Below are 72,089 nucleotides of genomic sequence, written 5' to 3'. Positions count from 1 at the left end.
TTTAAAATACTTAGCAATGATCTTTCTGGTTCTGTGATAATTTCTTAAGAAAAAAAGATTTAAGATGGTTATCCCCTTTGAAATTATGATTTAGATATGCTTATATATTTTTTTTTTAAATCACATACTTCTATGCTTTCATTTTTACTGTCATTTATTTTGGCCACATTCTTTTTAAAATTACCTCTAATTTGCTGTAAATTGCATTCTAACCTGAACTGTCTGAGCCCATTTGAATTCATTTCTATATTCCTTTGAAATGGGACTTTTCCTTTCAGAAAATATTTGAATACATTTAAAGACCTGTTTGAATACAGTAATTTTGATAGTAGAAAAATGTAATAGGAATCAGAAAAGAAATGGACCATAAAATTCGAGGGGTGAGGGGAGGGGAGGGAAGGGGGAAAATGACATTAGCATTTTTCTTTAAAAATAAGAAAAAGTATTAGTTGTTAGTCTTTTTTTTTTTTTGCCACCTCAGGAAATTATATTATTTTTATATACAAAACTCCAACACTTAGGTTTTAATAAGTGCCTGGGTAGTTTTATGGCCCAGGTTGAGATATTAATGCATTGAAATGTTAATTTATTGCAGCTGTAGAAGACAGATAGATGGTGTTTTCTTATGGCTAAACTATGCTTATTTTAAGAGGTTGACTTAGCAGTAGGGAATTATGATGCCAAGAAAAATTTCAGATAAATTTGCTTGTATTCTCTGATTTTATTTTTATATTCATATATGTAGAAAATTCAATAAAAACATCTATCAGTCAGCAAGTAAATAGTCAAAATATTTAAGTAGTAGTCAGTGCATCCTCCCGCCTGAGGTAAAAAGGTCACAAATAAAGAAAGATAAACCTGGAACTGTGGATTTCCCTGAGTAATTACAAGAAAAGAATGAAGGCCACCAAATACAAACAGGTAAACCAAGATTAAGAAAGTTGGTCAACATGTTGACCAACTCAACTTGGTCAACTACTAAAGAAAGTTGGTCAACATTTTGTGATCTATATTACTTGGATGTAGTGCTTGCTATGTTAAATTAATTATGTCTTTTGCCAGCCTGATGTTAGTGTTTGAAGCTGTAAGGCATGGACAGAGCAACGCAACCTGTTACCTCTTCCAGCACTACCTTGGTGCTACCAATTTACACTGGAAGGAATTATATTTTCTTACACAGTTTCCAGTTTATGTCAAGAGCACCAACAAACTGGTTTTTTTATCCATAAGCTGAGCATCTCTCGACACAAACGACCATATTCCAAATGAACTCTGGTAAAAAGTTTTCAAATAAAGCCTGAAGAGCACACAGAGGGACAAGTGGGAGACTGTCATGCGATGCAAGCTGCAGAATGCAATGACAGTCTCCTCATGAGTTCTCTGATCAGATGCTGAGATAAACCCCTCCTCACAGACATCACTGCACTCCTTCCTACACTCAGAGCAGCCCTTTTCATTTCAAGGATTGCCTCAATTCTGCTCCTGTTTTTCTCAAGCAGGTGTCTCCTTTCATCTCCTTTGTGTCAATCTCCAGTGAATTGGGAGAAGAGTGGCAAGGTAGGACAAGGTAGAACAAGAGATGGAGCCCAGCAAACTCAGTCTTTTTTAAAATTCTTTTATTTATTATTATATTATATTTTTTGTTCTAAAGAAATTTCACCCAGGAACTTGTGGCTTGAATAAAAAGATACAGTATAAAGCCAAGTGGCAAACAGAGTGAAAAGGAAGGACAGGTGCAACATGGCTGGGAGGAGATGTGGGAGCTGGGAGACTTTGCAGGACACTGATAGAAATTCAGGAGGCCTCACAACAGAGATGAAATTTCAGGTATTTCAGTTTGTCTCAAACTGATTGAACCCTTCCTTCAGATTTGGGCAATGATTATGTGTTGGATAATTTAAAGAATAAAAAAGTTTAACTGAATGGCCTGAGGGGGTAAGCATAAGTGCTTTTTGCTTGCATAGTTTTTCTGCCTGTTTCATGAACACAAGATCTGTTTTAAAGAAGCTTTAGACACATCAGGCTGAAAACAGAGTAGTAAGACCAAGCAACACAAGGGAGTGAAGTTCTCATGGTTTTGGGACTATTAACTGATATTGTCATGGGGGAATGGAGCAGAAATAGGCAGTTTTGAGTGGTGCATTTTAGTGGTGCCTGGGTTCAAGCCCCAGTAGAATATGTGCTCTGAGGCTAACTCCTGAGTTTCCAAGTGCTGGCCATTGATGCTTTCATCAGACAGTTGTAGTGGACCAGGATACTGAGTATGGGTTTTTTAGCTGTGAATTAATTACCTGTGTTGGTTTTTTTTTTTTTCCCCAAAAAGTATCAGCTGCAAGAAGTAAAAATACTTAATAGAATTTTATATGTATTTTAGGTTGTTTGGTTTTTTTTGGTTTTTTTTTCTACCAGAAGGATAAAACCCAGTTCATTTTTCTAACCAAGCGGAATGGACTCAACTAAAATCCCCAATTAATTTCAAAAGCAAGATTAAGACCTTTGTACTCTGAGGTTTTATAACAGAATCACAAGCACAATGAAGACGAATTGTTTTGTTAAGTTGCCATAGATTTTTCAGTGAGAGGCTTGGTAGAAATCTGCAGCTTAAAGATTCTGGAAGGATGAGAAATAATTAAAGAATGGTTTTATTCTGCATTTTTAGGAAGTTCATTCTTAAATTAGTATTTTTTTTAAATTTATGATCTTTTCCTTATATAGCTACCATTATCAATAATGTAATATCCCATGTCTGTAACATATATCTGTAATTTCAAAACAGGCTTGTATTTACTTCATTAAAATGAAGTTTAAAAATAAATTTTATACAGTAGAACTTTGTAAAGACAAGCAAACAAAATAGAAGTTTATAATTGTTACTGGTAAATTGTCATATTTTCATATAAATGTATTTATATTTTCTCAAAAAGAATGTTATTAGTGTAATTTTTTTGTCAAATCAAAAAGTAGAAAGTGTGGGGTTTTTTGTGGTGTTTTTTTTTGTTTTTTTTTTTTTTTTTTCTTGGGGAGAGTTTGTTCATTGTTGTTTTTTCTAATTATACTGCTGCTTTTAATGTCAATCAGTCTTATATTTACATAAAGATGAATGCAAACACTGAAAGTAGTGTACTGCTCTTACAAGTGTTAGTTGTGGGTGTGCTGACAGTGTCTTGAAAACTTGTCAGTTTGCAGTGACTGCCAGAACAGGCAAATCTTGCAGTTCTGGGCCAGGCCATATTTCAGAGACAGAATGCAACGTCTCAGGCTGTCCTGAAGGGGAGATCATTATCAGCTTCAGCTCCTGCTCCCTTCATGGGCACCGGAGGACACACATTTCATCTGAAGGTGGGAAGTACTTGAGTAGAGTTGAGATGTAGCTTTTTATCCCACAGACAGATTAAAAGATTTTTTCTTCCAAGGTAAAGCGCATTATTTTGGCAGAAAAGTTTTCTGCTTTACAGAACTTGCTTTTAGGCAGTTGTTGCAGACATGGATGTCAAAACAGCACAATATTGATGGATTTGCACTGTCAGAGACAAAGGTACTAGAATTTCCTATGAGCTTATGATTCTTCAAAGGTAAATAATCTTGCCTTCCTTATGGGTTCCACATTTTACTTTGTGCATCCAAGTGCTCCACAAGGATGAGTGGCAGCCAGGACAGTACTTCATTAAAGGTTTTGACAGTTTTCTCTGTTCAGCTTTACATCTGAAGTTTAAATAAATTTTTCTTCAAGTATCAGATCTATATGGTGTGCCCATTTTTAAATTTATTTTCCAGGTGAAACAGTTTTGAAAAATTTATGTGGATAGCAGTCCTATTTGTAATGTATAATCTGCTTGAATTGCCATGAAAACTATTCTTCCATAAATGATGAGCTAGGCAGAGAGAAAAGCATGCACCCTATTGCTTTGGAAAAAAAGCTAATTTCAGCTGTTTGCTATCTAGTGGTTTGAATTGCATCATTGTTTTTCTTTACAGTGCTTTGAAACATCAACCCCAGCAATGCTCCTGTGGAGAGAAGTAGAATAAAATTATATGGGCCAAAGCCTCTGAATTTCCAGTCTACTGTAGCATATTATGAGGCAATGTTTACAGGCAGATGCCAGTTCGTGTTCTCTTTGATGCAAATTTTGAAAGCCATCAACTGATTGTGCACATTATTCTGTCTTTTTTCATATGGTTCAACATAAACACTTGTTTGAAAAAAGCCTAAAATAAATTAAAATATTTAAAAGAAATTATAAAAAAAGTTAAGATTACTGAAAACTAATTTCTTCACATTATGCCCATACTGACCAATTTATTAAATGTATCAAGAATTCAGGACAGATTCAAGCATCAATCTGACAGCAGTAATACAGTGATGAAATTTAGACACACAGTCATGTTGATATTCCTAGAATGAGTTGTCCAAAATGCTCTCTATTAGTGAACTAGTTATAGCTAGAACTATAGGAATGTGCAAGAAAACAGGGAAACACAATTGCAGAATCTAACAGGCAGAAGATTTGGAAGAATATTCAAAGAGAAGTCACAGATTTTGTCAATTTGGTAAGGTGAAGAGAGCACAAGAGGAAATAACTCTCAAGGTTATTTTTAATAGACATTTGTTGAAGATTTTATTACCTTGACGGATCTTGTACTCCATGTGCAGAATGTGCAGAAGGACTATAGTAGTTGCTGTACACTGATATTCACTTAAAACACACTTGTCAGAGCCTGTGAGGACTTGGTATTTAGCTGATGGTGAATTGGTTTAATGGTCAGTGATGGAGCCCACCATCAGTTTACACCAGGCAATAAGCTCTTAACTGAGTTGTTCTAAAGAGTCCCATGTGGCTGTGGGCTGAGGGGTCAGGACTGCTCTCTGGGTAGTCATAAAACTTCTTGAGAGATTTTTTGGTGACTGTTTTATTCCTTGAGCATATAGAAGTTTCCTTGACCAGTAAAGAATGGACAAAATCCTTGGCGTCATGTAAGTGAGGCAACTGAAATTTTTGCAGAAGCCTGTATCAGCAGAATATTTTTTTTTAGAAACATGATGGTAAAAGAACAAGGTAAAAGAGAAAGAGGATATAAAACAGAACAGCAAAGTTAGCATGCACAAAATCTTGTTAACTCCCCCTTTTAGAGAATTTACAGAATAAGAAGCAGGTAAGAACAGAGCTTCCCGAGTGGGCATGGGAAAAAAAAATTGAAAAAAACCCCAAAATGTTAGGTGACTGACTATAACAAAACATGATATTCTGCAATATTATGAATAAATGACATGATCTGTAGATATGGGATTATGGAGTCTGCAAAGCCCTGAGTGAGATAAATGGGGAAGTTCATTGCTCTCAGAGATATAATTTCAAATATTCTTCATCTCAGGAAGACATTTGGTTACACTCTGCTACCTTCCATTGGTTACAGGCACTGCTCTTGCTTTCAAGGTTATAGCAAGGAAGGTTGAAAATAAATCTGTGCTTTATTTTTGGTTTTAATGAATACTGAGGTGCTAGAGTCCCTGCTGGCTGTGAGAAGTACTTTCTATGCAAAAAATGTAGCTGCGGAATAAAGTGGCCCACGGATTAATTTATTGCCCCACACATTTCTTTGTCTTCATATTCTCCATTTCCAAACCACTACAAGCTGAAAGATGACTTCTGAGGGATTTTCAGTAAGGTCTCACCACCATTAACAAGTAGCAACATTTAAGTAAAATAATGCAAAGTACATGCAAAATTACCTGAAGCAATAAGCTTGGCTGTATGATTCTGAGTGTGCAGATTTTTATTGCTTCAAATGATGCCATTCTCCTCGAGGTCACTAGGTTCACCCCTTCTGCTTTGTAAGGTGCTGCAAATGGAAAGGATCAGCCTGTATGTCATCATCACACAGCCTGCTGGCACATCCATGGGCTAGGGAGCAGCTGCTTTCAGCTGTAGCACAGGATCCCTCCCTTCATCTTAAGTATCAGCAGACTAACACAATCACTCAGTTCAAAAGCAAAGATTTCTCTATTACTGGACACTTGTGAAGGACACTTAAATAATCAAAGAACATATGAAGCAAGAAGAGAGATAAGAGTAATACAAATAAGATGAAACTCAAAATTAAAATATCTGCAGTGAGATGATTTATAGAGGGTGTAGCTAAGTTTTTCTCATCTTGCTGTTAATAATTGTATGGTTTTGATCATACAGAGGTGTTCTTGAAACTGTTTCTGTGATGGTACTGATAAATGACAAAGAAACCAAACAGCTTAGAAGTTCTGGATTCTAAAATATGTACATTTTTTCCTTACTCATCAAGATAGCTGAAAGTACATAAACTAAATTCTTTCAAAAAAACTCCCAAAATGCTGTTTACTTTTACACCAATATTACAGATCTGAAGGATATGTAAAGTCCATATAGATACATTTAAACATATTCTTGATGTTGTTAAGAGAGTGCATAATTTTACTAGTTTGTCCAGGTTCAAATTGCAGCAGAATGCAATGAGTTCCATTCTAAGTTATACTATTACAAACTGGGAATATCATTCTGAGGGAAAAAAAGCCCAAGATACAGAAGCTTTTATGTAAAAATATAGAATACCATCACAGATCAAACAAACAGTTATATATACTCAAACAGTTATATATACTTCCTAGTTAAAACTGGTGACATTATTTCAGATTACATGAATATCAGATGCTTAAGACTGACATATTTAAGATCTATAAATATCTATATCACGTAAGATCAGTACAGTGGTAATTTTATATTATGTCAGTAAATTTCAAGCCCACATGCTTTTTTTTACAGGACTTTTTCAGGGGACGAAATGGCTCCCATTCATTTAGAGTATCTTACTCTTGCTCCTTCTTAGGGCTCTTAGGTACACTATCATTACGAAAGTCTTCTTTCTTTGTTGAAAAAAATAAAAAAGAGAAAATTTATTTTGAAAAGATAACTGTATATTAGCATAGAAAAGAATGAATGTGAGATGAAATGAAGATCTCAAAAGACCTCAGTCAGAAACCTAATGTCATGAACGTTTCTTTTTGCTCCTATATTAAGTTTTATTACTGTCTTTAGAATGTTTTTCAAAATTTTATGAAAGCTGGTTTTGGTCTAAAGCTGAACACAGTTGGAGTCTTTTCCAGCAATTTCTTTTAAAGAAGAAAACCTATCAAAGAGTTGCAGTTCAGTTTTTGAATACAGAGTCTCATTTTCTAGGTGTATTGCAGCTTTAATGTCACTTTCAATTTTTTAAGGAAGGAGCCTCATTGAATATCTACCTAAGTAAATCAGAGCCATTCTGGACAAACTAGTGAAATTTCTAATACAAAAAGCAAGACTAGAAGGTCATTTTTGTATCTTCTGCTTAGCTAGAGCAAAAGTTGGAAGAACTTCCTTCCATTTACAATAAAATATGTCTGTTTTGATTCAGAAATTGATAGTCCGTGAAAATTAGGCTGTACATTGATTTTATGATGTTTTACTTAGACTGAATTGTGTTATCAAAAATGTATAGTCAGGCAGTCTCCTGAATATTCTACCAGATGCATTTATTTCTAGTTTTTTGCCAGTCAATGACAGGTGTGTGGTACATACCAATTATATCTTACTTTCCTCACACACTAAGGTGTTATTTCACAGCTTTTGAGCTTGTCAGTGCAAGTTGATTACTTCTAATTTTCTTTTTATAGGACAGACTCTAGAGTAGTTTCTTTTTAAAGTATAGAAGTACTAAATTATTTTTATGGTGTTGTCAGAGTCTTGGAAAGATGATCTGGTTTGAGACATCTCGGGCTTGGAATGTGTGGTAGGGGGTGGGTGAAGCCTTGCTCTGGTGAGCTGCACAGTCTGCCAGTCATGGCACACTGCAGGCAGCCCCCCAGTATCACCCAACCTGGTGCCTAAAAAGCCAAGAGAACAAAAGTCACATTGTCCAAAAGTCCTCCCTGGGAGGGAGGCTCAGGATGGGCCAAAAAGGTTTGAGAAGGTTCACCATGAGCCAAGCACAACATCCTTTAATCCTGCCTTCACCTTGGAGTTTTACATTGCTGGAAGCCAGGAGTTGGTAGCTGTGTCTGGTTTTCGGTGTCTTCCCTGTCTTTCTCCCTTTCTTCTTCTTCTAATTCTCTTCTCACAGAACATAACATCAAATTATGTTATTTATGTTTATTTTGATGTTGTGTTATTGTATTTTCTATGTCCAGTGGTCCAAGTCTATACTGTGATAAGTGATGTTATGTTGTATTTACTCTTTTGCCAATGTTCCTTAATTTCCTACAGTTTGCCAGTAAACTTTTGTGCGGTTTCTACCTCTTGAGAATAAGTGGTTGGAATCTTCTCCTTTCTGTCTACTTAAAGCAAAAGAATGTTGATTTAGCCCTAGGTTTGATTGACCAGAGCATAAAATAGCTCTACAACTCCACCCTTTGTGTTTCCTTTACAAGGCTACACCATTTTGAAGAGTCCTTTCCTTGGAGAACTATAAATTGCAGTGGTCCTCACGGGATGACCAGAGCATCAAGTGGCTCTGGTGACATGATTGCCACTCACCATTCTTCAAAGGACACGTGCTAACACACAGTTTTGTAAAAAATATGAAATGCTCCTAAACTGGAAGAGATACTAGCAGAGTTCTTCCAGCCAGTATGTGTCTTTCATAACTCATAATGATTTAGAGAACAAAAATTGCAAATCTGCATATATGGAGAGCTGTTATATGTTCTATTAACAGCATAAACACGGGGTTAAAGCCACAATGGACACATGGTTTTAAAAAATGTTTTACAGATCTGCTGTTTTTTGCTGCAGAATGAAAATTTAATCCTGCAATGTCCATGTAAAGGGGATCTGTCAATTCATTACATGGAACAATTTATTGTGGTTTGTTCTCTCAAAAGCAAAAGAGATAAACACAAGAAACACACATTGGTTCTTCTTGAAATTTAAATGATAATTCATTAAAACATTGTGCATTCTAGAGTTGCAAGCAGATGTGTGTTTCACCCAACTTCTGAGAGTCATAGTGTACAGCTGAGGCTCCTTACAAACATGGGAGATATTTGAGTTAATTGGAGAAGCTGGAGACTGCAACCAATGCAACAGCACTCTAATTCTTCACAGAGGCTCTGATAAAATTTTAGTTCTCCTTCAGAAGTGGAATTCAGAAGTCAAGGACAGAACATAAGAAATATTTTCTTGAAAGCAATCTATTTGAGCAAACAAAAATTCTCAAGAAGCAAAGCAATGAAAAAAATTATAACCTCTACTACTGCTAGTCAAAGTATAGAGTAGAAATAGAGGCTTTAATTAAAACACTTCAGTAGAAAAGATGTCCAAAAATTTAATTTCCTTCTTAGGGCAGGCAATGCTTTTCTGCTTCTGAAAAGACTTATGACATCAATAACAAAAACATGTCAATTATACTTTCAGAAAGAAAGCAAAATACAGACTGGTCTTATACTTAGCATTAGTAGAATTTTTAACATCTTTTTGTAGTATTTAAATTTTAATTTGACATCGCTAATGGAAAATTTCTTTGTTTCTTCAAAAATAGTGTCTGTAGTCTGTAGTCCTTCCTTGTATAGTAGTGTGATCAAAATTTGGATTAGAGCCCAGGGTATATAAAATGACATTTTAGGAAGCAAACGGGAAATTCTCCAGTCATTCCTTTACTGTCTTACCCTAAAGAAGGAAAGATATTCAGTTGTTACATTGACTAGTTGCTGCATTATCTCTGCAATACTCAAGGAAGTTCAATGACAAATGACAGGAAAATCAATACAGTGCTGTACAATTGCTTTTTTTTTAGAGAGAGGCAGTCTTATTTGTTTTTCTAAAGCAGTCTGGAAGCTATGTTAAAAATAAGTAATCTTGACATTCTTAATAGTTTTTAAAATATCCTGCATGCATGGGTCTTGTGTAGTGATTTCTGATGACTTGAATTGGTTCCTTTTTCCTAAGGAATCCATGCCTCACTCATTGCATAGGATAAAGACAAGTCTGCGGATGAAATAAGGTTGTACAGGACAGGACAGAGCATCATTCCTGACATAAGATGTCAGGAAGTAGAATGGAAAAAATCTGGAAAGAGAGAAAACTGCTCTGGCAGAGAAGAGTGATTTTTTGATTTGGACACTCTAATGCCCTTGGTCAAATCACTTCTGCCAATATTTTATGAAATTTCCTTGTATTCTGGGCAAGTCTAGTGGATTTTTTTGCCTGCGAGTTCATCAAAAGTGTATTCTCTCATTGCATTGTAAAATTTGGAGTATTTTAAGCATAAATATTTTGAAGACTGTGTGTCCTCTCACCTATCAGGACATAAGCATCTTAAATTGAATAATGGTAGTTACAGTAATGACTCTATACTCCAGTGATTATAACACCACCACCTCACACCAAAGGTGACAGACAAAATCAATACTGATCATTCAGAAAATACATAGTGGCAAATATCAAAAGCTTATAAAAAGTTAATAATTCTGTTCTAGTAGCAGGTCATAATTAGTATGGCCTTAAAAAATTACATTAAATTTTAAGCAGTTGCATCTTCTGTGCTAATTCTGTAAACATTCCTCATTTGTTACTAAGATAGTTTTGCAAGAAAAATTATCTATATTATGCTACATACAGTATAACAATGACAAAATAATATACATAACATGTAATTCATATTTAATTAAAACTGAAACATAAAAATTTTTAACAAATAAGTAGAATTTATGTAGTACAGGGAGACTTGGTTTAGATAGTTTGACATCAGTATAAAACTTGAAGTGCTTCTAACAGGTATGCACCAAAATGTCAGTGAAGTCACTGGGGAAAAAGTGATTATATTGATCTTAGACAACAACAGCAACAACACATAATTAGAGCAGCATTGTGCAATACTGTCTGTCTTTCTTTAACTACCTTGGAATCTGTAATTTGAGTCTTTGTCTTATCACAAGTGTAATTTGTGAATTAATGTGCTGCATATTTTATTCTGATAACTTAATCCATTTTACAGATTAAAGTTGTTTGAAGACAAAAGAAGCAGTTTTTCTGGATTGATTCTTAGAAAGTTTAAGCCAAGATTATTCATAATGTTTCCAACTACTTGTATAGGAAAAGAAAAAAATGTTAGTCTATTTCTGCTGAAATAAAGGAAATGGAAGTTGCTGAGCCTCCATATCTCATCGCAGTACTGTGTTTGTGGTTGGTTTCATCCTGAAATTCAGAAGAAACAATGTGGTTTTGCTAATATGAAGGGGGGAAAGGAAGTAGCCAGGACAGTGTAGTCAGAATGAAGTTGCCATTTTTACAGAGAAACAGTAGGCTCTTATGTGAATAAAGCAAGATTGAGTTCAGAGGTGAAAGAAATAAGGGTTTCCAATCAATTAGTATTGGACAGATTAATGCATTAGAGGGCTGATAAAAGACTCACAAAATGTCCTGTGATCCACAATGTTACATCACTTAGTGTGAAACTCCCTGCCCCAGGGTAGGTACCGAGGTACCTGGGACAATACAAATCTGAGTGAATAAAAACCCCAAAGACTTGATGTTCCAAGGATTTCTCCCACCACTTCTTTGGAACTTCCCCTACCACCCAATGGATCTGGTCTGTGACCACCACCACAACCAAGATTGCACAAGTCCCATTGCCAGGCCTGTAGGTGGAAGGACCTTCACATTCTTGTTCTTTCCCTTTCCTTCCTTTCCCTTGTGCGTGTCCTTGGGTTATATTTTGCTTTCATGTTGTTGTTACTATAGATAAATATAAACAAAATGGCTACATAACTGTTTTCCTTTCAACTAAGTTGTTCCACAATAAACCCTAGTAGTAACGAGAACCTGCGTTACCCTCACCTTCTGTGGGGTGGTCACAACAACTTGCCTGTTTTAATTCTAAGTAATTATTTAAAGAAATAACTTGAAGTGATATTTTATGAAGAGTTAGCAAATAAATTTCTGTGTTTTGAAAGAGGCCAAAACAATTTATAAAACTTACACAAATGTCACTTCAGTCCAGAAATCCAAAATTCGGAGCATATTCAAATCCCTCACAGGTCTGTGATGGTAGATTTTGTACAGCATATTGCATTCAGAAAGTGAGAGAGGGCTTAAGAGTTACTTGAGAAGGGAAAAACTAATATTGTAGCAGTGATCAGTAGGATCACTTTCTTTCTTATCTAATTTGATTATTTCCTAAATAAACATACAAGAGAACACCAAGAAAGGGAAAACAACATTGTTTACTTGTGTTTTCTTATGACACTTCCAGGACAGTCTGGCTTTGTTCAAAGCCAAGTGGTTTTTTTATGAAAGGTATTTTCTTGTGGGCAGAAAACATATGTGGCACTAAAAGCCAAAACTAAACACCAAAAAAGAATGCTACATGCACATCAAGGGTTTTGTATTATTTTAAAAATAATACAAAACCCTCAATGTGTATGCCAGTTCCAAGTTCAAATGTGTCTTTCATATCACAATCGTTTGGCTCTGGAGAATACCTCTGAGCAGCTCTGATTACTGTTAAGACTCTGCTGGAATAAAAGCACTAGGCCACTTTCAGTAAGGTCACATCCTAAATATTTTTACACTACCACTTTTTTTCTGAATGTTTAAGACCATTTTCAGAGGAACACCCTAAAAAAGGGTTGGGTTTCTACATGGAAACCACTTTTGTGTCTTCTGCAATCCTTACCATCTTTTTAAAAGGCATTCCCAGAAGAAGGCTGAATCTTTGCAGTTACAGCATGCAATTGCTAATTCTTTAACTGCCATTAAAGAGAGAGTTTCCATATGTGCTCTTTCTCTGTACCTTTAGTCTTCTTTTTTCCCTAAGGGAGCATGGCATTGCACACCACATTATATATATATATATATATATATATATATATATATATATATATATATATACAGAGAGGAAAAATAAATTCTATATCACTGATGATGGCTTGTATTCCAGGGCACTCAGCAGAAGTGCACTGGGCCGGGACTGTGTCACAGCACATGCCACCATACAGTTTCAGAAGGCTTTAAATATTCACCTGTACAGAGTAACACCAAACCACATAAGAAGGCTTCAAGTGTCTGCCCTTCTCATTCTTTAGCCCAACCTTTTACACCCCTCATGTTCATGCATGGCGCCTGTGTGCCCTCTGTTCTCTTTGGTGCTTGGTCAGTGTCCCTGGGCACTCCATGGCTCATTGCAGTCACTGCTGCTCACCTGCTGCTCACAGCTGTACCCATTGGGGATGAGGCTCTGCTGCAGCCCCATTCCCAATTACCACAAACTGTGTGCCTACAGGACTGCTCCCTATTTCTTTTGATTTAGTTACTTTCTTCATGCTTTTTAGGATCATTTTCAAAGGTTTTCTATCAAAAGTTGAATATAAAGAGAAGAAATTGTATTAAAAATTCAGTTCATCTGAAAAGATGAAAGAAAAATTCTGAAGAAAAATTCTTCTATAACATTGAAGAAAATGCAAAGGAAGAAAAAGCGTAATGCCAGAGGTCTGCTAGCTGATCTACAGCAGCTGCCATCAGACCCAAGACTTTAGTGAACATATGATTCCCTTTGGACCAGCCTGTCCTTACACACTCCCTGGAAAGGTCTCAATACTGTGGAAATTTGTTTAAGATTTAGCATTTACTAATTAACTGGCTTTGTTTGTTTTAATTCACATTTTTTATTTTATTCACATTTTAATACAAGTGACTGGCTATCCCAGAAAATGAAAAAAGAACATTTCAATGACACAACTCTAAATATTATTTTGCATCAGTTAAAGCTGAAAAAGGAAGGTAATTTTCCTATACTTATATACAGTAATTTTGCTGACACCTTTCACTCCATGGGCCATTCACAGATGATATCATGTTGATGATTCTTTCATTTTCTCACATGCAGTCAATAGAGGTACACACAGAACAGCTACATGTCACTGTCTGCAAGACCAGGCAGCTCTAGGCACAGGCAAAGCAAGTCCTTGTCTACGGTATCTCTTGGCTGAGAGGCAAAGTTCCACAGGAGCTTGGCAACTGCATGGGCTGCTCTGCTCCCAATTGTTCAGTAAAGAAAATGCTGAGAATATTAAAAGCCCATATACAGAAGCTTCCTGCAAATATTAACTCTTAAACATATGCAGCAGTGGTTATGAGGCAGTTACTTTGAAGTAATCAGACTAAAAGATTAAGATTAAAACAAGTAGACAGTTTCTTAAGCCTACAAAAAGCTCAATCTGCCCGTGGTTGCAGCCAGGAGAGGAACCAGTTCTCCTGGAAGTGATGCTGCAGCAGTGGGTACAAGAGAAGATGGAACAAGGTACTATCAGTTGGGATTAACTGCTGCTGCTCACTTTCTCCACTTACTTACCTTCCTACCCCATTTTTGCTCCTTATCCCTTCCCTAGAGTCTACTTCTAGCTTCTCATTTGGTGGAAAGAAAAAGTCCATTTGTCTATGCGTCCTTGAGTTGTTTTTGTTCATGACTGCAAGTCACATTGATTTAATTTTTAATTGTTTTTGGAGCATGCTTATTTACAGATCAAGCTTTGTTCAGGTTGAATTGTTGCAATGAAGTTACTGGTAGAATGAAAATAACTTCAAGTGACTTTCTAATTTCTTTACTAAGTAAGAAAGTGCTATGGATTGCATGTAATAGCATGCAATTTCCTTTTCATGTTCATCTTTTTCTTCTGCAGTTCAAGTGGATGAACTAAATGTCAATGGTCAGTGAAATAATATTCTTTCACATTATATATATATATATATATATATCTTAAAAATATATATATATTATATATAGTTACTTTTTTTTGTTCAGAAAACTCTCTGTCATTTAACCTCTTTCTGTCCAGATGTTCTGTGCTCTGACATAATACTGGTAAAGAGGACTGAGATCTGTTTTTAAATTGTATTTTTAGCACTGCTGTTTCCCTTCTAAAGAAAATTAAAGAAATTTAAAACATCAACAAAAATTTTCAATAAAGAAAAGAAATTTATTAAAAAGTAAATATTTTCTGATCTTAACGGAGAATTTTATAGGATTACTGCGACAGGAAATTATATGCTTTATTTGAAAAACTGTTTTGGAACTTCACTTTTCTTACAGAATTGTTTGCTCTATCCAAGAAGAATATTCATGCATATGTAAATAGATTTTACAGTCATTATAACCATGAAAGAACAGTTCCATTTTCTAGAGTATATGACCAAGTTTCTCATAAAAATCACAGGGTAATAAAAGGTAAAATGATTGACCAACAAGAAGAATTTTATATAAGTAAAATGGTGCTTTAGTGTGTTACACTGAACATGTTTGTACTTAGTAAAATACAAGTTTTCCCATTTACAGGAAATGTTCAAGACTTCAGAATGTTTTGTTCTCTGCATAAGAAATAATGACTACAATTTTGACCATCCATAAATAAATCTGAAATGAAAAAATGAATCTGTTTGTCTGGAATACATAAAAGGCTTTATCTTGACTCACAACAGAAAAAAAGGTTTTTTTAAATTAAAAAAACCCCTGAAGTATACATACAGATTTGTGTAAAAGACATCAATAAACAATATTTTTCCATTTTTGTCTTTTAAAATTTGAGTCAAAATTTTAATGGAAATAGACTTTCTTCTGAGAAAATTTTATTAATAATAAAGCATTTCTACCATAATGAGAAGCTGCTAAGAGCAGGAACAGACACATAAAGATTGCAAGGACCTCTGTTCTGACTGTAATTCATGTATCTTTTGGCAGATGTGCAGAAATCCTTGTACTTGTGTGCCTCTTTCTTAGGATAGCCCATTTCTCCTCACTGTCTTGTTCTACATGGCATGTTGTGGAGGATTGCTACTGCAGAGCTGAAGAACCAGAGCAAGATGGACTGGAAAATGAGAAATGCACCAAGTAATATCTGATTCCTGTTATTCTGCTGGGGAAAATGAATGTTCCAGTGTGCAAATAATTTATGGGTTATTTTCTGATACTGACACTTATTTTTAGTTCAAATAAAAAACACCTATTCTTTGGGGGTTTTTTACTGTTTTATTCATGTTAAACACTTATGCATATAACAGTCTTGGTGTCAGGTCAAACCTGAAAACAGTGTTTCTGTGATCAGGATAGCTGGAGAAATGTTCTGTATTTTCCCAAATGTTCATACAATTATCATTACGGACTCCCAGATTTTGTTTTTTCGGTGATTCAGTATTCATGTCATCTAGACTTCTGCTTTTACTTTCTTTTAAAATATGAAATGCATTAAAGTCCAACAGTCAGAGTCTATCACTTGGCATCTTAAATGTTCTGAATCAGAATATTTTTGCATCTGATGGCAAATTTTTTTTTTACCAAGGCTCAATTTAAATGCCTCCTGTATGGTGTAGGCATATTGATGCAGGATTGCTAAATGGAAATTTCAGAGGAATACCACAATAAATCAGTGTCACTTATCATAGAACTGTGGAATCATTGAGGCTGAAAACCAGACAGAGTCCAACCATTAACCCATCGCTGACAAGTTCATTACTAAACCATCTCCGTAAGCATGAATCTTTGAAATACCTCCAGGGATGGTGACTAAACCACTTTCCCAGGGAGCCTGCTCTGTTGCTTGACAATCCTTTCCATGAAGGAATTTCTCCAATTATCCATTCTTAACCTCCCCTAGCACAACCTGATCCCAACTCTTGTCCTGTCATTTCTTACTTGGGAGAAGAAACAAACCCTCACTTGGCTACAATCTTCTTTCAGGGAGTTGTCGACAGCTCCAATAAGAGCTAAACAACCCCAGCTCCCTCATACACTTCTCACAGTACTTGCTAAAAACTTTACTGCTCATCAGCTTTGTTGCCCTTGTGTGGACAAATTCCAATACCTCAATGTCTGTCTTGTTCTCACATTTGTAACTTCCAGTCAACTGATATCTCTGCAGTTAGCCATAACTGCTGGTACATGATGGAGACTGGCTTGGAGAGCAGTTCTCCCAGCTTCCTCAGGGACCTTGAGTGCATCCTGTCTTGCTGCATAGATTTGTCTGTGTGGAAGTGGTGCAGTAGGTCTCTGACCATTTCCCTTGGACTACTGTGGTTTCGTTCTGCTCCGCATTCATCCTCCAACTCAATGGGTTGGGTACCCTCTGAAGAAACTATTAAATACTGAGACAAAGAAGTTATTAAGTACCTCAGCCTTTTCTTGTCCTTTGTCAATGTTTCTCCCCACATTGTCATGGTTTAGTGCTGGTGCAATGCCAGTGCTCTCATGAAAACATATTCTCCCTGGTATCTGCTGTGAGATGTGACCAGAAATAAAGCAAAGCAGGCTTCAATTTAGGAATAAATTAACTTACAACTATATGAACACACAGAATTCAAAATGAAAACCTTCCAAACCATTTCTCCTCCCCCCCACCCCAATTTCCACCATAGCATAAAATAAAACCTTAGATTTTCATCCAGTCACCGCCTCTCAGATATTCAGTTCTCAGTCCATCACCACCCTTCAGGTAACCAATTCTCAGGTCATCAAGAAGAGAGGAGTTCCTCTTGAACCATATCGTGACCTCTTCCTTCCATGTCCAGTGCTCTCACCACTGTGAATGGACCAGAACTGCTTTTAGGGTTCCCCTTTTGAGGATGCTTTGGTCAGTTCCAAAAAAGCAAGTCTCTCCGTTTCGGGATGCCAGTCCCCCCCAGTTTCACCCCCTGAGGCTGAGGGGTCTTGAGAACAGAGATCTTCCTCTCCATCTCTGTTCACACCACTCTTTCACTGCCCTCTCTTGGCTCCAAGCCATTGCCTCCCCCTAAATGCAGTCTCTGTGTCACAGGAAAAAAATGGGTCTGTCCATAGCCATACAAGAAAAGAGTCCAGCCAAAGGCCACTCCATCATCTCCTCCCACCTAGGATTCTTCTCAAAGTCTTCTGACACCCTTCACTTGCACAAATTTTCATCACACTTGCCCATCTCCCTCTATTTTATCTCTACTTCTCTTCTCCTTCAGATCCAGGAGGATCAGTATTTGTAAAGTTTTCATCATCCAAGAAAAAGGTTAAAAGCTCGGGCTCTGTCTGCCCAGAACTCCCACAACCGCTGGCCGCATCTTCTCGCCGCACCCCCCACTTCTCCTTCAGCGGTGCTGCGGGCGCAGGATATCAAATTTCAAGGTGGCCAAAGCACAGGCACAGTCTCTCTCTCTCTCTCTCTCTCTCCCAGGGGTGAGGGGCTGCCTGATACCTCTCATTGTTCGTCCACTCTTCCATTCCCCCTTCTCCGTCCAAGGCTCCGGCCTACCTCCCTCAAGCCACATGGCTTCCCCTCCCCCGGCCAGCCTGCAGCTGGGCACGGGAGGTCTGACCTCTTTCACCCACCGGAACCCAGAGAGAATTCCCCTGGGAGTCCTCTTCTTTTTACCCTCTGTGTTCTCAGAGGCGTATCCATGTCCTCAGTGGCCACACCAGTTGCCAAGATTCAAATCTGAGCACCCATTGGTTTCACCACAGCCTCCCAAAAAACTCACTTCCTTTTTAAACCAGGAGACACATCCAATAAAGAATGGAGATTCTCCTTAGCCGTCTTTTTGCTGTTCATGTATTTATAGAAATATTTTTATTATCTTTACAGCAATAGGCAGATTAAGATCAAGTTTGGCTTTGGCCCTTTTAATTTTCTTTTTGCATCACCCTTGTAGTTCTCCTAAATCACTTATCAGCCCCTTTTTTAAAAAGCCCATTAACTCATACTGTTGTGTGAAGTTCCAGAAAACGCCCTGTTCCCCCAGGCCAATTGTCTTCTCCAATGGATAGTCTTTTGGCACATGGGAATGTCCTGCACCTTTAAGATTTACTTCTTTAAGCACACCAAGCCTTCCTGACCCCATTTGCCCTTCAGGGCTCCATGTATGCTATATTATAGTCTCTTTGCTCCTTTTGAAAAGAACAAAGTACACATCCAAGGTGAAACTTTATTTTGTTTTATTATAATTGCTATAAAGTGCTTTTGTGTGAAATTATTTTCTCTTTGATAATAATATCATACAAGCTATCTAGACGTAAACATATATGCAAAACCTGCTACATTTCTAAAACTAGGTTATGAGATCAGAATAAAAGTGAAATCTTATTCTTTAGCATTGGCATCAGCTTCATATTCCATAAAATAAATCAGAATCTGGCAACTTCTCTAAAACAGAAAAGTGCAATTGGATAATAATGTCTTTTATTTTTCTCCTGAGAATATGCTTTCAGGCATTGAATATCGTTGTATTTGTGTGTATGCACAGAGCTATATACACTTTTGAAGCTGGACAAGAATGTTATAAAGTAACTTAATTTTTCATTTCTTATCTCTAACAGAAGAATAACATGGTTTTGACTTTTCTGTCTTATCGTGAAAGACATGATGGAATTATTGCAATTATAAAGGCAATTTGGCAAAGAACATCTAAAAAAGCAGATTAAATTCTAGGCTATATCATTCAAGCTATTTCCAGTAGACAAATGGAGATGTGATTAGATTGTGATTGTGCAAGCTTCAATTGGAATACATATTCTTTTGAGCAAAACAAAAATGACATCAACTGCAAGGGAAATTACTATATTAGTAGCATTGGAAAACTTATCAAATGAAAAGAAACTGAAAAAACTTTGGCTCATCTAGCCTTCCTGAAGGAATTTTCCCTCCAAAACTATGAAGGTAAATATCAAGACATCAGAAATTCTGAAGAGTGGTATTGGTTATTATAAATACTATCCTAAAACTGAAAAAAAAAAAAAAAAAAGAAAGAAGTAAATATTCCAGCCTGAAAGTTATTAAAAAAAGGGTTCTAACCCCTAGAAGAGTAAAACTTCACCATATCAGTCCAACAACAGGAGGGAAAATTAGAACTCTCTGCAGTACTTAGCTTCATAAATGTACATTTATATAACACGGTTTTCTGTCATAATAGGTACCTATGAACAGCAATGCAGGAAGAAAACTCAATTCTATGCCCTATGTTCCAAATCTGAAACTGCAAAAAGTGTATCTATTATTGCCTGTTATAGCCCATCAGCTGCAGGTTCATAAAAATATGTCTCTTAGAAGAGGCATGCTGTAGGTTGGAATGACAAGTTTTTACTGGAGTCTTGAGCAGTGGGAGTGAATTTCACAGTACTTGAAAGAAATTAGGCATATTTGAAGAAAAGGAAAAGAAATTGATCCAGGATAAAAATCTGTTAAAATCTGTTTGCGTGGTATAAAATTAACACTATGTAGTACAGAGGTTCTCTAGCGTTTTTCAATATCAGCTATACAGATCTGTTCTAGTTCAAGTTTTCTATTAAATAATTTCAATATACTTTCTAAAACACATTGAGTAAATTATCACAAATGAATCTCTCACCCTTTTATCAAAATGAAAGTACTGTTAAAATATGTTATTTTAAATTGAATTTTCTTATGTATTTTTCATGTTTTTCAGGGACGGGGTTACTTCTTAATACCTTTTGTAGTTATTTAAGGTGTTTGCTTTAATACTTTAAAAACCACTCTAGACTTGTACAAACTTTGACTGAAATTTTGCATTTTGAGTGGCATAGAATCCATTCTGTCTTGATGTTGGCTCATTAAAAAATTCCAGTCAGTAATTCATTATTAGCTCATTTGATACAACTTAATTATATTTTGGTTAAAATAATTTGAAAAAATCTATTTAGCATCAGATCTAAATAAAAGTCCCTTAGGTGCACAAAACTTTAAAAGATTACAAGGAAAATAAATTGTAAGGGTTTATTTGTTTAAAAAGCTTCCTAGGTTTACAAATTCAAGGGAAGTATATACATTTAAATTAACAACACTGAAATAGAACCATCACTTAAAGGCAATATCTGAATAGCAAAATAAAACAAAAAAAATCCTAGGTTTGAGAGATAGACGGTGGAATAAATGAAGGTACAGATAGATAATGATCAATTTGAGTTGCTGAAACTCAGTCTCATTTCTCTCTGTATGCTAAAGGCAGATGGTGGACGGTATAAGCTTTTTTCAGCGCACAGTTTGATTTTGCTTCCTTACTTTGCTTTATTAGCACACTACTTTATAGTAATATAGCAACTCAATAATAGCACAAATCGTGCTTTACAAGTGGTTTTCTTGCAATATAGATATTTATCAAAGAATTTCAGATGAGAAAGTATACAAAATGGGATTTCTCATTTATTATAAAACTATCCCAATCTTAGCATTTTGCAATCACATCATTATGATTGCAGAACACACAGAAAATCAAGTGTAGCTATTAGGATAGCAATCTTTACTAACATTAGGTGTTCATACCCAAAAATTGATGGATTGTCTCACTATATAAGAAACACCTTTATGGAAACATTTACTGTAGTAAATTATTAGACAGAATTTCTTCTTACTACCTGTTCAATTTGATAAAAATACATTCAGTAGAAGCAGCTGCTAACTGAGATTCCTTTACCTTCCAGCTGCTGTTAAATTTAACATTTCAGGTTTGTTAGTAGCAAAATCTTCTAGATGTGAATAAATCTATCGTGGTGCCAACTCTTCCTCTTTGTCCTGTGGATTTATATTATACCCATGTCATTTCAGGCCTCTACAGCTGCCATGATCAGTCCTGTAGAAATCAGTATCACATACATTGGCACTCAGATATCTGTGCATCTAATGTCTCCTTACTGGTATATACAGTTTTGTACCTGCTTCCTTTGTCCTCTCTAACTAGTAGTACTGGAATATCTAGCTTTTGACAAGCTGAGAAAAAAAAATTAAATGCTTTCTCTACTTTCTTTTTTTTTTTTTTTTCTGTCATCATTATCCAAACCTTTTAAATAAAAAGGAATTGGTAAAGTCTTATTACAAGTAGCTTTCTAGAGTCTGAATTCACATTAACGTAATACCTAGAAAATCACTATGTTCCTTGAAAATGTGAGATTTTAATACCATTCACTGTATGGTATTAAAATGTGAGATTTTAATACCATTCACTGAGGGTAGCCAGAAGGGGGTATGGATGTTTTGTAAACTTAGAAACCTTTAAGCTCACTTAGTCTTATCTGTATGGTTTATCTGGCTGCCATGAAGTAACTACATTATCTTGATAAATTTCTGAGTCCAATACATGATGGAGAGGATCTAATCTTCCATACCTGTAGAGGAAGAATTGAATGTCAGAATTTCTTCTTGGAAAGGGGTTTTTAAGTACTGGAATGGACTGCACAGGGAGTGGTGGAGAAAGAACTGGCCACAGTACTATGGTCAAGTTGACGAAGTGGTGATTGGTAAAATCATGAACTAGGGCTCAGGAGCTGGGGAATGGTGCTTCTGGGCTCCCAGCTCCTCACCTGAATCCCTCTTGGAGATAAGGTCATGGAGTGACAAAACAAATGGGAATGGCCTCAAACAAACAGAGGGCAGGGTTAGATGTTAGAAGGAAATTCTTTCCTATAAGGTTTGGAAGACACTGGCACAAGTGTGTCAGAGAGTGTGTGGACTCCCCATCCATGAAGGTGTCCAAGATGAGGCTGTATGGGGCTCTGAGTAGCCCAGTCTAGTGGAAGGTGTCCCTGCCTGTGGCAGGGGATTGGAACCAGACGATCTCTAAGGTCCCTTCCAACCCAAACCATTCTGTGATTCTGTGTTCTTGGCAGTCTGCCAGCCTGAGTGATTCTGTGATTCTATGAGGAGCTGTACAATGCAAATTTTCAGTCATGATTTTTATTAGGCACACTTGGATATCCTCTCATTTACCCTCTCATGTCCAGAATATAACTCATTAAGCAGGTAAATGGGTCATAAAGACAGACATTGGAGAGCTGTAAGGGATCTATGATTGAAGCTACTACCCTCTCTCCAGAGAAGCAGCTGGTCCTTCTCACCAACATGTAAAACAAAGCAAAAGGACAGCATAATGATTGTGATCTTTACTAGTGCCTTTGGAGAGCTCCAGTTTCCCTCCTCTGTCACAGACCTTTGGCAGCAGCAAACCTGTTTATGCATTTTGTCCTGAGTTTTTCTAGATAAAAATTGTGTATAATAAAATTTGCTGAACAACAAAACCATATTGTCTTAATATATCTATTAGAATGTTAAGGAATTCCAATGTTGTGGTGATGGAAGACCATAAAATAGCCAATGAAGTTGCTTTGTTTTACAAGTAACAGATATAGGGATTCTTTTAGCAGTCTCCCCAGTGTCAACACTTCAAATCTTGTTAGCTTCATGTTCACATCTTTTTTCTCTTGTACTAAATCTTTTATCTCAGTTTTTCTTAGCTTTGATTATTCAATAGAGCAGAAACTGAATTCTTGTAATGAAACCTGAAATCATGAGTATGAGGCAGAAAATCAAACTTGACATTATTATATAAGGTACATAAGAAAGCAAATTTTATGCAGCCAGGCAATTCCAGATGAGCAAACTTAAACCAGTGTTTTAATACCATAGGCATGTGTTATTGAGTGCAATAGACTTACCTAGGATTATTCTTGTCCACCCAGAGGTCAGCGGGCTTGCTGTCATAATTGCTACACGAGTACATTTACCACATGGCCCTTCATGCCTTGTAGCAAGGAAAGCTTCAATCAGAATCCCTAGAACCTGTGCTCCTTTAAGTAATTTTCTCTCCTCTCCAAGGGAGTTCTAAGGAGTTTTTCCTCTCCTCTCCAAGGGAGTTCTAAGGAGTTTATTGAGCCATATGCCTTAACTGTTTAATTTTATGAGTTATACAGAGCTTTTTCCCTTCTAAAAGAGGCTGAAAATGATTATTAACAATTATTATTTTATTGTGCATATCACAGTATCTTTAGCCATATATTGTTAGGTGCACTATTAAAGCATGGTGTATGCAAATGTTGTACCACTCTAAATATCAAATCCAAATAGCCAGGATGGACCTATTATTTCCATTTCTACAGAAAAGGAAAATATATGCTATAAGATTATACGGTTTACCAGAATCACAAAATAAGCTGAAACAAGATTGATTGTCTGTGGTTATCAGTTGTTTTCCTGATGTTTCAGTCTTTTGCATATACTGAAATATTGTTCTGTCCTTCTAAAAATAAGCTACTTGCATTTTTTCTTTGGAAAAGCAGCAAAAATTCATTCTCTTTTACCTTTTTCTTCTTTTGTTTTTACTGATATTTGCACATATGGAATCCATTATCATTCATAATAATTAGTTTAACAAACTTGACCAATTAATTATGTTGTGTTTGTGGAACACTGCTGCACTTTCAGTATGAAAATTCAGCCTGTGGCTTGCTGTGATTATTCTCCATCTAGTTCTAACAAAAATTAATTCCTGTTTTTGTTCTATTTTTATCAGGATATAACTTGAAAGACTAGCCTTCTACCATCCTGGTGGAAGAAGCAATTCTGTCAGGCTATAACAGTTTTGCATCAAAGCCAATTACCTCCTTTTACTTCAAATTTCAAGACCCATGGTTTGTAGATGTAAATGACCTTGTGGCTTTTGTTTTTGCCTGTAGCTCTCTTTTTCACCTCTCATAATTATTGGGGTATTTATTTAGAGTTTTAAAGATAGTGATTGTAACTTCACAAACCATCATTTGATGGATAATCTGCCCATTCAGTCTGAATAGAGAATACGTTTCTACATTAATTATATTAATTGGCAGTGCATACTTTTAGTTTTTGTGACTTACTGAACTGCAAACTTTGTAAGACTGAGCAGCTGCATGCTATAGAGAAAAAAAAAAGCAAATTCCAAGCAAAAGAGTAAGTTCCTGGACATTTTCACAGATCTTTGCATTCTTTTGTGTTTGAAGAGGTCAAAGAGAATAGTCCATTTATTATGAGCTGGTGGCAGGACTTTAAGAAAAAACAACTATGTATTCTTCTTTGCTCATCCTGCTACTGGCTGGTTATAGAGATCTCATACTTTTTCTTATTTGACTTTGTTACCATATGCCTTATGTTTGATTATTTTTTTGATTGTCAGCAGTCAGCTGAGCAACAATTTCATCTCTTTTGTAACTAATTCATATGCTATATACAGCAATACTACCTAAATACCTACAGAGCTCTAAACCATGACTTTGTGCAATCCCTAGCAAAAACATAGCCTGGGAATTGATTGGCTGGGGATCAGCTTTCAGAAAAAGGCCCCAGGGGTTCTGACTGACAGCAGGCGGGGAATGAGCCAGGAGGTAGCGTGTCTGCAGGAATCCTTCATCTGGAAGCAAGGGAGGTCAATCCTGGGCCATATTAATAGGAGAAAAGTCAGAAGGTCAGGGGAAGTGATTACCTCCTTTGATCAACATCTGTTAGACTACATGGAGAGTTTTGCACTCCCATCCCCACCTCAGTACTAGAAAGATGTGGATAAATTGGAGCTAGTTCAGTACAGGGTCACCAAGGCAGGAGAGCCAGGGACCAAGGCACTTTCAGCTGTGAAGAGAGGTTGAAGGAACTGGGTTTGTCAGCTGAGAGAAGAGCCCAACAACTTCCTCCCTGCCTGTGGGAGCAGGTTCTCCACAGTGTATGCAGTGGGAGGGTGAAAGACAATAGTCATGAAACAAGGTAAGTTCAGCTTTATATAAGGGGATTTTTTTTTTCCCACGAGGACAGACAGGTAGTGGAACAGGTCACACAGAGAATTTGTGCAGTCTTTTTCCATCCTTCAGGCCTTGAAAGGCTCAGCTACATAGCTCTGAGCTGGGCCTGATCTCATAACTGATCTCTCTTTGAGCCAGCAGTTATCCTAGAGACAACTTCAAGTTGCTCTTGAATTATGCAGTGGTTCTAACCTGGAATAGTGACTCCATAGATTGAAAGCTGAAGAGAGAAAATGCATGCAGAGCTATGGTAACAAGGAACTTGTGGCACATGCTGAGGGCAAAGCACTGACTGGGTGACAATAACTTTCACATCCTTCAGCCTGTTTGACCTTTGCAAGGATCCTATGTCTGCTATGCTTGCATTCAGGCTAAATTATTTCAATATTGTGAGCAATGGAAATTCACCTCCCTAAAGATTCTGCAATACTTTAAAAATGATTGCAGGTATACCAAGCTGTCTTTTTTACAATAAATAGGGGTAGGAAAATTCAGGTAGCCCTTTTAGTGTCTTCCTGCTCATTATTATAGTTTGAAGAATTGATGGGTGCTTGTCCAGTGTTTCTGTTGTTATGCCACATCACTGACCAGGCCTTGCAGTCTAACTATTGGCGTCAATCAGTGTAAGTGAAGTTCAAACTCATCTTCTGGATACATCCATAGGACTTTAGACAAAGTCTGTATGTTTACTTAGATGAAGCATGATTTACATTAAAGGAAAAAGAAAAAATAGAAAGTCTATAATAAATAGGGCTTTTCCAAGAAAATAGCCATGTATTATGCATGCAGAAAGCAGGTAAAATGGTCTGTCTGCTAAAAATTAAAAAATATGTAAATCCCCATATATTCAATTTTACAACACTTTGAATATTAATTCACAGTGGAAAAAAATCAATTTAAACTCTCAAGAGCAAGAATATTGCTAATATTTTAACATTAATTTTTTCACTGTCTGGGGAACAAAAGATTGACTTTTTTCTTACTACATTGTCAGAATTTTTTCCTTTGAAAAAATTTGCACTCAGACAGAAAAAAGTTACTTAAAACAATATATATGCCTTAATTCATCATGAATACCTAGGTATAATGGTCTAAAAAGTGCCTCAAGATGCAGAAGAACGTTCTTGTCAAAGGAAAAAACTTTTTTCTAGTTTTAAATCAACTGCATAAAGAAGTGCTTGTTCAAAGTAGAACTTGTAATGCACCCTGTCATCCAAATCAGGAATCAGAATGTGATTTATTGTTTGCTTTTTTTTCAGATAAACTAGATGAAATAAATACAATTACACCAAGTTTAAACTGAATGTACTTAGCAAAGACTATACAGATTCTGGCTATAGATCCCCTCAAAGTCTTTACACGCATATGTGCAAAGACATTTAATTAAATCAGAGGTGGAAAGTAGAGGTAGTCATGTTCTCTGATTTTATCAGTAGTTATTTTTACTGGCTCCAATGTATTTGAAAAAGCCTCAACAGATATCTTCAAAAGCAGAATGTTCCAGCACACATTCTCACCTCCCAGAAAAATGCTCCAAAGCCCAAGAGGTAAGCTGGGATAGTATGTAAATGACATTTTCTTCACTCTTATTTGATATGGGCTGCTACTCGGCAGAGAGTGTTAAATAAGGAAGAGCGTGTCTCTGAGTATAAAAAAAGAGAGGTTTCTTTTCTGTTACGGGGTTAGCTCATGAAACACATTTATTTACAGTCTTGCATGCAGATGTAGAGGTTACCTTTCTTTTCATCTCCTTCACCTATGCCACGGCTGTTGAACAGACACCTGACGGCGTGTGGGGCATTCAGGACAATTTTTCTGTCCAACACCCAGACCTGCAGATCCAGTTGTAAACTAGTGTGATTCCAGGCTGCATGCTACTGCAACCGTCTCACTTGGGATTGTGAATTTCACCATTGTGAATTTCACCATTATCACCCAGCTTAGTCACCTTTCATGTCTGCTTGGCCTTAATTTTAATCATATTCTGCAGCCTGTTGTTATCTGAAGAACATTCTTACACTGTGAATGCATGGATATGAAAATGCACTGTGGTAAATGTGGCTACTGTTGATACTCCCTGCTCCAAAATAATTTTCTGCTTGTAATAGTGTAAGAAGTAAGCGGTAGTGCAAGAAATATGTCACAAGAAATTTCTGGATTTTTAGGTTTCACAGGTAAATATGTACCACATAAAATTCATGCATTTGTAAGATCTTAGTGAGTTCATAGCAGACCTATAAAACTAGCTAGTGAAGAAAGCATTTGGATTTATTGATCAAATAGCAACCTAATGGTCCTGTCCCTAAAGTCAGATGGGGGGAATAACAATTTTGTGAATTCTGTAATTGAAAAACTGGTTTGCTTCTTGTTTGCTAAAAAAAAATCAGTTGCATCTAATTTTCTTCTTTTTAAAATACTTTACATATTTGATCACTTTCCTAATGGTCTCCAATTAGATATATTTTAAATTTCATATACATGTGTACTCTAGCTAAAGCAGTTGCATTTTCTTACTTTTTAATATATTTTTTGAAGACATGCATAATTAGGAAAAAATGAAGAGATCAGAACTGAAGGGAAATGAATCTGCGTATAGATCTAGGATATAAATTTACTATCTCTAAGACACATAAATATACTTAAATCAGAAATATATGTATATATTATAAATTTTATATATTATAAAATATATATATTCTATATACCTGCAAATGTACATGTTAATGATTCAAGATGTTAGAAAAGCACATAGTAATGTATTAATTTTTATAAATGCAGGACAATAAAAGATTAGTTACCTTGTAAAGAATTTAAAATAACATCTGAGGGAAAATAATATTAAGCTCACTGCTTAATATTCTTTTGAATCTCAAGTTTGTTGATTGGTACAATAAGTAGAATGCTGGAATTAAGATCTATCTTTCCCCTTATCATAAAAAAGCAACTGGATGTAATATCTCTCAAACAGGCAAAGAAATTTAGGTCACTCAGAACACATTCTCTAGTCTTCCTAAAATACTAGACAAATGTTATTGGTCTGTTCCACGAATGCTTGTTGTGGGTTATTAGCTGCAGATCATTCAATGCTGTGCTCACTGATTATTGAATAGGATGAGTCTTTATTTCCACATGCACAATTTCATCCCTAAATAAACAGCTCTTCCAGAAACTACTCCAAACTTAGTACTCATTCTCAGCATGGAAAGCACACATCTCAAGTCATCCTTCCCTCAGCAGTTAAAATAAGTTTGGACCAACTAGTTTGATGTCTTTACCATGTATCATTCACTTTGTAATTTATGTTCATGTTGAGTAATGTCAAGCAAAAATGTTAGCACGGAAAAGAAATTGTGTTTTGTTGTCTAAGAGCAGGATGTTATGCTGTGAGTGAATAAAAAATTAGCTACTTTTTTATGCTTGGAAAAAAATACAGAAAAAAACCTGGTGGGATTTTTGTAAGTAGTAAAATGATAAAAATTGCTTTTATTCATTTTAAATAAAGAGAAAGTGAGGCTGCTATGGCAGTAGATTCCTAGTTTTTTGCTATGAATCCCAGCTGTAGACCTAAATCATGCTGTAGACTAATGCTGAATACTTTCTGCTGAAAGTTCAGGTTTCTATGGGTATTTGATTATCAATGAATAGCAAGTGCCTGAAAATATTAATGACTGCATAATTCTTGATTATCTGGAAATACTTTGCTAAGTCTAGTAGTTAAAAAGGTCTAACTTTCAGGCCCACCAGCTTGAAGATTCTTGCAAAGGATTGAAAATCCCTTCTTCATTAAATGTTGCCTCTTCTATAAGTGACATCTTCATCCAGCAAGGTTTGGAAGTTGCTGAACTACTTAGGTGTGAATGGTAGGTGTAATTAGCCAAATTTTCAGACAATGAGCTCATCTGAGTGTGGAATGCAATTAGGAATGTCTGAAACAATAATAATTACAATCTGTAATGCCCAGACACCAACCAGAGTGGCGGGTTTACCTGTGCCATTTTGAGAAGCCAGATTTATATAGTGAGATCTCCCTGTTCTCTAGAAGCTGGAGTGAGCAAAAATTACATTAACAGTCTAAAAAGCCCATCCTCCTCTCTGATAGAAACTAAATTCATGTGCAATAACTATACCCCACTGTTCTGGAGATGCACCATAAAAGCATGGAATTCTACACCCTTCTTCAGGCTCTGACTACACTGTTTTACAGGGGAGAGCTTCCTGTATTACAAAAAGACAAGCATTTGATTAGAAAACTTGTAATTTGAACCCTTTTTGACAAAAAAAACAAAACAAAAAACAAAACAAAAAATACCCCAAAACAAATAGGAAGAACAAATCTAGTTGTTACTGCTTTTTTCAATCTATCTCAGGATCAGCCAGTTCTATTAATGCACCACAGTCACACTGTGAACAATGACACTGAAGAGTGCTAGGTGCAAGAGAAAAAACTAGTTAAAGCTGGGTTAAAAATGTATGTTTTACAGATTAAAGAGCATTTCATTGCTAAAGTGGGAAAAAATGTCACTGACTAGAATGGAATAGAGACAAATAATTTGAGAAAGATCAGTGAACTCATTCAGTTTAGTTCATCCTTGGAATCAGTGGCTTTTAGTATCATAGCAGCAGATTTGGAGCTTTCTAGATTGGTCTCACTTGAATCCCAGTGTTAGCCAATGAAATTGTATAAAACCAGGATGGAAACACGGTTTTAACAGCTCAAGAACATGACAAGGTGCTAATATGGCATAGATCAGAATAGACTGATCATTGTCCAAACACAGAACTGAATCCCATTGTCTGACCATGTAAAACCTTGAGTGTTGAGTACGTTATCAAGAGACACCGGAGGCACCAAAATGAGCAAGCAGATTAAATAGATGATATAGACAAATGTCAGAAACAAAAGCTAGCAAATGAGCTGGGGCAACAGATGGAGTGTGAATCACTGCTCTTACAAGGACTTACATTCCAAGGAAAACATGAGTAGAAATAAAAAGAATAATTTTCAAATAAAGTTTTACAGCCTGTAAAAGAAAGAATGACAAGGGAAGGAAGATAATGCAGGAAAAGAGAGGAGCAAGAAAGTGTTGGACTAGTGTATAATGACTAGTGTATAATGTGTATAATGACTAGTGTATAATGACTAGTGTATAAGTGTATAATGACTAGTAGAGCACAATACAAAGCAAGGATGGAAAGAGTTTTCAGTTTCTTTTTAAAACCTGAGCAGGTCTCTGAAGTACTTCTAACAGCCTGAACAAGGTGTAGGAATGTTTGTTTTAGCTAGTTGTAACACAGGTATGTATAGCTGTGAACTAATGGTTAGTATGAAGGTTCTATGCCTGACACAGAAATAACCAACTTCATAATTACAGAAGTATGTTGAGAAAAAATAATGCTAATACATGTTAGAGTTTTTTTCAATTCTTGCTGATATTAAATTTTCAAAACTTACACTCCAGCATTTCAATCATTGAGTGTTTGAGTACCTTTAGCAAGCTGGTCTGTGTTATACAGTTTATAATGCGAATGCATTCTGACATGATGGGACTCGATGAATTTTACTATAAATAAATGAAATTCCATTATAAATCCCACAGAGTGAACAATAACTACCATCTGCCAGAAATTATGGGCAAAAAATTAGTCACTGAATTATTAATATAGTGCTGTAAATCCAGAATTGGTTTGCTGATAATTTGCTTTCTAAGTGTTTCATAGAGCATCCTGTAAAGCATGTTGTAAATCACAGCCTGGATTAAAAACTGTTTAGGCCCTAAACAGTGTTGGGTTTCTTAGAGGAAGAACTCCAAGTATATAACACAAGCAGTCAAAGAACCACAACAAATGTATGCCAAGTTTTTGTGGGGCACTAAAGAATCTCTGACAGAGCTTGCAATGAGAGAGGAATCAGCTCTGGCGTCCTTACAGGAAAGAGCATCTCTTAGAGGTACACAAAACAGTGTCAGGAAAGTCTTCCTAGCATCTTTTTCTTTTGTTAAGACTTTTTTTGAAAGTACTGATAGACTATAATAGAGGCTTACATGGTCCTTGGATACAGTAATGTTTGACACCTCAGAAGTACTTTAGAGAGAAGGATGAGACTGATGGGTAATTAAACCTCTAGTGATTTTTTTTATTTCTTGGGATATAAAGAAGTCTACGTAGACTTTAATGCTGTCTCTGTTATTCCCTTTCTTACATAACTTTGTCTATTCTTTGATATAGTTTTTGTTTGATTTGGTTTAATTTTAGACTTTTTATTAAAATAATGGCAATTTCATATATTTTTTCAAATAATTTTGCAGCAAGACTGTATAAAATGCAAAACCTAATGGATTAATATTAGATCCATATTCAGATTATAAATGTGTTTTCAATACCAGTCTTTAGTTTATGACGGATGCATTCCTTTTTCTTGTAACTTGTCATTTTCCAAAGTTTTACTCTCCTCTTCAGTCATTTTGTTGTATCTTTTCTCCAATCTTCAAGATTAAGATTTATCAAACAAAAGTTCATTGCATTTTCTTAAATACAAGTATCTCTTTCCAGATCACTTGCCGTATGTTATCTATTTAATTTTTCATTTGTGGATTTGTGTGTGTTTCACATGTTATATGATTTAGTTGTAATTAAAAAATGTAATCAAAGTTGACTTTTAACTGCTGCCTAGATCAATAAAGACAATATCAAATAATCTCCATTCCAATACACTAACTCCAGAGAATAATGCTTCATTTCCTGTCTTAGAAATCTCAGAGGAATTCTAGTATGAGGCAGGTTTTATTTCTGATTGATATTTTCCTCTGATTCATTTTAATTAACCATGTAACAGTATAAGATGTCTCTTTTTTTCTGATTATACCTATAGCAAAAGTTATGGACTACAACTAAATTTACCATCCTAGCCTTTACTCTGAAAGCCAGTGGCCTAACTGATTTAAAGTTACATTGAAAATCAAAAAGATAGATACTGAAAACTGTTTTAAATATCACAGGCCATATTCAATGTAAAGAGATCCTAAAATGTATTAAAGTGATGATTAAAATTTAATTGAAAGCTTGAAACATCAGTTGAAGAACTATTGAAACAAGTCACTGGAAGCAGAATAATTTCATGGAATATGCTCATGATGTAAAAAATCCAGACCAGTAAAAGAGTGGCTATTTGGAAATAAATTGAAGTCATTGTGACTGGCTGAGAAACAGTCAAAACAACATCATTTGAAGAGAGAGAAAGTCTTTTACTTACTGAAAAAGGCCAGTGGACACAATGAATTTTGTTTATTACTGTCCATAGTTGGGTCCATGTATAGCATACAGATACTAACATTCCAAGGAAATAGAAACTGATAAACCAAAAACCAATTAAACTATTTTTTATTATTAAGGAGAATCAAGAAATATTCACATCTAAATAATCATCTCAAAAACAGTCACAAAGAAAGTGAAAAAGCAGACCATGAGAGAATATCAAAAGTAAAAAAATAACAGTAGGAAAGCATAATAGCACAATAAAACTTATAATGTCCAAATAAGCCTTAGGACATCCTGCTGACACAAAAGGCTATCTTCAGAGAGGAAAATTACTCTTTGGCAAAATGAGAAGAAAGGACTACATTTTTGGTTGATACAAAAGTCTCCTTTCAGCCAGTAGTAGCTTTCACAAGGATATTTTATATCCCTGTGTTAAATAATCTGATATTCATTATTTACATATATAGAGAGAGTAGAAAAAATTGAGCTAAAATATAGCCCTTCTGCATTTCATTAAAGAAGAAACATTAAAATTATTCTCAGGATATTTTTCTGATAAGTAAAATTGTACATAAATATCAAAAGATATTCCCGCTCATTACTTCTAACAAATATAGCATTTCTTCTCAATTTTCATTGCAAATCTGAAATGGAGAGTAAGTCCTCCACTGCAGTGGCTTAGATTTTTCACTTTTTCTACAGATGAAGATAAAATAGTTTCTTCTTTTCTGAATCTAAAACCTTCTCCTTTCTTTATCACCCCTATGCATAAAGACCCCCTGAGAAATTAAAAAAAGCCAGCAGGAGGCCAGACTTTGCTGAACACGATTCCTTCTGAAGAAAGATGAACATATTTTAAACAGCACTACTTAGGAAGGAGAATCTATTCTTCTGTGATGTTCCTTGTGTTCACTTGGATTTTAGAGTTTGAGACAAAAAAATCAGTGACTGTGAGATATTTAAAATAAGGTGGGCAGAACTGGCAGTTTTTCAGATCCAATTGATCCAAGAGTCTCAGGGTGCAGGAAGTAGATATTTTCCTCAATTAGGGTTAATTTTTTTACTTAAAAAGAAGCAAGGTATTTGAATATGCTTCAGTGTTGTGGTTTCTTGGCACTGTTAGGATTTAAAATAAAAGGCAGAACTTCCACTATATTAAAACTTTGTCCCCAGTTTCAGTTTAGGGTAGAAATGCTATTTTCCCATTTGGAAAGACACACACATGATGAAAAAAATTTTGGTTTCATCTACAACAGTACAAATGTTTAATTTTTCTGCTAATTTTAGCATTGCACTTTACTTATTTTTTTACCTTAAGATTATCTTGAAGCCCCATACTGTGACTGCATTTTTGGATGATGTACATGTGTGAAAAAAATGTAGGAAAAATTCCAGCATGCTTTTCTTTCTACCCATGACAGAGATTTTTGTCACATGCATGCTGTAGATAGGTTGTACACAGAGTAGATTCTTGGACTGAGTATGAATTAAAGAGCACAGAAAATTTTAGACTTATTTTTTAATTCTTTTTCCTTCTCCTTCTTATTATTAGAGAATGCTTTCATAATTATTTAAAACTCCACAGCTGGATTTAAAAACTGCTTAAGCTCCCATTTAATCACTTAAGCAAATAGCTAAGTCTTAAAAAGAACTCTGTAATAGGGACATTGGAAGGCACTATGCAAATAAGATTGGTGATCTCAGCGAGAAGAATGGATGAGACCCTCTCTGAAACACATTTTCAGCTTATTCTTTTTCTTTTCCTACCTCTTATTCCCTAATAAGGACAAGGTTTATTTTATTTTTTGTCATCCCAGACCTATTCTAGACAAAATTACTTTAAGGCTTTCCGCTTTTAAATTCCAGTAAATTTGAGTCAGTACAGGAACTGCACTGCTGCTGTGCCAGTGAGCAGAATAAGTATTAAACCAAAACATTTTTCAGATTAGATGACGATGAGAATCTTTCTTGAAATGGCTGTAAGTGGCACACACAAAATCACCAATGAAGTACATTTTAATTGACAGATGAGAAGAATATTTTTTTCTGTTTGTGTGTCATAATTACACCAGGAATTAGTGTACTAGCATTAGTTTGTTTCCGCTTTATAGGGAAGCACTGACCTATTCTAAAGAAGTTCTATTTCCAAGTCTAGGTTTTTCTTTTTAAACTCATTGTAAAGCCACCACCATGGATCAAACTATTTTCTAGGATACAGACAAGACACAAAGATTTGTTTCACCTTACCTTACATTGTTAAAAACTGAGCATCAGAATCTCTTCAACTACCTACATCCCCCTGGAAGAGCCTGGAGAGAAATGTATTCTTCAAGAGTGATTCAACTCACCTACCTGAAGTCACACTGTGAGAGTGCCCATCTCTCTCTGAGGGCAATGAAAGGAGTTTTGTAGTTATCCTGCAGTCAGCTATGCTGTACACTGCAGACTTGTGAAGTAAAAAAAATAATCTTTTCTCATTTTGTTTCCTTAGAATTTGCTTGCAAATGCAATTCAGCACATAGTGTTTTGTATTGTGGTGCAAGATTCCCCATAGCCTAAGAATTAAAGATAATATATAATAATTCTATTTATTTATTACAATATAATAATAATTATAGTATATAATGATATTTGTGAGGCATCTGTTGGATGAGTAACTGAAAATGGCAGCTTACTGGTTAATAACAACCTTTTCTTACATGTGAACCTCCCTGGATTTGAGAACATGTATTTGATTGCTGATCATCTGAATTTGTAGATTCCTAAATTCAAATTCTCTAGTAATTAAATCTTAAACTCAAAATAATATACATATATAAATAGACATGGGGAGAAAATAAAGCAGTAAATATGTAATACATTTTCTTAATTTTGCTGGAAAGGTTGGAAGAAATAAAGGTTTATCTGCTTAGGCAGTGTAATCATCTATACATATTTAAAATGTATTGATATTAAAAAGTAGTCTTTTTTAAGGATAAAAATTTCTTTCCCTTTAGACAGGAAATGGAAAAAATTTAACAGTAGAACTGGACTTAAGCAGATTTTCATTAGATCAAAATTGCTAAAATACACATCCACCTTTAGAGAGAGTACTTCAGTTTTGGTTGCTTCTGGGAAAGTGTTTTAATTTATTCCAGATTTACTCTGAAGGAAATTTCCCTTTTTTCCCAAAGCACTGTGTCCCAGAGCTACTTGCCTTTTGCTTTCAGAAGTTTAGTGTAGACCTCTATTGCTATAATTCTCTTCCTTGTCTGTTGCTCTTCCTATTTTTTTTTTCTGCTTATACCACAAAATCCTATTTTTCAAATTTTTAGTTAATTATATCATCCCTGAGATATTGCTTTTCAAGTATGAGCAAACTGAATTATCTCAACATTTCCTCATGGCCAAATGGTATCATTATTTCTAGTTTCTGTGAACTTTCTTCAGTTGCACCAAATGCTGTCAGCTACAAAAGCTTGATTCTGGATGCCTGTTCTGCCCAAGCACAAAGAATGACTGCAGGTCTCTTACAGACAGAGCAGTTTCTGTGTCTTGGGACAGTGTCTGCCTTTCTCGAGGTTGTGTGGTACTGTTAACTCCTGGGCAGTTTACAATATATCCCTTACGGTGTTCTTGCACAAAACAATAGACTTACTTGTCTTTCTGAATCTTCTATCTGTAGATTATTCCTACAAAATGAAGAGAAAATTTTATTTGCTCCTACCAAACAGAAGGCTTTTTATCCAAACATTTATTTTGTTTATAGTTCAAATTTAATTATAACCCCATTCCCTGTTATACTCACAGCTTTCTACAGTTTATGTGTTATGCAAATAGAAGAGCAACCTCTATTTTTAGGCTTTAATTACATTAATATAATTTCTAATAGCACTAGAATATTCCAGAAAAGGTCCTTTGGTGTCTCCTCATTGCTTTGTGCCCTTTCTATGTAGCACTTCAAATTGCTCATTTAGTGTAGGCTATGTGATTTAATTCCAAAGAGTTGAAAATTAGAGTTAGCCTCACCAGTAGTTTAGGATCTATTCTAAACATGGTAGGAAAATCAATGTGCTCAGGTACTTAAGATTCATCCTCTTAGGAGATATCTTTGATCTCTGGGAATATTCACCCATACATGGGGCTCACTTTCTGCTTTGACCTTGGCCCAGCAGACAGATATTCTCTGTTTGTGACCAGTCTTCATTGATTTGATAGTTTCTTTCAGAAGTCTCTTTCAGAAGGAGGAAAAACTCCCCTAAAATAAAGAAATTTTATAGTAAAGAAAGAAAAGTAATCTTTGTTTTTTAAATCTTTTTAGCAAAGCAACAGAATTACAGAAGAAGCAAAAATTCATATATCAAGTTATTCAGAAAGTGTGTTCCAGAACAATTATTTCAGTAAATGTTTCATTATTTCCCTACTCACACAAAGATAATTTATTTTAAAAAAATATATAAAATACAATAAAAGTTCAATAAATTGAAAATCTGTAGGTATTACCCTAGCATATATAAATTATTTTTAAAGCTAATTTTTTTTCTATGGATGCCTTGGAGAACTTTATAGAGGGCATCCTCAAAAAACTCAATTCTATATATTTAATAAAAATAAAACAAAATAATTCTCTATTATTTAATACAGACTATTTCAGAATTTTTGCCTTTGTAATTTTGAAGACCCTGATACTATTCAATACCTGTCAGTAACTGTGTTAATTTTCAGAACAAATAATCAAATATTTCCTGTCATCAGCTCTTTGAATTGCAATGGTATTTGTCTTTCCATTGGATTCATATTAAAATATCAAAGGCTAATTTTAAATTATCGCTTTTTATTCAAGCTTAAGTTAACTTTTTAAAATAACTTCACTCACCAGACACCAGGAAAAAGAAAAATTATTTTGGGTTTATAGGTGTTTTCCTTAAGGAAAATGCACAAAAATTATTTTACTCACATTTAATTCCTCGGTTCTCTAATTCAGGTTTTGACTGAGGATATGGAGCTGTTATTTAATGATATGCTAGCATAGATACAGCTGCTCAGATTCATTAAATGATCTTTAAAGAGGTTTATATAATGTATTGATTTCCTAATCTGCTTAAATTTTTTTGGGGAGCTGAAGAAATGAAAAATTGTATAATGAAAAACATTATAATTTAATCAACACATACTGTAATTTTTTATTATTAAAGGAATTATTGTCTTGAATTCTCTAATCAAATTTATGTCAAATACTAATATTCCACAAATTTGAAGTCTTTCCATTTATTTGATGATACTTTTGAAAAACCTTAGCTACTTGTTACTTTGCAAATTAATGTTCTTGATGAGTGACTTCAAGAAACCTTGTCCTAATACAACCTGAATTATCACACTTTATTAATCACAGCCTGCTGTCCAAGATTATCCCATAAATTTCTTAAAGCAAGTTAGGAGCTGACAAACATGTGAATATATTAGTTAATATATAGAAAGCATTAGCAGTATACATGATGGTACTATTTAATTTATTTGTGTATTCCAAATTCTGTTATTTTCTGGTATTTGCATTGACTTAAATTTATCTTATTTTAAATGCCACTGTAGATCTCTTGCTTATGTGCTCTTTTTTGCTGGTATAAAATAATTGATGTGTTCACACGATAAGACTTCCTCATGTAGACATGAGGGTACTTGAATGATATACTAAAAACCAGACAAGTACTCTGTGGAAAAAAAAATCTTTTTATGCTTTGAATATATGGAAATGTGCAGATACAAGCTTATGAGAGTTTCTGCATTTCAACCAAATTCTATGATGAAACATTAATTTTTTTTTTCATTTTCTTTTCAGACTGGATTATGGAACATTAAATTTCAAAGCTATTGTGCTTAAAACCCTGATAAGATATTAATTTTCTCATTCAAAATTCAGAGAAAGAATACCAGCTTCTTGTAAGAGAACACATTTTATCCAGACAAACCAAATAAAATACTCTTTCAAAGAAGAAAATGCAGAAAAAATGAAAATGCTCTTCTCCACAATAGCTTTTGGGAAAAAAATAAGAAAGATTGTGTGGAGCTGAACAGCACAAAGAGAAGCAAGGAAGGAATGGTCTTGGTCAGTAAAACTCGGTGAGAACCTTCAGGAGAACCTTTCACTAGTTGGAGAGCATCCATCATGTAGCACATGCAGATGTACAAACTATACTCTGGATTGTGTGGGTGGCTGCTTATGATCAGCTCACAAAAAAACCACAATAGGGAAAACAGTGAATCTAATCAATTTAAGATTTCAGATGTACGAATTCTAAAGCGAAGAGGCAGGGAAAAAAACCAGGAACAAATTTTAGTACATGATTACAAATATTTAATACATTTCTTAACTTAGTTGTGCCTGATTCATTCATGTGACCCATGGATATGGAAGGAAACTGTTTTTTCAAGGAGAATAAAGCCAGGAAAAAACCTCCAAATGGGACTTTTTTTCATGGTAAGGAAGGGAGATGTTTTCTGATCTATTGAGTGTCTGAGGATTACAACAAAAAGAAGTGAAATCATGAGCCATGTCTTTTTGCGCATTACAGAATTTTAATTCAGGATCAACTATTTTCTGAAAGGTTAGTAGGATCTAAAGCATGGGACTTGGCGACAAAAAGAGAGTATAACTACATGGGATTTGCAGGCAAGTCCGAGACAAGGGAAGAGATGAGAATCTTGACTCCATTTTTCAAAAGGTTGATTTATTATATTATGATAGATATTATATTAAAAATGCTATAATAAAAATATACCAAAAGAATAGAGAGAAAGGATTCATCAGAAGGCTGGACAGAAATACAAAGGAATGAATAACAAAGGCTCGTGACTGACCAGAGAGTCTGACCCAGCTGCATCCTTGATTGGTTACTGTGTAGAAACCCCTCACATGGACCAATCAAAGAAGCACCTGTTGCATTCCACAGGAGCACATAGTTATTGTTTACATTTCTTTCCTGAGGCTCCTCAGCTTCTCAGGAGAAAACAATCCTAGGAAAGGATTTTCATAAAAAATGTCATGGTGATATAACTACATGGTTATCTATAAAGAAAGGAATAGAGGAATAAATTTACACTCAAAAATATTTTAGAAAATTTGGGTAGATACTTTTGATGGAGGAAATGGAAAAACATTCATCCCTTTTGTCTGTGACTCCAGCAGTTATTAGTTGAGAACAAATAATTAAATTAATGAAAGTTCCCTGGATCAAGTCTGGTTTGCCCATTGCAATACCTGGTAAGTGTTCTCTTTTTCCTTATCTCAACCCATGAGGTTTTTCATCTTATTTTCTCCCCATCCTGCTGAGGAGGGAAGTGACAGAAAGGCTCAGTGGGCGTCTGGCAGCCAGCCAAAGTCGTCCCACCACTCCTGTATTGAGCACTACTCCAAAGACACAACTGCTTTATTTTCACATTAAGGTCAGAAGCCAAATGAAGTTGGAAATTGTTTTTCTGAACAAGTTATGACTTCTCGGACATTGCCAGTTTCAGTGGTGATCACTGCTATATCACCAAGACAATGAAGTGTGTTTGATATTAAAATAGCAACATAAGTACTTATGTTTTGTAAGGGGAGTTGCCATTCACAACTCAATTTCAATTGTATCAAAGTGTAGAAGGCAAAAAAAAAAATTGTATTCTCTGTCAACCATGAGGTATCATATTTCCATGCAACTTCCTGCTGCTTGAACATGCTTTTCCCCCCAATTTACACTTGTGAAGAAATGTGTAAATTGTAAAATAGATGCCATTTTTTGAATTTTCCACTAAAAAGAACTTAAGAGGAAAAAATTACACTTATATGGCACATTTAGCAAATCAGTTAAAATATATAAATAATATTTAACAAGGATAACATATTTTCCAAGGCCAGGGTGGAAAAAAATCCAAAATTAGTCAACTTTAATTTATTTCCCTTTAACATGATACCATCTTGAACAAAAATGGAGATTTTTTTCCCTTGAATTGGCTGTTAGTCACACATAACAATATTTATAAATATGAAAACCTCTTTTTGAATGTGTGTGTTTGTTTCAACCACTTAGCATTACTGAGCAGAAAAACTAGATGGAGATTTTAATAGCCTTAAGCTTTACATTGCAGGTGAATGACTACTTCTGTTAAAGTTACCTTGTGGCCACTTTACTAAAACAAAACAAAAAAAAAATCTTTGAAGTGATTTAAGGACTGAATCTTCTCCCAGCTACTAATATTTGCAGCACTAGGTGTAATTTTTGGGCTGAGAATAAATGTCAAGATATCCTGGTTAACTTATACCTTTTGTATTACTAAATCACAGAGAAGATCAGCTATACTCAAGTTTGAAAGAGAGGTCATGAATGGAGAGCTCTGAGGACAACCAGTAATCAACACATATTTTCACTGATCTAGATCCCCAATTGGTAAAAATCAATATAATTCCTGCGAAGAAAATGGGCCCAGTATTGAATTACCTCTTTTGTGGAAATAAGCACAGCACTTGGCTCAGCTTGAGAGAAACAAGAACTTTGCTTGGCATAATGGAGAAGAAAATAAGAACTGAAATTGTCCAAGAACTAAAAATAAGAATTAAAACTGCCCAAGAAAAGATGTTCCATTAATGTATTTTCTATTTTTTTTTAAGTTGGAAAGATTAAAGCATGTTTATTAAGGTAACAATGCTATTCTACGTTTTCATGGTGTAATGCTGCACAGCATCACTTTTATTTGGAAATTATGTTAAGTTTTTGCAAGGATTCTTTAAAAATATGCATATTAATTAAATAAGGTTAGGAAAACCTTGTTAATATATTTTAAAAAGGAAATGAGACTTGTCTGACATTTTCCATTGAAAATTAATGCTTCTGTACAAAACAGCCAATCTTAATAAGGCATGTGAGAGAAAGAAGCATGTGCAGAATTAGTGCATAGATTGTTTACTGATAAGAAGAATGAAGCAACTAATGTCCAGATCTGAAAACAGCCTCACCTTTAGAGCTCTTCTACCTATATGCAACAGGAAAACAGGAAACACGTTGACACGGTGAGCATCTCAGAAAATTCTGGTGTGATAACATCTGAAATAAAAGTGGCAGAGCTTCCCATTGTCTGCAGCATATACGTGGTAAACTCCAAAGACATAAAGTCAACAAAAAAAAATCTTTTCTTCAATCAGGAAAGACTAAGGATTTTTTCCACATTCTTCAACAAGATATGTTCTAAGTTTATTCTATGTATAAATGTTGGCAATGAGGGAGATGCCATAAGTAATCAGCAGTAGGGTAATTAGTGCTTCAGATAAGGAAGAAAAGTCCCAAATTATGTGAAATGAAAGAAAACCAAGGTTTTAGACACTTCCAAAGTTTTTAACATGGTTTCCATCTTTCTCTCATTTTGGTTAAATCAAAATATTTGACCAATAAATGTTCCAATGTTTTGCTCAAATCCTATAACGATATTGCAAAAAATCCTAATTGCAGTGCGAACGTTGTGCCATTGTTTCTGCATTGTATGTGGTGCTTATGAGCAAAGCCAAGTCTAATATGTCTCAGGATTAGAGGCAGCTGTGTTTAGGGAGATGAAATTTAGGAGATCAAATTTCGGTTTTCTTCCTATCGAGGGAAAAAAGGAATTAACTTTTGGAGCTAATGTTTTTACATGAATGGGTAAATTGATTGTGTGACAGTCACATCTTATGGTTTTATATGTAGTCTTTATGAGAGGGGATTATTTAAAATGAATTACTGCATTCAATTTGCTTTCCTTGGTTGATGAAAGAGGTTTTCATTTTAATTCATCCTACGGTCATAACTGAAGGCATGTTCAAACTAGTATCCAGTGCTTATTGGATTTTAAGAACTTTTAAGTTTATAATAGGAAAGAGAATATGAGAAAAAAGACAGATATATATATCTTTATTTTATGTTATTGTCGGGGTTTCTGCAAAAGGGACTTGTCTTTCCCAAATAAGTACTTTTCAAAAAGTGAAGAGTTTCTAAAAGTACTTGGTACTTGATGAATTGACATTTTCCGACAAAAAAACATTTTGTCCAGTTCTACTTAGTGTGCTGCTTTATTAAACAGATTTCCTAGTTTGAGTTGCAGCACAGTGTGAAATTCCTTATGTTCCACTTTTTTAGTCAGTGGAGAGTGGAATATCAATTACGATTATAATTTATTGTTATATCATCTTCAAAGACACTCTATCCTTTCTTGAGAGCTGTTACAATTTGGTTCCTCCAAGGCACAAAATACCAAGCTTGACTTTTTTGTCAGATGTTAGAAAATGGTTTAACATGAAGAATCAAGTGAATAAGCCTATTCACAAGACCACTCAGTCAGAACCACTTGACATCTGATAAGAAAGCTTTCCAAAGGAAAAAAAAAGGGTCTGTGTAAAGCCCTGAAAAAATGACCAGATTGAGGCTGTTGACAGTGTTTACACTTATTGTTATCAATAGTTTTTAGCTGGAGATATTTCCACTCTCACCAGTCTGCCATGAATAGTGGAAGGCAGTTTATGTCTTCTACGATGCTTTATTTACAATGGTGACTCATGACACTCTTGCCCAGAAGCTCTGTAAAGACAACACAGAATTTTTTAACCTGGAAAAGGGCTCTGGAGGCCGTCTGGCCCAAAATGTGGGCAAAATCAGGTCCAACTTCGAAACAGATTCAACAGAAAAATATAAAAGCCAGTAATGGGAGTTATTTGCATAGATGGATTCAAAGATCTGCATCTGAAACTCTCTTGGTATACAACTTCATTTTTATCAGTACATATGTTCAAAGTTCAAGTGTAAACCTGAAGACATAAATGTGTAATACATATAATCTGAATATTCCTCATTGCTCTCAGAGTTTAATTGCCAGTTACGAGTTGATTGCCTTTTATGAAATTGTTGCTAGTGGAAAGTGAATTGGGAATGGATTTCAGAGCAACTGGGAGAGCCAACAGTTCGCTTTATCAATATAAGTGCATTTTGTTACAAGACATGTTACAATTACTTGAGGAGCTACCAGGGGAGGACCTGCAGGGATGAAGCGATGATTCAGCAAATCCAACCTCTGGGGGAGGCCATGAGCCAGACTGAGAGAGCAAAAGCAGGGCCATCTGTTGCTTTAATAATTTCATAAAGAAATTTGATTCAGCATGGTAGAATGATCACAAGCTAGAAACAGTCAGTTTTGCTAAAAACCTTGTAGGAACAGTTAGATAGAACACTGTTGGTCAACAACAACCTGAAGATTGATTCAAGCTGATAAGCAGTGTGTGGCTCCTTCCACTCTGTATCCCCCAGCAGATAGCACTAAGCCTGAGCAATAAAGCTGTGATACTGTAAGCTTTATTCCACAAGTCAAGAGCAAATCGTTATTGTAGGAATCTTAATAGTTGCTGTAAGAAACAAAATATCAAGTTCTTACTCTTAAAACCCCACAAAATAAGATTCATACTCTAGGAAAAAAAACTGAAGTGATATGATGAAGCAGGTCATATGAAGCTGAATTTTTCCTTATATAATAATAGTAGATAGAATTAGAGAGAAACTCAGACTTGTTTCTGTGATTCTGATTCTGTGTTTCTGATTTTCAGATCCTGAGACAAAGGAATGAAAAAAGCCCAATGTACATAATTCAGATAATGTTTTAGGAGTAGTGCTTCTGCCGTGATTTCTTTGAGGTACATTTTGGTATATGTTCATAAATATGACTGAACATTTTTTTTTCCTCAGTGTCTGGAAACATTTGGAAAATTCTGAAGCCAGAATAGAACCAGTCCATGGAAACTTTTCCTAGAGGATTCACTTCCTTTTGGTGTTCACAATCTGTTGATCTAATTTGATAACCTCTTCTTATTTTGGAAAATATGGTAAATTTATAATCCCTATATGCTCTCTTTATTTCTTTTACAACCTACTGTGATGGATTTGAAGGCCACAACTCAGAACTTTTCATCTATTGTTGTATCAGGTGCTATAAAAACATTGAGCAAAAACAGCTGACTCTATCCTCACTGCAGAGAAAAAAAATGCTATGATCAAAATAATGAATATATTTAGACTCAGATGCATGAGTAATTTTAAAATGAAAATATTTTGTGCCTCAGAAAACCGGGTAGGGAAGAAACAGGAGGGAGGCAGTGCTCTAAAAATCACTCAACAATTTTTTAAAGAATCCATGCAGCAGTTTAAAAATGCATATGCTTTTTAGGCTAATTAAGCATATGCTTTAGCAATTATTGATTTGATGTGCTCACTCGGGGACTCAGAATGCAGAAAGAATTTTGTGACACTGGGAAATACTTTGCTATGCAATTCTAAGAAAACTCTGGAGGCAGCAGAGTAGAGTTTATCTTGCTAATGTTGTTTATAAAAGCAGATTCTTTTCTGTCAGACCTCCCAAGGGAAAGAATCAGACCTAAACATGTGAGACTATCTGTGTAGAGTATAGACAGATGGAGAGAATGCTATATAACACCAAACCCATCCCCTAACCTCTCTGTAAATTATCACACACTCAGTTGTACTCAGTGAGAATTGAATAAATTGACCTAAAATCAAATAACTTTAATCAAGTACCAGCTATTTTTGCATCTAATTTAATATTCAGTTCTCTTTTGAATTCTCCTTTAGGTGTGTAAAAAAGACAGTTTTGGCCTTCCCAAGATCCTTTGGTTTTTGGTCTTTCTGGCTTGATGAAACATCTTTATCATCTCTAAAGAAAATCTGCAGAAGAACAGATATTTCAACCATCATTCTGTGAAGGGTGTATTGAAGAGGTGTCATTTTCTTCATGGGCTTCTGAACTGAGCCTGTTTTTAAATGTCTCATCCACCCTTTGAAACAAAGGGTTTTGGTTTTTTTTTCCTAAATAAATAGGATATTGCTACAGTTTGACATACACAAATAATTTAAGAAGACTGCATATTGCATACACCCAGAAAGCCCAGTCCATTACTATATGAAAGCACTTGAAAATATTTCATTTTTCACTGGTTAAGTTTCCTATGTTTTCCATTACATAAGGTACCAATAACATTATTGATCTTGAAGATGATCTTTTTGTTCCATTTAATTTTAAATGTGACAGTACTAAGAACAGAAGGTTTTCTTAGACCCAGAAATACCATGTTTACTTCATTTGTGTAATTTATATGCTAATAACGTGCAGTCTTGGATTCCTTGGGATATTGCTTTACTGCTTATAAATTTATTCCTGTGATACTGTCTGGCACAGCAATTTCATGTCAGCCATTATCTCTGGAAGCAGATTAAAGCATCCCTGAAGCTTTTTTTCTTTATTTGAAGAGAATTTTCAATCCTCTAAAAGCATTCAGAGAAGGGAAGGGAACAGAAAGCAATATATTTTCCAGTTCAGGCATACTCTGGCTCTTGATTATGGACACAATATAAAAAATAGTACAGAATCCATCAGTATTGTTTGACAAAAATTTACTGATCTCAATGAACATGGATTTTGGAGGCAATGAGCAGGCAGTAACCTCACTATCTACTGTCTTCAGTGTGTCAGAAAGTGTTTTTGACAGAAAGGTAATAGAGGAGGTTAAAATTAATAGCCAGAAGGGATAGGCATTTTTTAGGTAACACCTTAAAAGTGCTGTATACTGATAAGCAGTGGCTTAAATGGTGTAAATGGTATTTGTGCTTGTAATACAAATACTGAGAAATAAATTTTATTTTAGTGAATATCAAAATTTTTCATATTTCCTCTCTAGTTTCTGAATATCTGAATGTAGAGGCCCATAAGTAAATTGCTTCATGGAAAAATAGGGTGTTAAATTGGCATTTTGAATAATGGGCTGTCTCCTTCAGGATTCTTTAAGGGCAAAGACCTCCCAGACAATATGCAGACTCTGGAGTCGAGACATCAGATTTCAAAAGGCAATTAAAAAGTATATGTGTGGAAGGTCATAAAGATGTTAGGGTCACCAAAAGAAGCAGCTGCAGAAAGCAGGAAAGCTGGGAAGGAAAATGAAAGAGAGGATGAGAAGCTTAGGAAGGGAGAGGTCTGATTGGAAGTAGGTGAAAGATAACTTGGAAGCCGTTTAAGGGAGGATTAGCTTTTCTGGGTGAATGTGAGAAAAAAACATGAGTCCAAATCTCACATCAAGACAGTTTTAAGACAATAGGAAGGACAAATGTATCATTAAACTCCAGCAGTGAAATGGTTTCTTGCCTTTTTCCTTACTTGACAAAGGGACTGAACAGAGATTGACTCATGTATTAGATGAAGTAGAGGTTGATTAATTGGAATATATGTGATTTGTCTAGGAAAGGGAATAATATTTAGGATTTCAAGAACCAACCTCAGAAAGAGAGGGTTATGCTTTGGATCTCTGTCTGCCCAAAAGAACATGCCGTAGTACTTTGAGATGATCATTCTTAAGACAAAATGTCTCAGAATGATCTTAAAATGGTTATTTTGGCCTGAAATGGGACAAGTGAAAGTGATTTTTTAAATTAAATGCATCTCAATTTGTAACAAATACAACAACCCAGCTTTTAAAAATATGTATTTTGCTGAACTTAGGTGCAAGTTCTTTGCACTTGATGATTTTAAAATATTTTTTTATTAATAAATGTTGTCCAGTATCCTACTTAGGATATGTGTTTCATGATTTCTGTATAGTGGGAGTACATTCAAATACAGATGGTACATTTTTTTTTAAGATTCTTTTTCCTCCTGTATGTCTCATTATTAGCAATTTGATGATCACCATAAATTAAAACAAGCATGAAGACTCATGATCATTCACAAAATCTCTTAATTTAGATTTTAAAGGCACTTCAGGATCTCCTAAATCCCTGAATTAAAATCATCTAAAATCTTTGATCCACTTGGAAGCTAAACATATGTGACAATGAAAAGCTACCTTCCTTAGTAGGATTTCACTGACACACAAAAAGCACTGTACTACATAATTGTTTGCAGAGGACAATTTGGCTATTGGATTTCCACCAAAGCTGTGAAGAAAAGATCTTTCCACTTACTCTCTTGATTGCTCAAACTGTACCTCTGACAACACAGAATATGGCTGGCTTTTCCTGAAGATCATTCTCTGAGCACACAACAATTTTTATAGCTGAGTTTAAGTAGAAGCAGTACTTATCCTAAGACTGATTTAATTAATTAATTTTAATTTTGCATACTCTGTATCCAACCTCAGGGGCCACAAATTTATCTTTTAAAATTACTTTTTTCTGCTTTCTTTTAAACTTTTTTGTTTACTGAGTGCCTGTGTGATTCAATTTTTCTAATAATAACTCTAAACATATTGCAAATGTGACTTTACAGTATGTATTACTTCACGCACAGAATACAGAGCTTTTTTGTGTGTTCTCTTACTTTTGGGGAAAAAACATGTGCTTCATTTTGGATTAAGTCACCTCACTAGTACCAATAGGAAGAAGTGTATGTTGATAGTCATAAAGTTGTCACTATGCATAAACATAATATTATAATTTATAAATAAAAATGGAAGACCTCTAATATGATCTTGAAACTTGCTTGCGCTGTGTCTTTTCCACATGTATATGTATAAACTCATGCAAAAACAAGAGAAATCAATACTAAAGCAACAATTAACTTGGAAATCCTTTGTAAATCTTAGAATATATTTAATGGAATTGTGCATGTTAAGAAATAAAAGCAGATTTTAAACTTTGTACACAGAGGTTATATTACCTCACTGGGCCCTAAATAACTCCTTAAAAGAGTCTGAGTAGGGCAAAATTCCTGTAAGAATCCTAGAGACACAGAAATGAGACTTTTAAGAAAGGCTACATCCATGTTACATGGTGAATTGGTTCTTGTGTGGACACTTTGGCCTACACAGAAAATAACCTCCTCTTTTAAAGAGAAGGAGAAACAACAACCATAAAAAACATCTGTGTGGCAAGGCTTGCAGGAACTTCATAAAACAGCAACAACTGGGTATAATGGTTGTTTTTCTCTAAGTAATTATTGCCAATGAACCAGTTGTTATTCAACAGCTGTAGGAAAGGGCTGGTTTTAATAATTTTCTTCCTATTCCCTTTAATCAGTTTGAAAATTGCTGTGAACTGTTGAGTCTGTAGATGATACAAAATGTTCAGGACAATCAGATCTAAAAATTGCAATAGAGAATGACTAGCAATAAAATGATGGATGTAACACTGTCAGCAATGCAAAGTAATGGGCAGGGGAAAAAAAACAATCTTAACAATTTAAACTATGTTTATACGCCAGCAGTCTCAAAATGGACTATTATCTTCTGGGAACAAGGTCTCTCAGCCACTGTGCTTTCCCTGAAAGCATCTCTGAACACCAGCACTTGAAAACAGCAGAGATATTCCAAATTACTAGAAAAGAAATAGACCCAAAACAGGTTGTTTTATTCTTCTGCATACATTCCTGAAGTGCCTACAGCTAACATAATTTTGTGCATTTCTGTTCACTTTACTCAAAACCACTTAGAACACATATATGTTCTAAATCTGTATGCAGTAGTGAGGGTTTCAGGTGAAATAATTATGGCAGAAGCTCTCAAGGGGGGGAAGAAATTTTAAATGAGGGACTTTTGATTTTGTTTGGTTTATTGTCTGGATTTTTTTCCCTAATTAACATGTGGGATTATGAAGAGTTGCAGGCTGCTGTGAAACCAAAATCAGAAAGGGGTGACAATTGTGCTGGAAGAGTTCATTTATGCCCACCTTGAAGATTAACCTCTTGGCACTGCAGTCCTCCTCGATCATATGATAACCAGAGCCTCACAAGTGCTTTGTGTCAACTGAGGTGCCTCAGATCTCACAAAAAGAGATCTGGATTTACAGCTCCTAGGCTTCCTTTACCATCCTCCATAACCAGTGGACTAAAATAGGAATTTTTTTAGAAATCTGATTCAGATTGAGGTCAATTGCATCTTAAATTGTTTGGCTTTGGCAAGAGCCAGATGCACAGTATATTCATTACCTCAGAATTTTTAGAAGGCCCAACACTCACAAAAAGAATTGAACATGTTCATTGCAAGGGGTTCCTGAGTAGCCCTCCCAGGTCAGCATATCTGCATATCTGACACTTTTGATATTATATGTCTTACTACTGGCACCTGGAAAATTGAGTAAACAGTATGACCATACATGACTGACATATTTCTAGGTCTAAGGGCTGAAGACAGAATTGATTTGAAAATATTGCAGAATTATTGCTTTGTTACTTTCTAGAATGCAGATTGCTGACCTATAGATGAAACAGTTTTATGCTGGACTGATGTAGAATCACAACTACTGCGGAAGATTGGGTTGATAATCTTGTGGAAGGGTTTTTTTAAATTTTGATTAGAAACAGAACTGAAAGATTTCCTCTTTTTAAAAATCCACAAAGAACAGGAGCAAACCTGTGTTTAGCAATATTTCTTTGTCCAATCTCTGCCCTCTTCCTCACTGTGCAAGCAGCCTTCTTATCTGTGCAATCCAGAGTCATATCTGAGAGTTGGTCGCTTTGAGGTTGTTAAATCAGAGGCTCTGTGTTCACTGCAGTTCTCCAGGCAGATGTGTGCCCCTGACTTAAAACAAAATGACTTAGTGATAGATAGAACGATAGGTTTTATACACAGATGAATGATTCTAATTCATTTAATAGGACTTCATGCTTAAAAATTGCTTCAGGGATTTTATGTTCTATTTTGCTTTACATCTGAGGTGTTAACTTCACATAACCATTGAGGTGTGTTCAGAGTTTCTGCTAACAAAATGCTGTAATGTTTTGGTAGCAGAAACTTTAAGTGCATAGGGATTACTTGCCTCCAAAATCCTTCTTAGCTGCTTCCTCCAGCTCTAACAGAAACTTTCACAAGCAGGAGATTTCTTTCATTATTGCAGAATTGTCTCACTGGACTTTAGTGCCTTCCATATTACCCAGGGTCTTCTTCTTTATAGAACCAACTACTCAGAAACTGAAATTAAATTTATATAAACATGGTTGTTATACCTTTCCCAACAATCCCAACTACTTTGCTCCTTGTCTTTTTAAAGATATTTTGTCCTATTACATTTTCAAGATTGACATACAGAACGAAGTATTCATCCCTATCAATCCTGCTCCTACATCCTGGGATTTGGGGCTTTTTTCTTCTGCTTGGATTTTGGGTTGGTTTGTTTTTTTAAATAAAAAACAGACAGAACCATTATAATCAAAGTTTGTTCATCCAAACATTCATCCTGAAATTGGTCAAATTCTAAAAGGACAGGCAGAAAAAATCCAATTTTCTCATTTTATGAACAGTTGCAAAAACCCCAAAAAACTGTTCCTAACTATTGGGTGAACTATAATAAATGCTACAACTAGCAAATATGCAAGATACTGTTAAACCCACAGAATGGAAAATGGAGAAGAATAGTGAGAATTTTAAAGCACATATTGTGAAACCTTCTCTCTTTACACCTTGATTAAATGTTCAAATTGGCTACATTGTGCAATACATTTTTGATTCCTTCCTATTGGCAGTTGACTTGGGAGATGATGATAGGACCAAATTGTGTTGCAATTAAGAAAAAAAGCTTGGCAAATATTTACATAAGCTAATAAAATACGTATGTAAATCAAATATATATTCACTTCTCAATTTTTTTTCTCAGGCAACAACCAAGTAAAGCAAGTATAATAGCAACATTATATTCAAAATATGATTACATCATAGTATATATGCAAGGCATCGTAAGTATTTTTTTAACATTTAAATTTCAAACAATATATTTTTTTGTTTTAGAAGTCAGTATGATTACATTACAATTTTTTTGGCTTTTATCTGTGATCTTAGTGATAGGACTGTTTTCTGAAAGATGAATTTAATTTGTTTATGTTAATAAGGAAGAGCAGCAGAATGTTATTACTACTTATACAACTAGAAGCTATCAATGAAATCAGATGAAGCTTTTATACTGATTAAATTTGAAGTTACATTGGCATCTAATTTAGATTTAGATTTAATATATTAATGTTACAGTGTTATGTGGAAAGATTAAAATGTTGATGCTAATTACTTTTAAAGTTTCAGTATCATGTTTCATTCGCTACTTCCTATGACTTGTAGATGACAGTGGGAAATTTCTTCTGTAACAATTTACAAATAAAATAAACTAGGCTGCTTTACTTGTAAAATGAGACTAGACATGGAAAAATTGTTTATAGACTAACAATCACATTTCAGTGTGATCACCAGGAAGAAAAAGGTTTTCAAATAAACAAAATTCTTATTCAGACAATTTTTATTTGGACCATGTATTCTTGTTCTTGCAGTATCAAAGAGAAATAAAAATCACTTTCTTTTATGCCATTATCATGCACTCACAGTGAAGGTATCACCTGTAAGCAGCAAATTCTCTTTCAATGGTCCCCACTCTAAAGAGACATCACTAGTAATTCAGAGCAAGTGACAATCTGACAGTCGACCATCTGCTTCCAAAATGCAAAATGGCATAAAGTGACAAAGCTTCTATCCCAGGGAGCCTATTATTACAATTTGATAATGCAATAAATAATGTAAAACATAATACAGACATTTGCTGCGCTCAGTGAGCAGATGAAAATGAAAAAAATGTGAACAAGGTAAGTTAGAAGAAATTTGTAATTGCTTACTAGCAATTAAATTAGGAGGGAGAATCTTTCTGTGTTGTTCCCATATACAAAAAAATCTATTTTAAGAAACTAAATTTCTTCTTGCAGTTTAAATTCCAAACTTCAGATCACTTTAGCTTTCACTCCATCTCATTTCTACGAGCTCTCAAATGGCACAGCACATCTCTGGAGCTTCAGGAAACCTGAAGAACTAAACCAAGTTGAGCTTGAAAGCTGATTCACCCTTCAAAGCAACTTCTATCACTAAAGATGTAAGAAAGGTTTTTTTTTTAGTTTTATTAAACAGATGTTGTAGAAGCTTCACTGATCCCTGAATCCTCTCTTCTGCGTGGAAATGTGTAGGATATGACCTGAATGCTAAGTTAGGAGAGGCTGGTGGTCCCATTTCCAGCACTGAGCCCTCTGTCAGCATGGCAATGTTTAAAACAACATCTGTATTCTCTTTCCTTAATCCTCCTTACTCTCCAGGTAAAATATTAGAGGAGGTCAAAAAATAAAATTAGTAGAGATGTTATTATTTAGGCTTGTCCTTAGAGGGGTGGGAGTGGTGTGGGAATAACTGCAAGAGCAGAACCAGTCAGCACAGTGACATAAAGCTTACAGCTCACCCTCTGAGGGGAATGTGTGTAGCAGCCTAGAGATCTGTCCTGCCACACACAGGGCACACAACAGGCAATGCCCCTGGCTGTGCCTCTCACCCTTGAGCACAGGGATGAGGCAGTGTCCTTGGGTGCCTGAGCTGTGGCAGTATCTGGCTGTATGTGTGACTGTCCCATCTCAGGATTGCTGTCCCCAGCCTATTGCAGCATAGGGGATCTCTGTGCACCTGTCCCCACTGAGGAACTGCTGCCTGTATTCTTGTTTTTGGAGTTAAATGGTCAACAGCACTCATCTATAACCCTGCTGGTTGCCTATTCCCCGTCTGACTAGACTAGCACCCTTTTTAAAGCCCATTAGCAGTGGCTTCCTGAGGTAATGCTGTCTTCTGATCTTCAGCCCAAAATAGGTTACCCATTGGGGTTAACAACTTAAATCCAATTCTTTCCAGTGCATGTCTAAACCATTACAGGAGGGCAGATGTGGTTCATATCTCATCTAGCAGGACTTTCAGGTAAGAGTCCCTCATGATAATTAGCTACACACTGGAAGATAATTATCATGATAATTATCATGATAATTATCTACCAGTACATACAAGAATCAGTTGGAGGCTACAGATAAAGATCTCATTTTATCTGAGCTGTGCTTTTGGGTAGGTTTTATCCTGTCACAAGGTTACTGATTTTTCAGTGTATAAAATACATTTGTATTTTTCAATGTAGAAAACATTTCAGATTGAAAACTTTGGGTATACCTGTAGATAACACAAATTTTAGTGTGTGGCACATTCTTGCTGTATCCCAGAATAACCTTTTTCCTTTCCTTTGTTTTGCTTCAGCAGGAAACTTGGTAACTCACAAGTGATAAATCCTGACCCCAGACCCCAGTTCGATTCAGTTTGTCAGTTTGCTGGTTTTTGACTTCCTACTTCTGCTTTCCACTCCTGGGTAAGCAGCACCCATTTATTCTGTAATATCTGGACCTATGATTCAGTAAGTCAAAGAAGGAAATAGTGCTGGGAAGATGTATAGAACTAGTTGCTCTTCATTTTTTCCTCCATGATTTGAAGCCACAATTTTGATACAAGATCTCCACAAGTACCTGTGAAGATCAGTTTCTTCCCATAGTCAATACTTTTGTTTTCGTGTCTTGTGAAATTTTCCAAATATTATTAATGTGTCATATGTGTTGTTGCCAAAACAAATGCTGGTAGAGAGTGTGCTGCAACGAACAATGTGAAATATACCACATGGCTGTCCATCTGCTTCCAGACTTACAAACACACATCATAACCACTCCTTTTCATCTATCATTTGATGCTGTGATTTGAATTTTAATCTTCATCAATGCTTGCTAAAACACATATTCATATACATATGAAAATCTACCTTCATATGGAAATATCCTTAAGATTTCAGGCTGCAAGAAAAGTCAAGAAAAAGTTTCTGCTGATTTTTTTCCAGTTTCTTATGAGAGTAGGTTTTTTCAGTGTTTCAACACTGCTTTTTTTCTTAAATATCTCAGGACCATATAAGAATTTAGATGACAGCACATTTTTCTGGGCAGTCCTTAAATGGTGCTTACCTACTTTGGTACTAAGAACTTTTAGTTGAGGTACTAAACAATTAATTGTTCGTGGAAGAAGTGGAGCAACAAAGGAAAATTGCAATGGAAAACTGGAGCACTGTTTTCATTTGAAAATGAAAGAAAAGTCAGGGTTTGTAAATAGATGGAAAAATGGTAAACTGGAAAGCTGAGCACAAAATGCCAAAGAAAAAGGAAGAAAAAAAAACTGTAGAAAAGTATAAGAGAAAACCTGTGCAAGATAGCTGCTTAAATTTGAGTTTGTATCATGGAAATGCATGATACTAAAATAGTTTAAAACTATTATAGGATTAGAATACTGACAAGATTAGAAACAAAAAAGACCAGCTGATTTCAAACCTAGATACTACCTAACATCAAGTAATACATTCTCAGTTTTTTAGGTGAAAATTCCATAAATGGGTCACTAAATATTTATTATTCCTGCTCAGTGCACATATCTTTATTTTTAAATGCTTCTTCTGACTGCAATTTTCTTCTTTCCTTGAAAACTTGTTCCTTATTATCTCTCACTATCCCAGCCACAGCAGCACCCAGGAAGACTGAAGTACAAATACTTGCAGGGTTTGAATGTACAATATGTTTGTCTCAGGCAGCCTGCTTGCTTGGAAACAGAGCTGTGCCACCAGCATCAGCTCCTCAGAAGAGATGTTTATTCATGGTCACGAGTCCCTCAGCACCAGCCTAAACTGAAACAGCTTCCCCCAGGCAGGCTTGATTGCCATCAGTCAGTGTTTTATCATGAACTGTGCAACAAGCAACTCATCATATCTTTTCAGCAACTACAAGGTGTCATGCATCATGTCAGTCTGCAATGAGGGGAAGTTAATTCGGGGCTTTTTGACAAGACACAGAAAGCTAGCTTGTGCTACCAAGAGGCTGGCAAGCAGATGTGTGAGATTGTGGTAAAAGCTAACTTCACAGCAAAACCACTGAACTCTGGGCAGCTTAAACAAATTTTAACAACACAGTGGAAGTACAAGATTATTGGTATTTTCCTGGGAGTAAGTTTCTGCTAATGCTTAAAATGCTGACTGACATACTTTGTATCAGGGTGGACCTAATCAATTTGTTTGACTATTATTTTGAGGTCTCATACATCTGTGCATTCACCCTGTTTCTTTCTCATACAAAAACTTTCCCAATAAAATGATGCTTAGCATATACACCACGTTATACTGACCAATGCCAGATTAATATTGCCAGTTGTTTGTATCTGCAAAGCAGAATTCAAAACACCATGAAAGCATGGAAACATTCCAGACATTTCCTTCATGCTAGGAATGCAGTTTTGGGGTTGAGATGTTGGGCTGATGCTCTGGAACAGTTACTGAAATATCAGATTTTTCCCCTTAATTCAAGAAGTCAGCACACAGCCAACCTCTCCCATAAATAGACTTACCACCAGAGGAGTGCTAGAGAGCATGTTCTGAAAATATTTTGGTGCTTTAGGGAGGTAAGTTTGGAAATTCTAGCTATAAGTGTATGTCCTTTTTCAGCTTTAACCATGAAGTCAGGGGTTAATCCCAGATACAAGGCTGTGGGGGCAGCCACATATCACTGCTCCTGCTCGTTGCCTTCCCCATCAAGATTATTTACATACATAAGGAAGCTCTTGTCACCACTGTGACAGAAAAAAAACCTACAAAGGAGCAAAGGAAAATGTCTTTAGACAGCAGTCTCAGGTACTAAAAAATGAGCAACAAGAAATAGTAGTTCAGGTTGTGCTCTCTGCCTCAGCTGAAACAGGGGATTTGGCTGGAGAAGACGCTTTTACTGGAGGACACTGGATCTTAGCTGTCATTTGACAGGTAGCAGCTGTTAGGTAGCAAAAAAGGATTTGGTAAACAGGCAAGAGTGTAAGAGATTAATTTTAGAACTGAGCCAAGCACATGAATTCAGACTTCAAATACATAAATTTGATTCCAACTCACCCACTTCATTTGCTCAGGAAGGCTCACCTTATCAGTTACCACTGGGGTTTTGGGTTAGAAAGCTGTGCCTTGCTTCCTGTCAGCTCTAACTTGGCTGGTCATGTGAAAGCTCAGTCTTCCCATTCTGGCTGTAGATTTCTTCAGTCTTTTTCTTTACACAGCAAACAATATGGCCTTATTCTTGAAATCAGAGCTCACAGCTACTCTTTATAACTGTACTGCTGGGTTTTACTTCATCAAATCATGCAGCAAAATGATTTACAAACTCCCTGAAGGCCCGCTAAGGTCATAGCTTGCAAGGACTCAGTTGCACCAATGGCATGAATGTTTCATAAAGCAGGCCATTCACACCTGGTGGCCCTACAGCTGACTGCACCTGCTGGCACACACAGATGGTTCAGCTATACTTGGTGTATTGAGTGTGGGAAGGTGAGATACAAAAGTTCTGCCAAAGAAAAAAAAAGGAAAGTAAAATAGGAAACCATGACTAAGGTTAAGTCTGATTTATTTAGGAAAGGTGTAAGTTTGGGGTTTTTTGTTGTTTGGTTTTGAGGTTTTTTTTTTTTAGGAATGAAGCGGTGCCAAATGGTAAAGCAATAATTAAACTAGAGTTAAAATTTGATTAAGTAGAACAGGATGAGGGGAAGGGGGAAATGAGGACAGCAGACAGCATTCCTAATTAACATTTATCCCTCTAACAACCATACAATTAAGATCTGACAGGAAGGGTCAGGAAAATATAATCATTTCCAAAAACTCCAAATCAGATGAAGCAGCAAATTGCAAGTTCTTATGTGGGATCCAGATGAATATAGGGGTTTCATAAGCCAAATCCTAAAATGAGTTTTCCTGTCTGTGTAGAGCTCAGTTGGCTGCAAACAAGATTGATGCAGTGACTTCCTTATTGATCTTCTTTTCCCCCAACTTTTTCATTTATTTTCTGCCTTTGATGTTGAGCAACAGGATTATGCCAAGGAAAATTAGCAACCTATGCCCATCAATAGCTACACTAAATTTCTTGCAAGCTGTATATTATAATCTCTCCTAGGGCTAGGTTTAAAAAAAAATTTAAAAAATCAGACTGGTAAACTGGGTCTTAGATAGATATGAAATGTTCAAATCAGAAGCTGAAACCCTGAAAATCCCAGTTTAGCTGCTATGTCATACCAACACAGACATCTTATTTTCACCTTAGCCCATAAAACTGCTTCTGTGTTTTCAGCAGGCAGAAAATTAAGGGGCAAAACCACCTCCCAAGTAATTACTGTGATTGAATTGTGCAAATACTCAACTACCCTTGCAGACCAAACTTATCAATGCTTTACCCCATTCAGTATAGTAAAGCTGAAATATCAGGCTTTTTAACTGAAATAAAATAACACACTGCTTCAGTGTAAGAAACAGAGGAGAAATGAAGCTAAGCTTCTGATGAAAGATTATATGGTAAAGTAACAGGAAGGAGATCCCGGTGAAGGGGAAGGTTAACCAGCAAGTCCTTTTTCAGTTTTAGATGGGTTTGATTAACTGTATATTTTCTGCATGATATGTTATAGGTTTATACCTACAGTTCTACCAGCTGTCTCCCTTACATTAGATTTTTGCACACATCTGCAGTGGTGGGCTCAGAGGCAATGCCACAGGTTCTGTCCATTGCCATCCCTGAACTAGGGGCTGGTGGAGTGCAGTGCTAGGACTGATTGAATCACACATGATCTCTGCATGGCAAAGCTATGCTAAAAGCCCTTCTTTAGCCTTTCCTTCTCTCTCTGACGAATATCTTTGGGTTTTAAACAGCTAACATGGCATTTCCCTGCTTTGTGCAGGAGAACAGGCTTAATGTATTCAACTGCAAAATATGTTCAGATTCTACAGTCATTAGTGCCATACAGTTCTGTGAAAGAAATCACAGTGCATAAAATCAGCAAGTGTGTTAGGTTAAAGAGATTCTATAAGGTGAAAGGATACATATAAATTTTGATAACTTGAGAAAAGAACAAGTTGTTGCAGAACCAGGGAGCCTTCATTTCCCAGTGCTCTCACTCTTTTCAGTCCTGAATAAAGGGAAAGAATGAAATCACAGACTCTAGTTTACAAATATTACCTTGCAAGATCTGCAAGATTGGTTTATGTACCTATAATGGCATCTGCAATTTGAATTTCATAATCTTTGTTGTGTCTTTCTACATTTGCATTTATTTTTCTGGGTTATAAAACTTAAATGTGAAAGGTAAGTTGGTACTTCAGAGGGGGTTAATTCACACCAATCAATCATTTTACTGGACTTTAGGCTGCTTCAAGAGACTTGCTGACATATACCTTAATTTAAAAAGGTTTTGTCAATATGTTATACCAGTCTGCCTTACTGCAAAGTCCTCCTTTTGAACACATGGTCTTGTTACCAGTTTAAAACTGAGAGTTTAAACAGTTTAAACCAGTCTAAACCTGAGAGAATGCTTATTTATGATAACTATGAAAGTATTCAAAGAACTTCAGAATTAACAGTATTTCTTCCTTAAATATGACAAAAGCAATGACCTGAAAAGATATTTCACATTTCCCAACCTTTGCAGAAGCCATATTGATGCTTTTACTGTAATTGAAAGCCTTCTTTTATAGACTTCCCTGTCATGTCCTTAGCAGAAGTTACCATACAACAGAATAGCATACACTACATTTTCTATAAAAACTAATGTGCTATCAATTAACAGTCTATTATGTTCCATTATTAAAATAAATTATGTCATTGGTTTAACATAAAAGTAGTGTATTTTACAACATGTTTCTTATATGATCATAGTCTGTAAACAGTCCTGGCACCTATTGTCAAAGGCTCATAAAAACTACCGGACACCAGGGAACGGGTTTCATGGCTTCAGAAAAACAATTTTCATTTAAACTGCTTCACATTGCCTTCAGTGCTTTTACAGCAATATCCATTCTCTGCAAATGAGAAAAAATGAAGAGAAAAAAGACTGAGAAAAAATGAAGAGAAAAATGAAGAGAAAAAATGAAGAGAAAAAAGACTGAGAAAAAATGAAGTCTCAGAGATGGCAGTGTGTAAAAGGCAGAATAAGTATTAGATGTCAACAGTGAACACTGGAAGTAATCCCTTTCCTTCTCTCTCCTGTGTGTGAATATATTTGTCTAGGTGCTTTAAAAGACTGGAAATTCCTAGAGCAAAACTGAAGATTTTGCTTTATGGTTTCTACGTTACACAGACATTATTGTTTCACAGTAATTTTGTTGGATTGTAGCCTTACTTGATTTCCCTTCCCAACCATTATACTTTTCAACAGTGTAAATTCAACACTTATAGTCAACATCTGCTAACTGTCTATACATCATAACACACAGAGAAAACAACATTAATCAACTTCATGTAGCAATGAAACTCTTTTGTTTGAATTAGCTCCAATTCTATGAAGTTTGTTGTTGACTTCTTGGCATAGAATAAATCAAAACAATTCCATAAGATTTACATTCTGTTTCCTGACATTCCAGTTTTTTGATGATTGTCTTCATGCAGATGTACCAATAAATTTCTCTGGGCTTTAGAAATGTATGTGAGAATTTCAAAATATATAGCTAAGTAACTTTGGAACACTTTCTACAACAATTTGATGCACTGCTCTGGTACCAATGATCTCAAGATCACTAGTTAAAGGAGAGGCAGAGTGGAAAAAGCAGGAAAGAACTTTATGAGTTAAAGGGGTTTTCTTCTCCATTGCTTGGCAGTTTTTCAAGCCATCAACCCTCCTGTAGTGTAAATTAAGAGGGAACAAACTACTATTGCAAATTTCTATCTAAATAGTTTACTCAAACAAAAAGGTGATGAGGGAAATTTTTAGTTTGACATTTTCTCCTTACTCATCATTAGCCCACAACAATCAGGTACTTAAGCCTGAATTGGTACTTAAATTCAGTATTCATTCACATATTTAATTTGGGTCATATTTAATAAAATCTAATTTTTATTTGGGTCCTCAAGCTGTGCAACTACCAAGTATCTGGAAAAACTTCTCAGACCAAGACAACAAGATAATGCTTCTGGTCCTGCCATGCTTCCCAAGAGAGGTGGCAGAGAACCATTCTTCTCTCCACGCAAAAATCCCATTAATGAGCTAAAACCAACAGGTATTAAGCTGACCTATTTGACTTTGGTTTTTAACAAAAGATGGCAAAATACTTGCACATATGGCTGGGACACACTGTATGAATTAGCGTGTCAAGTGTAGTACTGCTTGTGAATTTTTTCCTATTCCCATCCAAAATTAAATTTTTCACCTTAACACCTTTTATTAGGTAAACTATCAGTCAAGAAAAAGAATACCTTTCACGTCACATTGGGAAAGAAGGTGGAGGAGAAGCAATGGTGTGGCCACAGAAGCACAACCAACAGCTAAATGGTAAATCCCTTCCCATCTAATCACACTCTTGTATTTATGTGCCCCAATTTTGTTAGGATGTTATCCAGGTCAAAGTCCTGTATTATGGCCTAAGTGACACATGTTGTGTGTTCGGATCAGGTCCAATCTATGCAGTGTGAATGACAAAATAAGCACAACACTCTGTGAGACTGTTACAGAAATTATTAATATGCATAATTATTTCATATTTTTTACTGTAAGTAAACATTTATTTTGTGATATTGTACTTACAAAGGTTGAAAACAATGACAACAACAACAACGACAACAAAAGTAACATGAATAATTTTTAAAATGGCAAAAACTTTCAAATGTATGACCTCATTTCTGGAAAAGACAAATCAAATTATTCTCAAAGTAAAACATCTTAAGTTGAGCTCATATCCTTAGTAAAAATGAGCTGAACTGGCCTAGTTGTGTTGAATTAGAAGAAACCATGATATATCTTAGGTGAAGATCAGAACTTTGACCCATTCGTGTAACTCAATACTTGAAAGTGGAATCTCAACTTTACTGAGACTAGTGGGGGGGTTCTTTCATTTCAGACATGATTAAGTGTTTTCCTGCATTAAAATACAAAAGAAAAGGAGTCAAATGTGGAAAGCTCAATATTGCATGGTACTTAGCACTTTCAATTTTATGGAAGTCAAATCAGGCTGAAGAATTTCAGTATATGCAGGACCAATGTCTGGAGAGCAACTCACAAGATTTAGATACATATTTTGTCAAATTTTTAAAGTTTTGAAATCTTGTGAATATATTATTTTCTTTAACATCCCAATGAACAATTTGACACACTGAATTAAATTTAATATCCTATTATCTCTTGATCTGAGAAGAGCTTTCAGGGATATAAACTGATACAATGCAATTAAAGAGACTTTGACTTCGTCACATTTCACTTGAAAAATTCTTAAAAATTATTCTATAGAGAGCATGTTCAGTGGACTGAAATTTGTCAAAAAGTCTATTACAAAGAGTAATGAAAATTAACAATTTTATAAGTAGATGGGAGGTATCTTGTGCTGACTCTAGAGGCCAGAGTTCTGACCTCAACTTAATATGCTCACTGATAAACTGGAAAAAATTTGAGAAAGGTAATAAAGCACACAAATGATATTAAATGAAAGGATCTGAGGCAACTTTTCAAGATCAAGATGTACACTAAAAGTTCCTGGATAAGTGTGAATAAAGAGAATAAATTATGATGATATACAGCGTAAATTTTGCAAACTGCTTTTTTGACTATAATTCTGCTGTGGATTACTGCTGCAATCACTTTCTCTCTTAACAATTTACTGTACTTTGTACTTTCCCTTTCCAGTTTTTCTTTCTCTTTGTGACTCTTCATTGACTAGTTCCTGAATGGACTCCAGAGGTGCTTTTCAAAATATCCAGTTTACTTTTAAAAAAATTGGGCATTAATTTAAGCATAATAATCTCAAGATCTCTTAATACACATGCAAATAATATCAGACTCTATTTTACTCCCTGTTTTCAGTGAGCAATGGACATACATTAGAATAAATACATGGGTCATCTAGAGAAAATTCCAGATACAACTAAAGGATATGAGATTATTTTTCAAAAGTACACAGAAGTACAAATTTGCTGCAGTACCTTTGACAAGGTACTAAAAATATCCTCTTCATATATTCATGTTCTTTTTGCACAAGAAGAAATTAGGAATTAAAGCGGTGTGAAAATGATAAATTCTGTATTTTTCAAATTTCAATTTCAAACTTCTTCATTTGATCTCTACAAGGTTACGATTTTCTGAAGACAACTTTTTCTTTGGATGCTTCTCTAAGTAACATAAAAAACCCCAAACCAATGGGTATTGTAGACACCCAAAATGACACAGTCACCTAGCCAACTGTAAGTACATACATCCGACTGTTTCGTCTCTTGTGCTTCCGTAATTCATGGTAAAAAGAAGGCCTCTCTGAGGTTTCATTCATTTTGTTGTAAAGTAGATGTTTAATAAAAGACAGAAAAATTAGGAATTCCTAAAGTTTCCAGTTTTCTATTTTTCAGACGGAAACATTTCATTCCATAAATATAAATGGATAACGTTTTGATATTTTTACAGTATTTCATTCACTTTATTTTATTCAAATGAAGTTTCATTAGCCTAAGTATTTGGCACATGTTGGAAAAAATTATTTTGATGCAAACTTTTGAATCCTCTCTGGTTATTTCTTCTGAGTATAATGCTTTAGGGCATTTCTTTGTAATGTAATGTTCTTTGTAATTGCCCACTGCTAAACAATGTTTTTATAGTTTAAATTACCATAAAGAAAAAACAATGTAAAGAAAAACCTATGTAAAGAAAAACCAGATGAATAGCATGAATAGCAATTTGTAAAGCCATTTTATAGTGCCAGAAATAGTTTGCTTTGGCTGTTTTAGCCATTAGGCTTGCTGCTGCTGGACTCTTATTAACCAATAATCTTAGCAGGATGTTTGAAATGTTAACTTCAATACTGCTGGTTGTTTTCCCATTTAATGTCCTTTGCTTTTCACAGTCACTGAAGCTTAAGCATTTATATGCTTGTTGAATCTCTTGATGTTGAGCCATTATCTGTTTTTTGGGTAGGAAGCTGATGTGGTACAAATAAGCAGAGCAATAAATCATTTCATCACCTTTTTTTAATGCCTTGAAGCCCTTTCACTCCTTTTTTTCCCCCTCCAACCAGAGGCAGTGATCAGCTTCAAGAAAAATGAGAAAAGCACAATCAGAGCTCTCCGAAGTCTTCCTAGGTCCTTGAACACGGGAATGTTAATGATCAGACCTTTTTTTTTCAGTGCTCAAGCACAAATACATGGTTCTAAAGGATGGAGAAAGTTCAAATTTGCTGTTGTGTTACTGACAATTGGAACAAAAGGTTTACAGATACAATATATAGTCCAAATATTTAAATAAGGAAGGCTGATACATTCATAAAACCCTTGAAGGAATGATGCTAACAAATAAATTCTTTCCTTGTCACTCAGTGTGCCTAAGGAATTGGTAAGCTCCAAACCCCAAAAACTGCTGACCTTATTGCTCTCCACAACTCCCTGAAAGGAGGTTTTAGTAGGGTGGATGTCAGCCTCTTCTTCCAGGCAACAAGTGACAGGACAAGAGGAAAAGGCCTGAAGCTGCACCAGAGGAGCTTGAGGTTGGACATTGGCAGGAATTTCTTCATGAGAAGTCATGGTAAACATTGGAGTGGACTGCTCAAGGAGGTAGTGGAGTAACGCTCCTGGAAGTGTTCAAGAGACAGCTGAGTGTGGTGCTTAGTGCTATGGTCTAGTTGACAAGGTGGCGCTCAGTCAAAGGCTGGACTTGAAGATCTTACAGGTCCAACCCAAATGATTCTGTGATTTTGTGATTCTGAGAAGACAAAAATAGAAACCATTAAAAAATCCAACACACTAAAAAACCCTTGACCATACAAACAAACAACAATACCCCAGAAAAATTGAACAAAACCAATCCAATAAACAGTGAAGAAATTATTCTTTCCCAAATATAATTATCAAAAATAGGATGTTCTCATATGGGATATTTGACTAAGCTCTCTACAGAGAGCAGAGACTTTTGGAAGCATGTCTAACATCTGTGGGAGTAACTTCCTAACGCACTTAGTTCTTACTTTTGATCAAAAGAGACCTCAAGATGGTTAGGTCAGATGACACAATTTGAAAATCAATGTACAAATACCATTCAAAACAGTAATTATGTTAGATTGCACCATACATAAATCTGGATTCTCTGTGTACTTCTTTAGGAGACAGAGCAAAATATATCTGTCAAATGTTATTAGGTGAAAAATACATCCAAATCTGTATTTTGTTAGTTCTGTGTATTCTCTCTCCTATGGTCTGTCTGTTTGCAGCTCCTGGATAGTGTAGATGGGAGCAGTTGAACCCCACACAGACACAGCTGATGAGGACATGCTCCCTGGCAAATAGAAAGGAAAAGGCACTTTCAGGGTTGCGATTCATTTCCTTCTAAAGCAGACTTCTAAAGTAATCTGGATTAATTATCCCTATTTGTCTAGACGTTCAACATCATTCAACATCAGGTAGCTAGTAAAAGCACAAAGATTTACTGTAGAAACATTTTAAGTTAGCTAATGTTATTCCTCTCTAGTGACATGTTATTTCAGATAAACGGTTTATTTATGATCTACTAAAGATTTGATTAAGTCTTTTCTAGGTGTATCTAAAACAGGTTTACCCTGGCTGTGTGAAATACTAAAAGTGTACTTCCTAGTGCGTTTCCATGGCAGAGCCAACTTCAGCAGAGAGCTATTTTCACAGCTTCAAAAGCTGGCTTTGAATCTGGGGTCTGCTGTGCTGGGCTGTCAATGCTGGTTACCTAAAAGTTAGTCTCAGAGTTTTGATCTTGTCTTAGGCTGCATGCACATATGAAGCATCACAGTTTAACAGTGCTTTGGGCAACATTCATTTCAGCAATTCTTGTTTCCTGTGAACTTTTTAATAACCAACCACTTTTAATCTCCTCCATCCAGGTTATTTGGCTTGAGGAGTGCCTGAGGCCTAGCAGGATTAGCTTTTTTATTTTTTTCCTTCTTTTTTTTTTATTTTTGGTTTTCCTGGTGCGTTCTTTTGGAACTGAAGTAAAAAATACTTTGTGAATTTGAGACTTCATGTAGCAAGTATTTTTCTGAGCTTCAAGGCTGATAAAAATTCTGCTTCCATGGACTTTGAACAGTTATAACTCTTAAACCACTGATTTCCTTCTGTACACCAAAGAAGGTATTTTAGAAAGAAGTTGAATTAAGAGAGCAGTTTTATGTATTTGAATGAATAGTCTGAAATGGAATCTTAAATTCAACTTTATGTATAGTGATGCTGTTTGGGTTTTGCCCTTTTTTTTTTTTTTTCTTTTGTATGTTCTCTGCATTCTCCACACATATATTTGTAGCTCTGCACACTATTGTATTAGTAGCTAGTTTTCCCAGTACTTTTCCATGGCTTTTGTCCAAAGACAGAACAAATTCAAGAGTCCTAAGCACTGGGAGGTACAAGGCTCTGTTCTACCTTGTTTTTTCCTGGGAACCAAGACTAAGAACAACTCTTGGAGATACATTTCATGAGCAAATACAGCTAGTGCTGAAGGGGGGTTCCAGAGCAGGGACTTGACCTGCGGGGGAATTGCATCACCACTTGGCCTCCTAATTGGTACTTTTTGTCAATTATGCTAATTTCCTAAAACCTATAAATGTGTACGCAACCCTGTAAGAGTAGCCTTTTGTGGACATCTTTCCATAACTGCCCCTGAAGGCCTTAATTAAAGATTCTCTTTTATATTACCTCCTTACTAAATTTTTCTTGAGTTTCATTTCCAAGCTGAGCAGAAGGCAACAATAGCCTATTAAAAATCCTTACCCCTTCACCGTATTGTAATACATTTATAATCCCCAAAATATTCATTTATGAAAGAAATAAAACCTACACATTGTTTAAAACATTGCTGTACCCAACTAAAAGTCAAAAAAATCCCAAGAAATATCAGAAAAAATCAAAATAAATTGTCTTCCCTTACATTGTGGTAGGGTTTCCATGGGTACAGTCTTCAGGTGCTCTTGTATCTATTCTGAGATAGAGTGGAGAGTGCCACAGGAATGTGGCTTTTTCCCTATGCAGTGCAAGGAACATCACTTAAGGCTTAAATGGGTCTTGTTGATGTCCAAACTTGAAGTCAGGGACACACTGCCCAGTGAAATGGTGCTAAAGGTGTAAGTCTGTGTTTTGGCTACAAATATAATTATAAAATCCCTAAAATTAATTTACCTTTTCAGAGACAAATTCTGCTCAGGTGTGTTAAGTTTCCAAATGCAAAAAGAAGTCACCTCTCTGTCCATCTGAGAACACACAGTCATGGCTGATAACGTTCATCTCTTCCCTTGCACCAAATCTCAGCAATGAAACACCGAGCTAATGTGGGAGCATGTGAGTTGTAGTAAATATGTTGGCAGAAAAGCTGTTGGCAGCAAGGTGTGTGGAGTAATAAAAACTTCCTAGGCTGTTACTCCAGTTGTGTGCATGAGCATGTAAGAATGCATAACTCACAAACAGAGAAGCAGCAGCACTAGTCCTTATTGCTCACTGTCCTTTGTGTCCCCATTCCTCCATTCAGACATCTACCTCCATGGAAGACAGGAAGGAGGGTTCTGCCACTCTGAGTGCACAGTTTTTATCAGCAAATTAGAGTGGTCTGCTATATATAATAACAACTATTCTGTTCATAGAGCCCTGAACCTGTCTTTGTGCATTGAAATGACTGTTTTGAACTATCTAATTTAGTGTCTGGCTATCTATGTTTAAGGACTTGGCTTCATAGTGAAAAAAATGCACACAAATGGAAGCTAAAAATCCAAACACCAGGAATTATCATAAAGACCAAATCCCAAATCCATCTAGTTCAGAATATTTATTTTTCCAGTGACAATAGCCATTATCAGATCTCACAGAAAGGCATAAGCTTCTGGCTTTGGAAACTAGAGATTGGTTTGAACCACAGAGCACAAGATTTATCATTAATTTTTTTTAATGTAAGTTCTTCATGCCTGCTGTCTGTTGATGACTCACTTTTTGACAAATGCTGCACTTTAATCCAATGAGGCCTGAGTGAAAATCTTCTCTTTTAGTCATGAATTTAATATAGTCACAATTTAAAGGAAATTGGTTTAGAAACTGAATTTATAAGTCATCTCGTCAAACCATCTAAAATTGGACTTGTTCAAAAGTGGAGTGGATTCCTATAAGAATCTACCTTATTTTCATTCTTCAATGCACTAACATTTCAAATGAATGAAATTGAAGTCCACTGTTGTGATTTTTTTTTCTAGTCTACTATTATGGTTATATCACATATATTTCAATACTAATAAAGCTTTATTTCTTTACATCTTGAATATGATGAATTTTGGTTTAGCTTTTTGGCTGGTAGCCAAAGAAAATTATCTTACTTTTACTGGGGAGATAAGGGTGTGGAGGGGCATAGTTACATTTGTATGTTTCATTTGTTTAAGAGTGCTTAAGTCTTGTCATGTTTTGTTTTTTTTTCCAAAGCTACCTTTTGCTGAAATAATTAGTTCAAACATGTTTATAAAATTAAACAGATCAGCACATACATTTGTGGTGTAAACCTCTCAGTTGAGAATGTTTAGGTATGATGTGTTAGCACTTTGAAATACAGACAGCTGGCTTATGATTGCATTTTGTGTTGGGTTTTTAATAAAGGTAATATTTGATAATGCTAATGCACTTTTTTCTAGATTCACTGACTACAGTCTAAGAGAAGGAGGATATTTACAGATATATGGAAAAAAACTTAGACTTCAGCAATGATACATTTTTAGTTAACTGTTTAATCAAAGGCCAGTTTAAGTTTGATCTAGTTAAGTTTGATTTGGTTCCTGTAGTCTGAAATGTTATTCTTACACTAAACGATACCTTTTATCTGAAACAAATTTTCTATTAAATAAAATACTAAAAAGTGTTCTGCAAAATTCAGCTAAAATTTCATCAGGTTATGGAAGCTCAGTTGAAAATCTTTGAGCCAAGTCAAAATAAAAGAAACATGGAGTGCTAATTTTGTTGTCTGCTCTTTCTTTGAGTTTTTTTATTTCTTCTTTAAACTGAAAAAAAAGAAAAACAACTCCACTTAAAAATTATATTCACCATTAATCCAAAAAAATAAAATAGTCAATGAGATATTTTTCCTTGGAAGTGTTTTCATTAAGAAAGTAATAATACACCTCTCTTTAAGAATAATTACTTTGGTGATTATAGTCTAGTCTATTATAGATCCCACAGATCTCAGCTCTATTCGTGGACTGAAAACAGCGGCAGAGTTATTCCTCAGCTGGTAGATTTGCAGAACTATTGCTAGGAATGTAGGATTTTCTTAGCCAACAGCCTTACAGGAAGGTAGTTGCAGGGTACTCACATGGATTCTCGCCTGCACAAAATCAATTTTTTTTATTTTCTCTCCTGTATTGAAAAGTTAATATCTTTTCCCACCCCACAAAACTGGCATTTTCAAAAAGGATCGTTTTTGGTAGGATAAGCATGTCCAGTGAAAAATCTGAGGCATTCTATTTCAGCTCTTTGCACCATTTATAATTACTCTAATCTTTTTAGTTTGTCTTCTGGGTGTCACTGTAATTCTTTCATGTAAAGCCATATTAGGTGATGAACCCCAGGAAATTTATTTTCAGTTATTTCCTGACAAACTATCAAAGCATGAATTAGCCACTTACGTGTTAAACCACAGACCATGAAACCACACATTGGTGACCTGAATTCTCTGTTCTACAGCCAGGTGATTGATTGAGGCAAAAAGTCTAGCACTAAGGGAAGTAGTGCAAAGCTCAGATTCAAGAGTAGCTGAGTTGGCCATGAGGCTGTTTTGAGGATATTCAGGAGAAAGTTGTTTCTACTGCTTTGGGAGATGAAACATGAATCGCTTTCATGAACGTCAGATCAGTCATCTTTGTAAAGGCTACTTTTCACACTTATCCTACTTTGCTCAGATAGGATCCCTTGAGATCCTCAGAGAATTTTCTATCTTTTTAGTGTCCTAGTATTGTTATTCAGAAAAAGTCTTAAAATTTGAGGCATCAAATGATCTATATAGCTTCAATTTTATTTATAAATGGTATTCAGTTTGCAGGAGTTACTTTTATCTTTAATAAAACAATTTTGAAAAACTAAACTAGGAATGAGAAATGGAAATAGCTGCATTGGGCATTGAGAAATTAATATAAATCTAGGATTTTTTTATATAAAATTATTATATTTAGTTATAGAATCACTACAATGAATGCAAAAATGTAGTATATGAAAAGAATGAGAAGTGATCAATATGACTACGACCACAATTACCAGATAGGAAATTATACAAGAATGAAAACAGATACTTTTCTTAGGTGTAATAATTTTGGAAGTAGATAACTTCATAATCCAACAGACTGATAAAGGAGCTGACATTATGATATTGCCATGGAAAGGTGTAGTGTGCTGGCTGATAGATGTGAAAACTGCCAAGTTTGCAGCACAAACCTGAGGGAAATTAGCTGAGTTCAAGGGGAGGTTGTGTAGCATTCAATGGATAACGAATTTTTGTCTGGAGCCTCTGTTTTTTCTGCTTGTGACTTCATTAAATGACTTCCTCCAAAGCTGCTCAAAGTTGCTGACTCCATTTTGCTTCACAGGTATTAATTAAGCTCTAACAAATCAGATTGCAGTTTGCCCTGCTGCTTTCAGCTGCAACAGGGAGAAAAGAAGTCGATGCACTCCTAAATTGCAGTGAATACATTGCTGATTCATAGTCAATATGCTTTTGTATTACACAATTTATTTGGGTTCCTGCTAGTGCAGCTTCCACTTCTTCATGACGCAGCCATCTAAAATTTCTTACATAACCAGTGTGCCCATCTCTTTATCACTCACTGTTCTATCCATAATCAACAATATAGAAAAACTAGTTTTTATCTATTTGTGTTTTCTTGCAGAGACTTTAATGATCACTGCCCCCTCTTTTAAACCTGATGGATAGTAGAGTGGGAGAGAGAAGGGTCACAAATGTCTTTATACAGAGGCTATTTTTCCTTCCACCCTTCTGCCACATCTGATCCAGGCATCTCGCACACGAGTTGTTCAGAGCATTTCTTACCTTAAGTGATTGTGTCCAAAAATCCTTTTATTCCCATCTATATCATCCTTTCTCTATGTATATGTCCCTTTCTGTAGTTCTTATAGATTTTTTGTCCTCTCTTATCTGTTCTCTTGGCAGCATTTTGCAGCAAATATCAAGACTTAGTGAGACACATTTTGCCTCAGAGCCAGCAGAAACCAGAGCACAGTACCAGAAGCCCTATATTTTTTGTGTACCTTTTTCCATTCATTGGTATTCAAAACTCTTCCCTATTCAATGTTGTCTGTTAATTCATTAATGTCACATTTTTCCCTCTCATTAGTCACTTTTGGAGATGTCAAACAAGGCTTGGGACTGATCCCCAGAGATTCTCCAATAGACTCTAGTCTCCCAACAGATGGACTACAGTTGACTACTTTCCTATAACCTTTCTAAGATTTAAAGACTAGACTACAGCCTCTGTGGGAAAAAAAAAGCTTTACAACTTTTTGTCATAATGAGTCATGTTGTAGCTCACATACAATTTAGCGTTTGTCAAAAACAATTTGTTGAATGCTAAAATATTGCAAGAAATATTTCTGCTTTCAGAGAAATCTATCTAATGTGCTGCAGTAGAACATTTACTTGTTTATAATCTTTTTACCTCTATTTTTTGGTATTGTATTTTCTTCTCGTAATCAGCCAGACTTCCCTAAATATGTTTATTGGTTTTATTTTGCCTTTCTTCCAGCTCCTGATAGCCCAGACTGACAATGCACCATGAAAACAATGTTTATTCAAAGAAGGTCTTAGATTTTAAGTGAAGCAGGAATAATTATGACCAATGTTTATCACTTGCAAAAACTTTACAAATTCCCAGTTTATATCTGGAGACATTCACATCTTTTTGATGCTTAGCCCTAAGACATGAGATTAAATTTCAAGTAAAGGATTGTAAGAGGCTAAACTGAATTTTAACTGATTTCAGTGCTTTTTATTTGTGCCCAGCACTATTCTCTTTCAGACTCATAAATCAACGAACATCCGTTTGGAATAGGATCTGCACCTTTCTACCATTACAAGCATTCAATAGCATAAATGAATGTAACATATATGTTTTAAAAGTGTGCTTTGTATCTTAATTCCCACCTTTTTATTATTTATTAATTAACTTAGTTATTATTTATTATATCAAAACCAGTGTTGTAAATCATTCTTCATTTGATCCAAAAAGTATGTTTGTTATTGTGCTGGTTGTGGCTGTGATAAAACAAATTTTCAAAGTCATTTTGAAATTAACTTTGAATCAAAGTTAATTGTTAAAACAAACCTTAAAAAGTTAATTTTTAAAGTTAATTTTTTTCAGCTAGTATGGGGTCTGGTTTGGATCTGTGACCAAAGCAGTGTTGGTAACACAGGGATATTTTCATGGTATTTGAGC

The sequence above is a fragment of the Motacilla alba genome, chromosome 1A, assembly GCF_015832195.1.
Source record: "Motacilla alba alba isolate MOTALB_02 chromosome 1A, Motacilla_alba_V1.0_pri, whole genome shotgun sequence".
Classification (NCBI taxonomy): domain Eukaryota; kingdom Metazoa; phylum Chordata; class Aves; order Passeriformes; family Motacillidae; genus Motacilla; species Motacilla alba.
Note: the sequence above shows the minus strand (reverse complement) of the source record.